Raw genomic sequence first — 72,089 nt, forward strand, 5'->3', positions numbered from 1 at the left:
GGATTTGTAAACCCGAGAAAGTGGAGTTGCACAGTGGTACCGTCATAAAGGGGGTGAGTTCAGATACTTAAAGGGATGAGCTGTTGTTGTGTTTTTCACTCATCAGTTGTGGGTAAAGTCATGGTTCCGTTTGACTTTAGCATGCTGTGCTGGTCACTTCCTGATTTTCTGCCCTCTTCGGTCCCTCCTCCTCCTCCTCCCTCTGTGCTGTTGCAGAGATGTGCATCACCGTTGTTGATGGTAACACTTTTCAAGTTTGCTCTGAGGATCTTCCACGAAATCCTCGAGTGCACACTTTGAATTTCCTGTTCCTCAGAAACCAGCAGAGCCAAACAAGCAGGCCAACGATCACAAATACAGCTGCTGTTATAAAGAATGTTCTCCACGACCAGTCAGAGCACTCTGATGGCTGCAGAGGACAAGAAGACAGCAGCAATATTAGTTAGCAGTTTTAACTGACTTTTAATGCTTTCAGTTAAAGTGAAAATCAAAGATTTTACACTGTAAAGCTCAACATAAAGATGAGATCTTTATATACAGTCTGTGTGGACAGACCACAACCCTCTCTTTGCACATCTGCTGAACCGCTGTGTCTGAATTCTGACTGTTCTTTGCTGGCAGGACCGGTTGCCTTTGGCCCCTCGTGCTTATCTTTATGGCCACGTTACTTAGAGTCTTTCAGTCAGTCTGCAGTGATTAAACTGTGGACGATTAAGGTTTACAGTGACGTGTGAAACTACTCAAATTCTTACCGTCGGTGTGGTTGCAGGCTGTGAGGTGCTGCCCGGTGGTGGTGGTGATGGTGTGGAGACGTGCAGGTGGACAGCAGAGCGGTGTCTCTCTGTCTTCTCCACATCACAGTAATACACTCCCTCGTCCGCGAGCTGAGCTCGCTTCACGGTGAGGGACAGGTCTCCTCGCTGGTACCAGTCTGATGGTATGGACACTCGGCTTTCATCATAGCCGTCTCCGTAGGTGATTTGCTTAGACGGAGGATTCAGCTCCAGCACCAGCTCTCCGTCTCTCCTCCAGCGCACCGATTTCACAGCCTGACCGACTGTAACGGAGCGACACGGCAGCGTGACATTATCACCCCGGGGTGCGACAACTTTATAGGGCAGAAAAACGTGCAACTCTTCCAGCTCCCCCCTCTGTTTGTAGTTGCAGGTAAACGCGTAATAGCCGTGATCGTTGAAATCTGCTCTCTTTAATATCAGAGAGTCGGAGCTGTTATCCACCCGGTTAATGTAACCCGGTCCCGGCTTCCAGACACCGTCAAAAGAGGCGACCAGCTGATCGGTGCCATCCATCAGCTGATGATGTAGTGAGACTTTTCCCGTCTTGCACTCCTCTGTCAGGGCAAACCTAACATCGTCTCCTGCAGCGGTCTGGATCAGTTTCCCAGACACCCGGCTGATAAAAAGAAGAAGTAAAAGAAGAATGTAAGTGAGGGGGACAGATGTAGGACTCATCCTGCGCGCGGAGTGAAAATGTGCACCGTGAACGCGCGAGCTGACTTTTTATAGTGGACGATTTGACATCCTCGTGTTTCCTTTTATGGTCGCGGTGGGTGGTGCCGTCCGAAAACCGGTTTGAGCCGCAGGAGAGCAGAACGATGCCCAATTGGCCAACTGACTGTCTGAAACACTGAAACAACACTGTTATTATTATTATTATTATTATTGTTGTTGTTGTTGTATCACAGATGGGTAAAGGCGCTGTTGCACATGACACAGCCGGCGTTGTTACCCTTTAACCTCAGTGTACTTCAGATACATGTATTTATGCTGTTTTTATGTAATAAACGGAATAAAACTCTAATCTTGGCACGTTGCCTCCAGCAGGAAGTGATCGATCTGCTGAGCAGGCGCACTGCTCTCCTTCGCTAGCAGGTTCATTTGACGGGGAAAGAAAAGTGAGCCAGAAACAGCAGAAAATGACAAACTGTCCCCACAGTCTGTGCTGTCAGGGAGATAACGACCATAGAGAGTTGATACCCAGGCTTATGTACACGCTGCAGTTTGGAAACAACATCTGGACCAGGGGCGATTTTAGCCCATTTTTGGGGGTGCTTCAGCACCCCCAAATTGAATCAAAGCACCCCCAAAGATTTCTTACTTGTTTTTGACAATATTTGCTGTTTGTGTGACACACTACTAAAAATATAAAAAGCATACAGTACTTGGTTGAGACGGAACATTTTAACAACAAAAGTATTGAAAACCCCTCCCCCCTCCCAAAATGGTTTGTTCCAGCTCGCCCCCACTCTGGCTCTAGGGTCGTTGCTGCCAGAGCGATGGTAGCTGAGACGCAGGGAGCGGAGGTGGAGTGCCTGGATTAAAACAGGACATATTAGCAGCATTTAACCTTCAGTTACTCTTTATGTAGTTAGATAGGAGTCATGTTTCTTTTTAGCTGAAAAACATTACACCAGGTAACCTGCAGTGTTGAAAATGTGTTTTCCAATGATGTTTGCTACCCTACAATCCGTCCTACTCTGTAGTAAATTCAGCGACATTTGACCGTCCTGTTGCTCCCACTGAAATGTATACAGACTATTTAAAATCTAAAACTTAAAATTGTCCGTAGCCTACTGTTGTTACCACTGTCCTGTTTGAAATGGATACTAACTAGCTAACTGACTGAATGCCCATTAACCTTATAACTCCTTGTGTGTGTGTGTGTGTGTGTGTGTGTGTGTGTGTGTGTGCAGAGAGACAGCCAGGTTCATAATGGATATAAGGAAGTTTTTTCAAAAACAGGAGCCACATTCAGGTAAAAGCGTAAGAACAAATGATCCATCAATAAAGAATAATGTTGGATCAGTGTTTCAATATTTATATCTTTTATTAGATGTTCATGTGGTTTGGTTATTTGCCTTTTGGTTGAAAGTACACTGAGAGAGGACTTTTCGTTAGTGATCTTAATAAAAAAAATTTTCATATTAATGTAATTTTTTCATCTAATTGAATACAATCTATTTGTGTATGATTGTCAGTCCAAAGAGGGAGAGAGGAAAGAGGGGAACGTGAGGAGAAAGTACAAGGTCAGGAAGAACCAGGTAAGAAAACAGACAGACATTTTTGACCCTTTTCAACAACATTCTAACATAACATTATCATTGATTGGGGAGATTAAAATTAATGATATATTTTTATGTGGTTCAGCCACAACTCTACTAAAACCTCAGCCAGTAATAGGTAGGCCAACTTTTGGACCGTCCAGTATGACTGCTGCATACAGACTTATGCGGCAGAGAAACACTTATCAGTGTTTCTCAAACTTTTTACAGTGTGTACCACCTGAGAAAAATGTCAAGCTCTCCCAAGTACCACTATGAAAGCATGAAACTCATAAATCTTACAACACAAAATTAGTATTATTAAATTAGTTAAATTAGTATCTGCAGTAAAGATTTTTTCATACATTGTATACATTCTACCACAGGCAAAGTTGCCTCCATTTTTATAGTTTTTTATTAATATTTTGTAATAATTTATTCTGTTTTGGGAGTGTTTTTTATGTATCTGTATTATATTATACATACACATTAAAAGTGAATCTCTGTCCAAAACATGCACTCAGTTTACTTCTTACTCACTATGAGCATCATTTAAATAACCTTTATCAGATTTGATGGTTTTGCTACAGACTTCTCAAAAAAGTGTTTTGCTTTTCTTTCACAAATGTGGGGATTCAATTGTGTTAAAATGTACAAAACGGTGATGTCATGTTTTGTGATGAGGACCCAGGCACAGAGAGACTTGATGAATTTAAGAATCTTATGATTTAATAAAGAAATTTGCAGACTTGCACAGAGAGGGTAAAATTATGATGACTGATAGCGGAGATGAAGACAACAGACGATGAGGACAGGGAGGAACAGGGGTTTAAATGCACCAAGGAGACAGTCAGAGAGAACTCGGGACAACTGGAGACATTTAAGGATGCATGGACTCACAGAGACAGGGAAGACGTCTCATCGTGACGTGTAAAGTTTATCTTGCCTGGCTGGGCAGCTCTCTGGGTGCTCAGCACCCCCAAAGCTCTGATCCTAGAATCGCCCCTGATCTGGACTTCAGGTAACATTTTACTAGCTGTACTTGAGCTAACTAGCTAAAACCTTTGGGAAATATCCAGAAAATGTGGAGGTGTTCAGGCGTCCCCATGATTATTGATGCCGCTCAAATACATCCCAGCTAATGAGACACTAGTTAACTGTTTCAACTGAACCAGAGGAAAGACTAGAACAATGCTTAGCTTAGCACGGCTAATAAGCTAACGAGCATAGCCTGCTCAGAGCACGATGACATCTACACTAAAAGTCTGTTTATTTTCCACTTTTAGGGTATCTTACAGTTTTATTGAAACTAGTCTTAATTTTTCTGACCCCAGAATAAGAAAGAAGTTAGTGCAACATAATTTTAAAGCATTTTTATTATTCAACTGCCTGCGCAAGCCGTCCACTTCAGTTCTCTCCAGTCGCCACCCTGGTCTCTGAAAACTACTGTTTTTAAAGACCAAAGAGACACGATTAACCAACTGGCCACAGCTGGGTTAACCAGTCTCTCCCCGTAGCACTGCCCCTTAACCCACTGGACCACCCCTCCCCTGCAGCTGAGCCACAAACCAAACCCTGCTGCCACTGTGACATTTCTTATGATTTACCCACCCAGGCCACTCCTGTTCTCTTGAATACCAGGGACCTAAAGGGGGGGAGGGGTGTCAGTAGGATGGGGCTTAAGTGTGGGTACCTGGGTCCTGCTGGAGGCCAAGGTCTATGGTGGGTAGGTGGTGGAATGTGGTTGTAAGATAGCAAGCTACCGGGGGACTTGACCAGGGTAGGGTGTTGGTCCCAGGGGCCTGCTGGAGGTCAAGATGGTGGAGGGCGAATGTGTGTGCCAGGGCAAGCTACTGAGGGAGTAGACCAGGTTACGATGCGAGTACCCTGGGCCCGCTGGAGGTCAGGGTCAGGCTTCTGCTACCTTTCTGTCTTCTCAACTGTCTCAGCTGGTTTGATTCCAACATCTGCTCCAGTCTGCATGCAAAATATCCTTGGGCAAGATACTAGATACAGGTTGCTTTTTGATGCATTTGCAAATGTTAGCTAGAAAGCAGTGCTCAGAGTAGAAGAACATGTCTATTTATTAATACTCAATAATTCCACAACCAGGTTAGCCTTTATTTTCCAGGTTATTTATTAATTTACTCTAATTATTTCTCATTATTAAAAATGCCAAACTAACTGCAACGCACATAACTGCTAAATATGATCAAAACAGACACAGAACATCCAATTTTATTCACCTTTTAATTTTATCTAACTAAAACTGGTTTAAATCCATTAGTGTGAATTTCAGTAACTTATAACAAAAAAAAAGTGACAATATGCAATTATCAAGAATTGCTGGAGGCTTTCTTTTTGTCGACATGACTCAACTATGTGGTGCAGCACATAGTTGAGTCATGTAGTTTTCTTTATTTGAATTTCAGCAATCTCTCTCCAGATATTTCACTGGTGATATATTGAAGTGGTGATTATTTTTAATTATAATGATGTGATCATTGTTATTTATTCACAAAAAGGTCAAAAGCTGTGGTGGAAAAAGTGGCCAGAAATGCACAGGAAGGATTGTCATTACTGAACAGAATTTTTAGCCGTCTTTTCCTGTGCTGAGTCACACATGCTGTCATGAACTGTGGATACTCTGATGTTTAATCTAAGTCTGATCAGTGGGTTAGTTTGATCAGATCTTTTCTTGCTTTTTCTTCTTTGTATACTTTGAACTAATGAAAAAATGAGTCTGGTGCTCACACTGTCTGTGCAGTCTGCCAGCAGCGTGTCAGTAAAGAGCAGTGTTCAGCCCATAAGATCAGTCTGTGTCGTTCTTATTGTTTTGGAGGTAGAACTCTGTCAGCATGTCAAGTTTCTTTATGACAAATGCAGAATCTTGCAGTAAAATCTGACACTGGATTAAAATAATGTTGTAAAACAGCCTGATTGCAAGTGACTTTGCACGTTAGCATACATTAATACATTAATCCTCAGTTTAATTTATGTTTTGATATCTGCTGTCATTTATTTTTCGGGCGTTTCCATTGTTTATATTGAAGAGAAACAATGATGGAGTGACTGAGCGCTCAAAGTGCCTGTTAGTGTTGGTGTATGAGGTGAAATAGTCCCACTAACTTTTAATTTCAGTTTTCTGTGAGTCACAGCTCAGCAGCATGAGGCGTTCATTTATAGCTTTTTTATAGAAGTAGATGTTTTCAGATTACATTTGTTTCCTCACTGATTTAGCAAGAGAGGGAGAGCTGGTGTTCTGACTCATGCTGTAGACGAGTGGCTCTACGAATCCACAGTGTTGGCTTCACTCAACTATGAAGGCAACACTGTGTAAATAGGTGCTGTCTGTTGTTCAGGGAGGTTTATAATAAAGTGTGGCTTGTGGTGGGTTGTGTTGTGGAAAGTAGTTCATGTTACATTTGCTGTGGATCAGGATGCAGCAGGTATCTTAACACTCATATCACAGCTGTGGGTCACATATGCAGTTTGTAGTTCTGTTCCTGGTGAACTCTGCTGTTGCTCCCTTCCCTATTCCCAACCAATCAGCATTCAACAGTCTTCTGTGTCCAGCAGTATGCAGTGGTGATTTTGCAGGACTGCACTGGAGCACATCTGCAGTGGGTGAACACCCCTCTCTGCATGAATTACTCTCAGCAGTCAGGCCCTCGTCCTCCTTCAGGAAGGCCAGGTTCATGTCTGCTCCTGCTGAGATCTTTGTGTGTGATGCTGACTCGTCTCCTTTGGGGCTTGAAGATTTTTCTCGAGGCTTCTGCAGCAGTAAATCTTTCTGCTCTGGTCTGTTAGCCTTATTCACTGTAATCATTTATAATGTTGTTATTAGGCGTGGGAAATTAGTTTAAAAACCCAAACATGATTTACACAGTTTCCCATTGACCTCAGCGCACCAAACAACAAGTTCTTATATTAAAAAATGGAGAAGAAGGATCGACAAATTCATGGCTTAAAAATATCACATCAGAACTTCTTCTTTTCTTTTGTTCTCCACTTTCTCCACTTTACTCAGTTTTTTTGAGGAAACACTGCACACCAGCTGAGATGTGTCATGTTTCATCTGAAGCTGAGCTCGGCTCTAAGATGGTTCACATGTCTGTGCATGAGTGTTACAGCACGAGCTGTGGATTTCTGCAGCTTCTTCAGAGTGATCGTGGTCCTCTTGGAAGCTTCTCTGACTAGTGCTCTGTTGCTCGGTCTGTCAGTTTAGGTGGACGGCCATGTCTTGGTGGGTTTGCAGTTGTCGCAACTTTTTCTATTTTTGGATGATGGAGTGCACAGTGCTCCTGGAGGCAGCAGCGCAGGATTTGGCGTTGTTGTTACAGTCATGCTACTTTGTCGCAAAGTAGCATGACTGTAACAACAACGGCAGCTCTTTGGGGAATTACCAAAGAGCTGAAGATTTTATGGTCTGTTCTCAAAAATGTAGCCTAAATGCACACCAACAAACAAACAAACTGTATTAAAACAGACATAAAAAACAGTTTTTTTTTCTCATATGATGATGACTCTGATGGATCAGTGTAGCCACTCCACAGACAAACACACACGCGAACTTCAAAGCTCACAGAAGTGGCACGCCCAGATAAGTCTTTGTTTGAAATTAGAGTTATTGCTGCTAATAGTTTTGGGGGAAATAAATTGATAGAGCAGAGTATCTTGATATTTTGATAATTGACTGTCTCATGACGACATTTATGTCAGGTTTTGTTGACAGTGTTGAAATGTTTGACACCGATATTCACAAAGTTTAACTTTGAGGACATCATTTGCAGTAAAAACATGATAAATCACTGTGTGTCTTATTGCAATACTCAGAATGTCGCAAAATGTTTATAAATCACAAAATTACACCATCATGAGTGAAATATTGTGATAAGAGCCTATTGTGGGCTGTCTGAGGATTCCCACCTCTAGTTGCCAACTGTTTTTATTCGCTGATCTGCAACATTAACATCCATCAACACAGGTATGACTGTGCAAGACACTGCACAGTCATAGCTAGAAACTACAGTGCCTACAACAGTACAATGAAATTGGAAACTGTCCCACATTGGTGCTACACACAACACAGTAACTTAAAGTTTAGGTGCAAGAAAAGTACGAGCAAAATAAAAGAAAAATGAATGACTTAATAAATAAATAAGAGTGAATGTTTATTGCACTTTGTTGTTGTTGTTATTATTATTATTATTGTTATTGTTAAAGTCCAGGGAGGTAGCCAATCAGGTCAGCTGTTAGCATTGATTAGGACTATTATAAAAGTTGTCCTTGAGTGTGTTTGTCTGTCACCTCAGCAGCCTGACTCTCCTGGCAGACAGCAGCAGCTTAAACACCCCGTGTCCTGGGTGTGTGCAATCCCATAGGATGCTGCGTGCCCTCATGAGACAGCGAATGCTGTACAGACCATTCAGGGAGTGAGGAGGATGTCCAACGATTTTTTGGGCCATATTAATGACCCTCTGAAGTGCTTTTTTGTGTGCTGTGGTGCAGTATGTCACCACACCTTCAATGGAGCAACCGTAGAAGGCGATCAGCAGCTGCTTCTTCAGGTCCATTTTTTCTGAGGATTCTCAGAAAATGGAGACGCACATCCTGTAGATAAGTAGCTCTAAGATTTACTGTCTCTGCTGCTCTGAACGAGTCCTCTGAGCTTCAGCCGCAGACACAAACTCACATTTATCCAGTCAGATTCATCTTCAGGACCTGAGGGAGCAAAGCAGACACAAACTGCAGAATATTTTATTTATTGGTCTGTCAGCACCTAATCAAGCCTCTCTGACCACATACTGTTGAATTGCTGTCTGATTGTGTGAGGCTGTAGCTCCATCTGTCTAATGTTGGTGTAGAGATCATCCTTTCATCAGCTGCTGGGACAAAACCTTAAAGCTCAGATAGAGATAACAGGTGTCACACAGTAACTGTGAGATGAGCTGTATCTGCTGATGGGAGGCTGAGGTGGAGGTGGCTGTGATAAAGGTGCTTAGATTTGCACTGGGAATGACAGCTGTCAGGTATAAGAGTAGTTATATCTGATGGACTGGTTAGTTTGGACTGTAGAGGATTACATTCATGTGATATTGAGCTGAAAGAGGAAGCTGATGGGAGTTGTGGGAGGATTGCTCTATTAGGAGCAGAAGTGAGTGATTGAAGGAGAATAATTAGCTGATTTTGTTGAAATAAAATGTCTTTAGATGTCTTTGAATTACTCAGCTTGGTGGCTGGCGTTGAAGTGCTTTCATAAGCTTTCCTGTTTTGACTTTGCATTCTCTCCCTGCGTCACTGTGGGTTTCCTCCCAAACACATTCATGATACATGACTTGGTGATCCTGAGCTGGCCGTGGACGTGGGGTTAAATGTGGCTCATCAGCTGCTTTGCACAGTGCAAACCCTTCATAACCCTTCATTTGTAATTCTGCTAAACTAAGCCACCATCTTTACTGCTGCTCTGATCAGTGCATCACGTCTCAGTTCCACATCAGTAATCCCAAAAGTTGATTCTGTTCATCTGCATGTAGCGTTTTCAGTGGCTGCAATCACAGCATTGTAAGATGGTGACAGATGTACCCTTAGGCCCCCTCCTGGATTCAGAGATGGTCTTTCCCTTTTCACGTAAATGGCCTCCTTGACTCCGCGCTCAAACCAGTGTTCCTCCCTGTCCAGGATGTGTACATCCTCATCACTGAAAGAGTGTCCACTGGCCTGTAGGTGTAAATAAACTGCAGAGTCCTGGTCTGATGAGGTTGCTCTTCTGTGTTGTGCCATCCGCTTCGCCAGAGGTTCTTTGGTTTCCCCAATGTATAAATCCTGGCAATCCTCCTGCACTTAACAGCGTACACTATGTTACTCTGATCCTTGGGGTGGACCAGTTTTTGGCGCAGCGTGTTTTGGGATTTAAAAGCCACAGAGACGCGGTGTTTAGAAAAAATGCGTCTCAACTGCTCCGATACTCCTGACACACATGGGATCACTACAGGTTTTTCCTTGGGCAGCGGTTGTCCTTTTCTCCCGGATCGGCTGGAGCTTTGTTTAGGTGCCTTTCCAGCTTTGACAGAAGTCCAGCTGGGATAACCACATTTACTCAGGGCCTTCTTGATGTGTTGTTCTTTCTCCTCCCTGGCCGCTGTGTCAGTGGGGATGGTGTTCGCTCTGTGTTGTAGCGTCCTGATGACACCGAGTTTGTGCTCCAGTACTAACTACGGTTGATCAGTGGGTTTTAGTCAGTGGTTGTTGATCAATGATTATGAGATTTTGCATACTAATGATGAAGGAACTGACCTCCCAGCCCATTGTTCCTTCAGTGGGCTGGTTTCAGTCATTATGCAAATGTACTGTTTATAAGTTTGGGGAAACCTGCAGTCAGCTGAGACTGAAGAAGTCACTTGGATGAGTGACGAAACGTTTCTCCCACAAAACGCTACGTCCAGATGAACAGAATCAACTTTTGGGGTTCTGTTTACGTTTTTTAGCCACTTGGCTATGATAGTAAGCAGTAGATTGATGATTGAGCATGCATCAAGACACATCAATAATGCTCAAACTATTTGTTGCCTTTCTGTGAATAAGTGAGTTGCAGTCACAGTCGTATGAAATAAAGCTTGGTCTCAATCCCAGTAATTACAGGACGGCTTTTTTATGGTCATTTTGACTTGTACTGCTCAAATGTTCACACCGTCATGTGAATGATGTCTGTGGTGGGTGTGGGTGTCAGGGTTCCTGGGTCGTTGACCCAGTGCTTTTAGTTTTGTTCATGTTCAGTTTATTTTGCCACTTCCATGTTCTCACTTCCTGCTTTTCCTGTGTCAGCTCGTCTCGTGTCATTAGCCAGATTATGTTCAGCTGTGTACTCACCGGTTTCTAATCACTCATCATTCAGCCTGTGTATTTATGTTCCTCAGTTCAACCAGTCCAGTGTCGTGTCATTGATGTTCCTGTGATGTTATGTTGTTGTTTACGCCTGCGTTCAGTCAGCCAGCCAGCCTTTCAGCCTTTCAGTCATTCAGTCATTCAGTCAGTCGTCCAGCCAGCCAGCCAGCCATTTCCTACCTCTGTTCTGTTTGTTCACTCCATCGGCAATAAATACCGACCTTCACCTACCTACCTGTGAGTCCAGCATTTGGGTCCTCCTTCCCTCATCCACAACACAGATCCTGACAGTGGGCTCAGAGAAGGTTTGCTTGGGGTTTTTGCTTATTTTCATATTATCAAAAAATGCCAACACTGTTAGGCTGAACGAGCGGACTCTATGGCAGAACACACAGAAACGCAGGGAATGCAGAAAGTGCTCTTTATTTACAATGTCTGGATTATTTACACAGGGTGAGAGATTGTGTACAGTGATAAATAAACTGAGGGAAACCAGAGAAGGGAGCTGACACGCACTCGGAGTGAACGGGGAAATCAGCGCACGCATGGTGGATCTACGAGAAAAAAGAAAACAAAGTTTTAGGGGAAGATACCAAACAATCGGTAAGAAGCGGTAATAAACATGAGGAGAGTTGGAGAGCTCTCTTGTCACACTGGCAGTACAGGCTCGGGCGAGAATCTCCGGGATGTGGAGGTAAAGATGAGATTGATCTCTGTAGTGATCCTGGAAATACGGCTTCACCAGCAGCTGACAGGCAGCCGGGTGATGGATCCGGCTAAGGATACAGGAAAACAAGTATCCAAAACATGGGTTGGCCGTAGTGCACACCACGGAGATTAACACACACGTTACCACTCAGGGAGGCGTCAGTATTCGGACACCAGACGTCTGTCACGCTGCTCCTAAATAACGCTCCATCAAAATGACGTCTGATGTACCGCTGGTGTGCCAGCATCCCATGACACACCGCCCCGCCTACCTGTGCTGCAAAAGGAAGCAAACCCATGACAGCACACCAGAGAAACCCCACCAACTCCTAATAAACATCTTCCAAATCTGTGACTTTCTCTGAGAAACACAGAGCTGCAGTCTGCTCTTCAGGTTTTCCTGTATGTGTGGATCTGAATATCAGGATGGAGCCTCATGAATGCCACAGAGTTTGCATGAATCACTGTGATATGATCAAAGCTAACAGATATTTTCTGTCCACTGTCTGATAACAAACACTGACCAGGATTAAAGGGGAACTTTGATGACATGTGAATGCAGCTGGTCAGGATAAATTAAAGGTGGTGAGTGTGTGTTACTTTATTTAACTGAAATCTGTGGATTGACCTTTTATTTCTGAGCATTTGTTCAATCAAAAAGCTTAAAATGCTCATGTAAATGAACCCAGAGTTAAAAAAAGAAAGAAAGAAAAAAGCAAAACCTCTTAGGAAGCAAAATGTCTCTGTTCAGGTGAAACTTCTGTCCCACTGTGACGTCTCTTAGAGAATAGACTGTATTGATCTCTCAGTGCATTATGTGCTGAGTCAGTTGAATCTGACAGTGTTTGCTGCCACACACTGCTCTAGTGTGTACACACACCTATCTAACAGATGCCCATATAAGGTAATGTTTACATCCAGGACATCAGTGTAACCAGCAAACAAAGAGAAATGAATCTGTGAGAGATTCTGTTCTTGAGTGTTTCATGCAGGCAGATCCTGATTCAGCACAGCTTATAGTTTCTTATTTCCTGATGTTCACAGAGTTTCTTCACATGTAGAGTTGGTTCCACTACCCTGAGGGCTGAACTACAAACCAAGTCCAGCATAGCTTAGCTTTCACTGATCATAAAAGCTCAGTCAGATATAACAGACATGCTTCAGTCTCTGTTTGCTCTCACACTGAAAGTGATTTCACGCCTCCTTTCACACCTACTTCAGTCCAAAACAATATTAGAGGAACTGTTGATAGAGATCAATAGAATATAACAAATATAGCAAACACACAGCACTGGTGCTGATAAGTGAGTAAGGAGAGTAAGCAGTGCTGCAGACGATCAGTGATGTTCAATAAGTAAGCACTGCGATAAAGGCAACAACAAAGTCATTGACTCATTGTTGTACTTTCATCTGATGCCTTGTGTGTGTGCACACCTTGTTTTGCATGGCAAACGCTGACAAATTGATGTGTAAAGACTGAGAACAGTTACTGACAGAGGCCACAAACCCATAAACAGAAAAGAAAACACTACCTCCCTGTACGTTTAAATAGTTAATGAAAATCTGAAGTCTACTTTTAGCTTTACATGCACAGATCAGCAACACTTCAGACCCTTGAGCAGTTTTCAGGAAGTTAGAACTGAACTCATCTCTATTGTTGTTTGTTTAATGATCTTATCAGGTTCATACCAAACAAATACGCTGTCAGTGTTTGAGCTCGGTGTACTGCTTCTCCCTGATGGTGCTGATTTTTCTTTTCAGCTTGTTTAACTGAGAACTTCAAGACTTAATGTTAATCCTCTTTAACAGTGTGTGTGTGTGTGTGTCTCAGTGCGATGCAGAGCTGCTCCTTACTGAACCCGACCCTGCAGAGCACTGAGGGCGTTCTGTCCAGCATCAGGACCACCTGGCAGGAGTTTGTGGAGGACCTGGACTTCTGGAGGGTCCTGCTGCTGCTGGTAATCTCCCTGGGCCTCGCCTACTACGTCAGCAGGGTCCTGCCTTTCTCAGGGTGGAGAGGAGGCAGGAAAATAAATGAAGATCTTTATGTAGAACAAAGACCCTGTTTGCTCTGTTACAAGCTGATATTGCTGATGTTTTGTATCTTTGATTTTCATTGTTTTTGCCTCACTTTTATTTACATCAGGGGAGGGTCACTTTGTTATCAACTCAACCTTATTGGCACTCAGCAGCTTCCCTGAGCTTTTTATAAAGAGCAAAGTAAAAAGAGTGAAGACTGTAAATCTGTACAAACAACAGGACATGGGCTCACTGTAAAAGAATAATTTTAATATAAAAAGAGTAAATAAGTAAGTCGAATGAGAATTACATGGGTATTTCCTTAACGTCTGTTCAGGCTCCAAATGTCTTATAACAGCGGTCCCCAACCTTTTTTGCGCCACGGACCGGTTTATGCCTGACAATATTTTCAAGGATCGGCCTTTAAGGTGTCGCGGATAAATACAACAAAATAAAACTAGTACCGGTACCGAAAAAAGAAGATTTATTCATAACACACGTGAAAAGATCCAGGAAAACCGAGTTAACGATAAAACGATAACAAAATGACGCTGAAAACCGATAAAAACCCTGAAAACCATACATTTCACACCTGAGCCTCAACTCTCACGGCCCGGTACCAGTCCGAGGCCCGGGGGTTGGGGACCACTGTCTTACAACATATTCAGCTGGATGGATGCCAAAAGTGTACCGGAAAGACAGGAATTTACAGCCACTTTTGGCATCCATCCAGCTGGTGCTTACCCTGCCCTTTACAACATATTCAGCTTTTCAGTGTCGTCACTCTCCACTTTTCCTTTTTTTTTTCTTTTCTTCTCTACATACAGCTTCAGCTGGAAATTAAAAAGTTAATAGAAAATTTGGTAAATAAAAAATAGAAACAAAATAAAGTTCATCTAAAGAAGGGTTACTGGAAGAAAAGGAATGTATGATTGAAAGAATCGTATATTTCTCCTCCAAACTGGAGCATCTGTTGTTTTGCTTATTTTCCTTACTTTCCAAATGACCCACTGGGCCACATTAAGGTCAAAGCAGTGCTGATCTGCTGTTCTCACTACTTGTTTTGTCTTTTGGTCCAAAGCTGAGCTCGGCTCTAAGCTGGTTTAAATATTTCCTTCTTGTAGTTTCACAGCATCAGGCCCTGATTGTTGTTCCTCAGTTGAGTTTTCACTCTGAAAACCATCAAACACTTTAGATTCACACGTGTTTGTTTGTTTGTTGCAGGAGCTGGTCTCCTTTTCCACTTTGCGGTCACTTGATGTTGAAGAGGTGAGTGTGTTAGAGGAAATGTTAATGTCAGCTATGCACTCAGAGGTCATTGTACCTGCTGCTGCTGCTGCTGCTGCTGTGGTTGTAATGATGTAAACCCTGATTGGTTGGATAGTTTGAGTGACAGCATTTACTGAGGCAAAACAGAACAGCTGCTGATCCTGAGCTACTCTTACAAATGAAAGATCAGTGAAGATCATATCCTCTATTGGACCTGACTGAACAGCCAGAGCCTGATGTTCTCTACAGTCATGGCCAGAAGAAGCTCCAGTGTCAAAAATGAATCACAAAGCTCAAGTTTATCTATATTTACATTGTAATAAAAAGTCTGTAAAGTGGTGATCTGTGTTGGGGTCCTTAATGCTGACTGAAAATAGTTTGTGACTTCTTAATGAAAAGTGCCTTAAAAACTCTTTATTTAAATAAATAGAAAATATGCTTTTAAAAATATGACAGGAAGGGTTTTATGGAAATAAAGTAGGTGTATTGTATTCAGGAAATGAGGATTAAAACGAGCGTGTCTGTTCATTTCCTTTTGATTCATGAACAGCCTGGATCAGGTCCAGACACTTTCTCCCAGTGTGTAACAGCCTCAGTGTTTCCTGAACTGTTTGCCTCCAATAACCTTTGTCTCTGCTGGGCTACACTGGGAAACTCTCCACACTGACATTCAAAGGGAAAAAGAATCATTCTTGTGTGTGTGGCCTAATTTGTCAGCAAATAAAACCTCTTACATCCATCAGAGATGCTGGCTGTAACCTCATGTTTAAGAACCATTTCTCCTCTTGATTTACAGCTGTTAAATTACTGTTTGTATCTTGAGTGAGGACCTCTCCCTGACTAACATCACCACATCGCTGGCCAACGAGGCTCAAACTCGCCTCTACTTCCTCTGGAAATTAAGACAACTATGAGTCCCACCTGCCGTCATGCGTTCCTTCTACTGCACATTTTTGTTTATATATGAATGAGATTTACAGCTTTAGCAAGGACAAGCTTACCAAGAAAACATACTGAAAATGGCAAACTTTACATGTGCCTGTCCATATTTGATTCTTTAAAATGTTTTCTCATTAAGTCTAAATGTTTCAGAACAGATTCCACATGTGCAGAGGCTCGTGGAAGACGATCTGAGGGACTTCCTCTTTCATTAAGTTGAGCACAGCCACAGATCCGCTGGCTTTTTCTTTTCTGCGAGCTCTGTTTTTATGCCCTCTGTACATGTAAGGACAATCTCTATTAGCATACTGAGGGACTTCTTCCTTCATCCAAGTCTAACCACAGAGCCGCTGCTACCTCTCACTATGACTGAGCTGTGGCTTTTCCATTCCTGTGTCTAATGGTTTTTATTTAACTCTGTCAGTCCATCACCACCTCATCCTACAACCTATAATGTGAAATTAAAGCTAATAAGACGTTTATAAATTGGTTATTTCCTCTTGGCTTAACCAGGCTTCAAACTTTACCACTACCAACTGGACAGCTGTCAATAAATCAATAAAATACAAAAGTTTTTTTTTTTCTTCTTTACAGTTTAAGTTACTGGTGTGCAGATACTGTGTAACTCGCTACATGTAAGCACAGATGGTGAAGTTAGACACGATAGGAAGACATGGAGACACTGATGAGCGTCTCCAAGTAAAACAACCAGTTTCTTTATTTAAAAAAATTATGTTTATTTCATTCGTTATTCTTTATTATTATTATTAATGGGCAGTAGGGTAATTTTCTCTGGAGCATCAGGTGGCCTTTTAAAGCCATTTGTAGAGACGTGCTGATCTCCTGATGACTGATCATTATTGGTGGTGTGGCACCCGTTTAGTTGGGCTCCGGTCTCTTCATCTCTTGTTTCTCTCCTCTGTTTCCTGCCCAAAAGGAAAGTCAGAGGAACAACGATACCAGATGTTACAGCTGCTGTTACAAGGACTGTGATCACTGTGATCCATGTCCTATCAGAGGACTCTGATGGCTGTGAGGACAAGAAGACAGGAACCAGGCATGTTAGTGAGTGTGGTTTGTGCGAAGGTTTCAGCCAGTGTAAATTTAAACAGAAAACCAAAAACAAATGTTTCTGTGCAGTTATGTTATCTAATATCAGTCTGTGCTTCCAGGGAAACGTGTCATAAAAATGCACACAAACACAAACAGACAATGAGCTCCACCCGTGAAGTGAACTGACTGTGCAAGGCGTCAAATCCAGGTGTTGGTGGAAAGCCTGCGTGCTGTGACATCACCTCACTGTCCTCCACTCAAACACTGACCCACTGCTCCGAAACACTGACTGCAAATCTGGCAGATTGGCGCCAGATTCAGATGCGCCAAACGCCCCAATAACGAGCCATCAAAGTTTGCTGTTCAGTGTGTAGCTATTTAAATGTGGTCGGTGTACTCACCGTCGGTGTGGTTGTAGGCAGAGGTGTGCTACCGGCTGCTGTGGGGACTTGAGGGTGGACTCGCAGGCGGACAGCAGAGCGGTGTCTCTCTGCCTTGTCTATGTCACAGTAATAAACTCCTTCATCTTGTTGCTGGACTCTCTTTATGGTGAGGGACAGGTCTGCTTGTCGGTCCCACTCTGATGGTATCGACACCCGGCTTGTGTCAACGTCTTCCCCGTATGTGATTCCTCCTGTTCCATCCAGCTGAAGCACCGCGTTTCCATTTCTCCTCCAGCGCGCAGATTTCACCGACTGGCCCGCGGTGACAGAGCGGCACGGGAGTGTGGCATCCTCGCCCTCGGTTACAGCAACTTCAGAGGGGACAAATACTTCCAGCTTGATCGCTTCCAAGTCTTTGCCGTTGCACGTAAACTCGTACAGCCCTTCGTCGTTCAGATCTGCGTTTTCCAGGATGAGAGAGAGCCCTCTTTGATTCACGCGGTGTGGATGTTGTGGTCCGGGTTTCCAGACGTTTTCCAGGGAGGCGATCAGCTCCGTGCTGGCATCATTCCTACGCAGATTTAGTCTCCCCCGTCCCTTCAGGCACTCCTCTGACAGCAGAAACTCAACTCCATCTCCTAAAGGAGCTTGGATCAACTTTCCGAAAACCTCTCTGCATAAAAATAGAAGAATGCACAAAAAGCCCAGAGTCTTCATCCTGTGAATGAGGCGGTAAAGTGTCTGTCCTCCACAGCAGCGCTAAATAAGGAGAACGTTACGTAGGCAGAGTAGCGTTTACTCCCTCGAGGGCAGCACCGCCCACCGAAGAACGGCAGCTTTAGTGCCTCGCCCAGGTACCTTGGATTCCTGAATTCCTGATTCCTGAATCACAAAGCTGTTTATTTTGTTGTTGTTGTTGGATACACTGTAATAAAAAGTCTGTAAAGTGGTGATCTGTGTTGGGGTCCTTAATGCTGACTGAAAATAGTTTCTGACTTCTTAATGAAAAGTGCCTTTAAAACTCTTTATTTAAATAAACAGAAAATATGCTTTTAAAAATATGACAGGGAGGGTTTTATGGAAATAAAGTAGGTGTATTATTTAGCAGTATCTGAAAATCCTTATCAGGTGATTAATTGAATTCACCCTGTTTTGTGAACGTGTAGATTTTCACCCTTTTTTTTTTTTTTTTTTAAAGCCAATAAATGTCTCGCCTTTTAATTTGACTTTGTCTCTGTGTCCTGCATTTGGTTGCGCTGTCAAGAAAGTGTTGGTCATTTTACAACATGAGCATTATTTTGTCTTTCCTGAAGGAATATTCAGGAAATGAGGATTAAAACGAGCGTGTCTGTTCACTTCCTTTTGATTCATGAACAGCCTGGATCAGGTCCAGTGTGTAACAGCCTCAGTGTTTCCTGAACTGTTTGCCTCCAATAACCTTTGTCTTTGCTGGGCTACACTGGGAAACTCTCCACCCTGACATTCAAAGGGAAAAAGAATCTTTCTTGTGTGTGTGGCCTAATTTGTCAGCAAATAAAACCTCTTACATCCATCAGAGATGCTGGCTGTAACCTCATGTTTGAGATCGTTTCTCCTTCTGATTAATAGCTGTTAAATTACTGTCTGTTTGTATCTTGAGTGAGGACCTCTCCTTGTCTAACATCACCACATCGCTGGCCAACGAGGCTCAAACTCACCTCTACTTCCTCTGGAAATTGAGGAGAGCACGAGTCCCACCTGCCGTCATGCGTTCCTTCTACTGCACATTTTTGTTTATATATGAATGAGATTTACAGCTTTAGCAAGGACAAGCTTACCAAGAAAACATACTGAAAATGGCAAACTTTACATGTGCCTGTCCATATTTGATTCTTTAAAATGTTTTCTCATTAAGTCTAAATGTTTCAGAACAGATTCCACATGTGCAGAGGCTCGTGGAAGACGATCTGAGGGACTTCCTCTTTCGTTAAGTTGAGCACAGCCACAGATCCGCTGGCTTTTTCTTTTCTGCGAGCTCTGTTTTTATGCCCTCTGTACATGTAAGGACAATCTCTATTAGCATACTGAGGGACTTCCTCCTTCATCCAAGTCTAACCACAGAGCCGCTGCTACCTCTCACTATGACTGAGCTGTGGCTTTTCCATTCCTGTGTCTAATGGTTTTAAAAACTCTTGTCAGTCCATCACCACCTCATCCTACAACCTATAATGTGAAATTAAAGCTAATAAGACGTTTATAAATTGGTTATTTCCTCTTGGCTTAACCAGGCTTCAAACTTTACCACTACCAACTGGACAGCTGTCAATAAATCAATAAAATACAAAAGGTTTTTTTTTTCTTCTTTACAGTTTAAGTTACTGGTGTGCAGATACTGTGTAACTCGCTACATGTAAGCACAGATGGTGAAGTTAGACACGATAGGAAGACATGGAGACACTGATGAGCGTCTCCAAGTAAAACAACCAGTTTCTTTATTTAAAAAAATTATGTTTATTTCATTCGTTATTCTTTATTATTATTATTTTTTTATTAGTAGTAGTAGTAGTAGTATTAATGGGCAGTAGGGTAATTTCCTCTGGAGCACCAGGTGGCCTTTTAAAGCCATTTGTAGAGACGTGCTGATCTCCTGATGACTGATCATTATTGGTGGTGTGGCACTCGTTTAGTTGGGCTCCGGTCTCTTCATCTCTTGTTTCTCTCCTCTGTTTCCGGCCCAAGAGGAAAGTCAGAGGACCAACGATCCCAGATGTTACAGCTGCTGTTACAAGGACTGTGATCACTGTGATCCATGTCCTGTCAGAGGACTCTGATGGCTGTCAGGACAAGAAGACAGGAACCAGGCATGTTAGTGAGTGTGGTTTGTGCGAAGGTTTCAGCCAGCGTTAATTTAAACAGAAAACCAAAAACACAATAAATGTTTCTGTGCAGTTATGTTATCTAATATCAGTCTCTGCTTCCAGGGAAACGTGTCAAAATTAAAAATGTCCCCTTACACACAAACACAAACAGACAATGTGCTCCACCCGTGAAGTGAACTGACTGTGCAAGGCGTCAAATCCAGGTGTTGGTGGAAAGCCTGCGTGCTGTGACATCACCTCACTGTCCTCCACTCAAACACCGACCCACTGCTCCGAAACACTGACTGCAAATCTGGCAGATTGGCGCCAGATTCAGATGCGCCAAACGCCCCAATAACGAGCCATCAAAGTTTGCTCTTCAGTGTGTAGCTATTTAAATGTGGTCGGTGTACTCACCGTCGGTGTGGTTGTAGGCAGAGGTGTGCTACCGGCTGCTGTGGGGACTTGAGGGTGGACTCGCAGGCGGACAGCAGAGCGGTGTTTCTCTGCCTTGTCTATGTCACAGTAATAAACTCCTTCATCTTGTTGCTGGACTCTCTTTATGGTGAGGGACAGGTCTGCTTGTCGGTCCCACTCTGATGGTATCGACACCCGGCTTGTGTCAACGTCTTCCCCGTATGTGATTCCTCCTGTTTTAGCATCCAGCTGAAGCACCACCTTTCCGTTTCTCCTCCAGCGCGCAGATTTCACCGACTGGCCCGCGGTGACGGAGCGGCACGGGAGTGTGGCATCCTCGCCCTCGGATACAGCAACTTCAGAGGGGACAAATACTTCCAGCTTGATCGCTTCCAAGTCTTTGCCGTTGCACGTAAACTCGTACAGCCCTTCGTCGTTCAGATCTGCGTTTTCCAGGATGAGAGAGAGCCCACTTTGATTCACGCGGTGTGGATGTTGTGGTCCGGGTTTCCAGACGTTTTCCAGGGAGGCGATCAGTTGCGTGCTGGCATCATTCCTACGCAGATTTAGTCTTCCCCGTCCCTTCAGGCACTCCTCTGACAGCAGAAACTCAACTCCATCTCCTAAAGGAGCTTGGATCAACTTTCCGAAAACCTCTCTGCATAAAAATAGAAGAATGCACAAAAAGCCCAGAGTCTTCATCCTGTGAATGAGGCGGTAGAGTGTTTAGCCCGTGCGCCACGGGCTTTAAAGAAGGAGAACGTTACGTAGGCAGAGGCAGTAACGCTAACGGTGGCAGCACCGCCCACCGAAGGGCGGCAGCTTTAGAGCAGCGAGCAGGTTTTGAAACGGATTAAAACGTCTGTGTGACTTTTATCATGAATAATATAGAGACTTTCTCTCTGTTGTGTTATTCTTTTAGTTGTAGACTACAGCTCTTTTGTCAATACTTGCTGTTTTTAAATGTGCTAATAAATGTTTTGACTTAACTGTGACAATCAGCTGCGTTTTACTTTAAATGCATGCAGTTTATTGTGTTTATTCACTGTAATAAAGATTATTAGTAGAAACGGGTCAAAAAAGGCAAACGGAAGGAAAAAAAAGGAAAGTGACGTGCTTTGCTAGTTTTTATGTTGGACGGTGAAAGGAGGGGAGCCGCAAAGAGCGGAAAATGTTAAAATATCCGCACAGCGTGTGCGTTAAACCGGCTACAGACATGAGGAAGTTACTCAGTAGTCTTTTATTCATCCCGGATACTCCTGCATAACTTCAGGTAAACTGTTTTGTTGTTTTTATTATTACTCAGAGAGTGTGGCAGCCACACTCTCTGAGCCACACCTCTTTAACTCTCTGTGGCTCAGAGAGTTAAAGAGACTTAAAGGTGTGGCTCATGCTCTGTCCACACTCTCTCTATGTGGCTGAGAGGCTGCATGAAATCCTAGCAGGGTCATTAGTGATAACGAGGAGGCTGGCTGTGTGCCCGGTCACCAGTTGCAAAGCACCCCTGACAATTGTGCTTTGGTATTCCTGACAGGCTGTTTAACAAGCTGTCATTAATAGCACAGATGTGGAGCCGTAGCACAGTGCTGCTAATGTTTAGGGTCCATTGAAACTCTGACATTTATTTGGACAGAAGTAAGATCAGCTCAGATTTGTCCTGTATCCTTCCTTCACACCAACTGGTCACCAGCAGCCAGCTGAGGAAACAAAAGGCACACTTGCAGTCTAAGCTTTGGTTTCCCACTAATGTTAGAGTTAGCCTCACTGCTACAGTGTCATGTTGCTGTCACAAGGAAGCCACAGGGATCCTGCACTCACTCTCCATAGAAAGTGAGTGTGGTAAATTAGTGGTTCCAGTTTTCATAATAAGCTCCTTGAAAGTTGTCAGTCTGTTTCACTGTGGTGAGACTTACCATAGTCCTACTCATACCCAAGCACCCTGCTTTAAATGTGGTTGTCTGTGCTGGTCGGCCTGCATGTTTCTCTGTGTTTGACAAAGTGGTTTCTGTTTGTTCTCTGTTACAGCAGCCATGATGGATGCTCTGATGCTGGTGGAGAGACGTGATGTCAGCCAGGATTCACCTTCAGGGAGGGCAGGAGGGGCTGGATAGTGGGAGGTGAGCAGAGCTGGAAGGATGATGGATGATGGACTGTGTGGTTGGGTGGAGGATACAGACGATACAGTCAGATTCATAATAAAGCAGGTGGAGCTTTGACAGCAACCACACAGACCCAGGGAAATAATCTCTGGATGATTTAAATGAGACTTTAACTTGTTTTAGTCACATTTGTGATCACTGTGTGGTTTCTGTCTTATTGTTGAACAAGGCTCTTTTCTTCATTGTGTGTACAGGAATGTGTTCAGTTGTCAGACGGTTGTGCACAGGCTCCTTGGACTTGTGATATTTCTTTGAACTGTATACTGTCTGTGTGGGAGAATACCTGAGTGAAAGTTGAAGGTTTATGGTGAAGAGAAGAGTGAATCTGTTTAAATGCAGCTGGTGTACTTACCCTTGCTGTGGTCGTAGGCTGAAGTGAGCTGCCTGGTGGTGGTTGTGGTGTGAGGGCATGCACAGGGCTTCCTGTGGGAGGGGAAATGTTACATCATCACCTACAGTTGGATGAATTCTGGCTGATTAAAAACCAGAAAATGTATAAAGCTGAGTGCAACACTGCTGGCTGTCTCATTGTTAGACCCAGGGATATAATCTCTGGATGATCTAATTTAGACTTTAACTTGTTTTAATCACATTTGTGATCACTGTGTGGTTTCTGTCTTATTGTTGAACAGGTCTGTAATAATGATGTTAGATCAGCCTTCCCCCAATGACTATAAAGACTTTATGTCCTCAATATGTGCTCATAAAAACCCCCACTGTGAAAAAATGTAGTCGACATCCAGCGATGATGAGCTGTGGACGATGTTTCTAATCAAGAAAAGGAGGAAACGGAGATTCTGGGTTCATCTGATTTTCACGAGCAGGCAGCAGCAGAGAGAATTTCATGGTTTGATCCAGGAGTTGAAGCTTTCATACATGTTTCAGGATGTCAGTGGAGCCGGTGGAGCTTTTGTTACCAGAGTTGACGACGTAGGATCTTTAAATTGATATCATAAGTCTAGTTCAGAGGTCTCTAAAAAAAGCTTGTGAACTCAAGTTAATATGTGTTTCATTAGACCTTCCACAAATAACAGGCGATGATGTAAAGTCACTGTGTGGTGTAGAGGCCAAACTAACCAGTCCATCAGATTAATTACTGCTATTCCTGATAGCTGTCAAGTATAAGAGTAATTAATCTGACAGACTGATTAGTTTGAATATAGAAGATTACATTCATTTAATGTTGAGCTTTCCTGTTTTGACTCTGTACTTTTCTCCCTGCATCAAACACATTCATGATGCATTAACTGGTGATTCTGAGCTGGCCGTGGACGTGGGGTTAAATGTGGTTCATCAGCTGCTTTGCAATTTGTAGTTCTGCTAAATTAAACCACCGTCTTGACTGCTGCTGTGGTCAGTGCATCACGTCTCAGTTCCACATCAATAATGCTCAAATGTTCACACCATCATGTGAATGTCTGTGGCGTGTGTGGGATCAGAGAAGATTTACTTGGGGTTTTTGCTTATTAATAATTGATCAAAAAATGCCAACACCTTTCAAATCTGTGACTTTCTCTGAGAAACAGAGCTGCAGTCTGCTCTTCAGGTTTTCCTGTATGTGTGCATCTGAATATCAGGATGAAGCTCCATGAATGCCACAGAGTTTGCATGAATCACTGTGATGTGATCAAAGCTAACAGACATTTTCTGTCCACTGTCTGATAACAAACACTGAGCAGGATTAAAATGGAACTTTGATGACATGTGAATGCAGCTGGTAAAGGCAGTGATTGTGTGTTACTTTATTTAACTGAAATCTGTGGATTTACTTTTTGTTTCTTGGCATTTGTTCAACTAAAAAGCTTAAAGGTCTCATGTAAATGAACCCAAAAAAAAAGAAAAGAAAGAAAAAACACGAAAACTCTTTGGAAGCAAAATGTCTCTGTTCAGGTTCAAACTTCTGTCCCACTGTGACGTCTCTTAGAGAATAGACTGTATTAATCTGTCAGTGCATTATGTGCTGAGTCAGTTGAATCTGACAGTGTTTGCTGCCACACACTGCTCTAGTGTGTACACACACCTATCTAACAGATGCCCATATAAGGTAATGTTTACATCCAGGACATCAGTGTAACCAGCAAACAAAGACAAATGAATCTGTGAGAGATTCTGTTCTTGAGTGTTTCATGCAGGCAGATCCTGATTATATCAGTACAGGTTGTGATTTCTTATTTCCTGATGTTCACAGAGTTTCTTCACTTCACATGTAGAGTTGGCTCCACTACCCTGAAGGCTGAACTACAAACCAAGTCCAGCATAGCTTAGCTTTATAGCTGGCTCATAAAACCTCAGTCAGATATAAACTTCACAAACACCTGGCAGGAGTTTGTGGAGGACCTGGGCTTCTGCTGGTCACCACCCTCCTCTCCCTGGGCATCGCCTACTACGTCAGTGAGGTCCTGCCTTTCTAAGGGTGGAGGCAGTAAAATAAATGAAGATTCTTGTGAAGAACAAAAACCCTGTTTGCTCTGTTACAAGCTGTATATTGCTGATGTTTTGTATCTTTGATTTTCATTGTTTTCTCCCCACTTGTTATTTATTCAAATGTTTTTGGTATGAACTTTTTCCTTGTTGTCTTTATTTTACACAAATACCTGCAGCTGTTGTTTAAAGTCTCATTATGTGCAATAAATGAATCAAATCTCTGAATGACTGTAATCTTCATCAGGTTAGAGTGTCAGTTTGTTTTTATCTCAACTTTATTGGCACACAGCAGCTAACCTGAGTTTTTTATAAAGAGCAAAGTAAACAGAGTGAAGACTGTAAATCTCTATAAACAAACAAACAGGACAAGTTCTCGCTGTAAATGAATAATTTTAATATAAAAGGCGAGTAAATAAAGAAGTAGAATAAACAAAACTGCAATAAAACGGTTCTGAAGAAGTAAGAATTTTGTAAAGTGGTCTGAGGAGCTTCGAAAAAAAGCGACTGGACGTTCATCTCTTCTTCTACACTTTAAGGGTTGAGTTTTTTTTCTTTTTCGGCTCATCGTTTATAAAGTCAGGGTTCCTGTTTGACTTTAGCATGTGTTGTTGGTCACAGTCTGATTCTCTGCCCTCTTCAGACCCTCCTCCTCCTCCTCTGTGCCGTTGCAGAGATGTCCATCACCGTTGCTGATGGTAACATTTTTCAAGTTTTCTTCTTCTTCCTGCTCTGAGGATCCTCCACCAAAACCTGGAGTGCACACTTTGAATTTCCTGTTCCTCAGAAACCAGCAGAGCCAAACAAGCAGGTCAACGATCACAAATACAGCTGCTGTTATAAAGAATATTCTCCACGACCAGTCAGAGCACTCTGATGGCTGCGGAGGACAAGAAGACAGAGCAGAAATGTTAGTTAGCAGTTTTAACTGACTTTTAATGCTTTCAGTTAAAGTGAAAATAAAACATTTTACACCGTAAAGCTCAACATAAAGATGAGATATTTATATGCATCGGTTAAGTGATGAGTCTGAAACTTGGACAGCAGATATGGTGACATTAAATTTGCAGAAAATTGTAAAATGTCGGCCGAACAGGAAAAACGTGGGCTTCTGGATTTTATTACGACACCGACTGTGTTATCAGAGCCCATGACTGCCCTAAACGCCTAATCCCCCCCAACCCCCGCCCCCTTCCCCATATACAACATATCTTGTTGATCTGTTATCTGCACTGTGTGTAGCTGAATGTGTGGTTGGAAGAATACCTTAGTGAACCTTTAATGTTCACAGTGAAGTCTGAAACTATGTAATGCAGTCTGTGTTCTTACCCTCTCTGTGGTTGTAGGCTGTGATGTGGTGCTCGGTGGTGTTGGTGGTGTTGGTGGTGTGGAGACGTGCAGGCGGACAGCGGAGCGGTGTTTCTCCACTTTGTCGATGTCACAGTAATAAACTCCTCCGTCTCTCGCCTCGGCTCGTTTTATGATGAGGGACAGGTTTGCTCGTTGGTGCCAGTCTGATGGTATTGAGACCCGGCTTTCCCCAAAGCCGTTCCCGTATGTTGTTTCCCCCGACCGGACATCCAGCACCACCTCTCCATCTCTCCTCCAGCGCACAGACTTCACCCACTGACCTGCTGTGATGGAGCGGCACGGGAGGATGGCATCCTCGCCCTCGTGTACAAAAACATCAGAAGGTATGAACACCTGCAGCTGTGCACTCTCTTCTTTCTTGTTGTTGCAGTCAAACTCGTAATAGCCTTCATCACTGATGTCTGCACTTGTCAGCATCACAGAGTCGCTGCTTTGGGAAAACCTGTTAATATAACCTGGAGCCGGCTTCCAGCTGCCGTCGAGATCCCCGACTGAATGGAGGCTGTCGTCCTGCAGGCGACGTTTCAGCGTGCCTCTTCCTTTCATGCACTCCTCTATGAGGGGAAACTTTACATCGTCTCCTGCAGCGGCTTGAATCAGTTTCCCAGAAACGCCGCTGATAAAAAGAGGAATGAACGCAAAGAACGCAGAAAGTTTCATCTTGTCAGTGCGGGAGCAAAGTGAACCACCAGGAGCTCACTCGCCTTTATATGCAGATGCCTCTGGTTGCGTGAACTGCGAGCCTCCGTGCATCGCGGGTGAATTCCGCCCACGGAGCTTCAAGGATGCCTTCTTGTGAGTCATTCATGCTACTGCCTGTCTGTCTGTGTGTGTGTGTGTGTGTATGTCTGTGTGCAGCACCCTTTATTTTTAGGCTGTGGCTTTAGTGGAGTGTGGTGAACAAATGTCATTTTAGTTGTATCTCACAAGTTCCTCGGGCTTGTTGGCTTTGTTTGTGAGACCTGCTAAGTTGCATGACTCATATTGAAGATCAAGCTGCTGACTGCAGTGTTAAATCTGAAGTTATACAGCGGAGGGAAAGTCAGTCATTTAGATCTCCAGCAATCCAATGTTTTATGCTTATCTGGGGCTTAACTCTTCACTTATCCTGGATTAGCCCAGGACATGAAAAAAAGTGATGATGGCTTTGGGATCACAAGGCTGATATATCAGGACTGATGGTGCTCACTTAGGTTGTTCACACACACAAGTGTGTAGCTAAAGTGCCCAGAGGCTGTTTCAAGTCATTCTGCAGAAGACTTAATTTGATTTGTAGTAACTGATCCACTTAATGAGTCTCCTGAGCTTCAGCTGGCTGACCACAGGCCAGCTTGACACTGACCCTGTCAGATCATCTGCAACATTGCATTGAACCTTTGTCTCATGCATCCTGTTTTGTTTTGATGGTCTCTCGTCGGTGCATGAAATGTTCTGCTTTGCTCTCCCCTGTCTTGTCTGTGTTCGTGTCAGCCATGCCTCCCAGGCGTTTGCTGTTTGCCCTGTTCCCTTTGGTATTTAGTGTCTGCTTCTGCTCCTGCTCGTCGTTGCGTCATACCCTCTCTCATGCTACACTGTGTGTTCTGTCTGCCAGCCTGCATGCTTAGTTGTTTGTATTCTCAGTTTAGTTCAATCTGTGTACAGCAATAACGCTGGTTATGAGTTCACTGTTTGCATTCGAGAGTATGCACTTGGGTCTTCCATTTCTGCCTGTTGCACACAGATCTTGACAAACAGTTGAGAGAGGTTAGTAATATCTGGAGGACTCAGACTGATCAGAACTCTAATCGTTTCGGTTCTTCTGGTTACTGAAGGTGCTCCTTTGTCAGTATTACTGTACAGTGATGTAAAAAAGTGTTCACCCTCTTTGTGATTTGTTTTTCATGTTCATCATCACCAAATTTAAATATTAGACAAAGATAACATGAGTAGTTTATTATTACGGGAAAGAAATCCAAATCTAAAAATGTGATGTGTGTGTAACAATAACTGTGTGTTTGTAGTCATACTGCAAACTTCCCCATCTCATTGTGCCATCCTCCCATTTACTTACTTCCTGCTACTAACACTAATACTGCTAGATCCTTCAGATGACCTTTAGTATTTATGAATCAGCACAATCTCAGTGAAAAGGAACTTTGTTTGATGAAGTGAAATTCCTGCTTTTCTGACACACTGAGTAAGAACAAGCTTGCGTGTGCCAACAAGTGTTACCCACATTTTCACTGTGTTTGCCCACAATAAACAGGGAAATGAGAGTAACACATTTATGGGCAAACGTTTGCCAGTGCTTTTTGGCCAACATCCTGAGACTGAAGATTTTGTAGTAAAATATAAAGAAGTGTTTCAGCTCCTTTTTTGGAAGGTAAATGATGTGTAAGTTGGATCTGTTGGCTTCCTGTTAGATTATCAGGAAAGTCTGGACATTTGCTGATTGCACTGTTGTTTTTTTAACGAATCCTTTATGTATCCTAGTAAAAATCTCATTGAGATTCAAATTTCATATTCAACATAGACCTGTCCTATTATGGGTTTCAGTTTATGTTAAAGGTTCATCTTTCCAAACAAAAGCTTTTAAAAAACAAAGACTTTTCGAAAACATCAAATGTCCTCACTCAGACAGGAACTGGACAGTTCATTGAGAAAATATATATAAAAATACAGGCATAGATCTTAAAAATAAAACAGATCAAATGGAAGTTTTAATATAAAATCACCTGTGAATGGTCATTGTTATCATTTGTTACTATAAAAACGTCGACATTATTAAAGTGCACACTAAACACTAAAGCGCGTTCATAAAAGCTGGCATTGTGCAGGAGACGCAGCTGCTGGCAGATGTGCTGAAGAGGAGGAGGAGGGAGTACTTTAAGATTACCGGAAGTAGACGCCGATGCGTGTTGGCTGGTGTCGGGCAGCGGGAGAAGCTGAATAACACTCAATTAGACGGACTATAATCTCACAGTCTTTGCGGGAAACTAGTTAAAGACATGGAACAGTTACTGTGCCGTTTCCCCCCACCGTTTGGGACTTGAGAGGACCTCTGACTCTAGGTGAGTTTTCTAACATATCAGCTATTGGTTTTCTTTGGTCATTAGCTTTGGTCGCACTGACTAAAACCTTCAGGGTTTGTGAGGCATAGCCAAGAAATGTAGAGTTTTTGACTCCACGTGATAACCACATGGTTATTAGAAGTTTTGATCGTTTTCAGCTACAAAGACACAGGCTAACTGTGTTAACTTTAGCTTTATTAGCAGGGCTAACAAAGCAGGCTAACGAGCCTAGCATACACGGGCCTGGTCGAGATTTCTAAACACAGCCTGCTGGGGTTTTTCTGTCACACCCTTTCTGAGAGTGGAAATGTGTTTCACTTACATCCAGTTACATCTTTTTGTCTGACCCCGACATCACAAAAAGTCCGTCTAACCTTTTTTCGAGTTTTAGAGATACAAAACAGGAAACTAAACGCCACCTTCCCCGTGTCTTTTTCCTTCAGGGTGTGGCGTGTTTATAAAGAGCTTTATAAAGTAGACAGCGGGATTGAGCCTTTGTTTGTTGTTCCTGAACTAACCAATTTCATCTCATCTGAGGTGACAGGTTGGGTCTATTTCCAGAACTTGGCAAAGTGGTGACACATGAGAATATCTTGTACTTGTGTACAGTTGTTTGAACTGATGATCTTTGGATCTGCACTTGTTTAGGAATGACTCCAAGAAACATTCCCAACTTGTGTACATCTGCAATACGCACAGTTTATCCCAGTGTATGAATTTATTTGGATTTATACTGGATAAGGCTGATACTGTGTGACATTTAAGGACTGTCAGTGTTCACAGAGGGAATAATTCACACAGAGGTGTGTAACTAAAGTCAATCCTGTCATCCTGTTTCAGATCTACTTTGATTTAGTGTCACTGCTCCACTGAATGAGTCGCTGAGCTTCAGCTGACATTTAACCTGTGAGACTGACTGATAGACGTGGTACTGGACAATCCTTGTACTGGATTGTTAGCATTAGGGTTGAGGTTTATGCACATTCCTGCAAGTCTGTATTTATATAACAGGTAGTGAGATCCTAACGCAGGACTGTGTGTGCTGTAGTTTAGCTTTGGTTTTCCTCTTTACTGCCTTTCAAATTCATTCCTGAACAATATTTCTTACAACTGGCTACGTTTAACCTTCATACAGTGACCAGTCATGGGAAAACCTTAACAGTGTGGGAGCTCAGATTACGTCTGCCGTGTTTCATGAGGCACAGCTGGTTATCTGCAGATCACAAGGTGTTTGGCTTTCTTAATTCAGTGTAATTGATTAGCAAAGAATACCACATTGATTCAGTCACTCAGCCTGCCTGTGTCTGACACAGGAGTAATAGCCACTCAACATTTTCATCTGACAAAATAATGGCTTTTTTTTTTTTTCAGAGTCGAGTTGTACCCTCTATCATATTGAAGAAGGTGGAGAGGAGGCACGGGAACAGCTAATGAGGTCAAAGAGTTCAAATGCTGGGTCACGCAAACACTGTTGAGCAGGTTAAAGGAGCTGTCCACAGAAGTGTGTGGCACCTTTTTCTTCTGTCATGTGACATCCTCACACAGAGAGTGGAGCAGGCTAAACGGCAGCAGTGTGGCAAACGGGGGTGATTCATACGAGCAGATGAACATGGACAAATCCCATGTTTGCTGGGTAGGTTTGACCAGCCAGCTGCCTGCATGATGATGTGAGCCTTTAATGTTCATCCAAACTTGTTTTTTTTTTTAATCAACTTTGAAAGTTTTTTGTAGTGAATATCTATCTATTAGCTATTATTATCTAATAATATAATATTATTTAGTAATATTGAAACTATGATACATCCTGTGAAAAAAGATGCTGCAGTTATTTTAAAAAATGCTTTACTTAGTTTCAAATGAGATTTTTGTGTTGATCTCTCCCACACTCATGAAGTTATGAGGCCTCAGAAATACTAAAATCATAAATCAAACTTTAAGTCTGCCTTTTTATTTACAGCAAGGTTTATGGTAAGAATGTAAAAATGTGCTTGGCTGCATTATATGGATCATAATGTATGTAAATTTAGTGAAGTCTATCAAATATGAGAGCAGCTAGTTCAAGTTCAGCCCTGAATAATATTTCGTGAACTTGTGGCAACATTTAGTATAAGTCAACAGAACCGGCTCTGAGCTGCTTATATTTAATTTTAATTTCAAATCAAAGCCACATAAAACATTTTAGACACTTGAGATTAAAAGTGTTTGTCACGCCCTGCTCTGACTGAGCTCTTTGTAGAGGTTAGGTCACAAGTTGGCCTAATTTTGGTACATTATAACAGTGCGTGCAAAATGGCATACCGCAAGGTCCTTTCTATAGTACAGGAAATCTGTGGTCTACCAGTTCTAAAGCGAGGTTGAAAACTGCTCATGGTAATCACACTGTGCTTGAGCCGTGTGCAAATTCCCTGCTGACTTGGCCTCAGGATGTCTAGAGGCAAGAATCAAGCGCACCCAAATGAGCGCATCAGTGGTCATGTGCACATCACGCAGAGGGAGAGTGAGAGAGGAAAGGCGCAGCAGCAGAGCATGGCAGTTGTAACGCAGTTTGTGTGATTCCGTGTGCGTTAATGAAACTGTAAGTGTTGTTACCTTTGACAGGTTAACTGGTATGATAATAGTTACAGTTGTCTGTGCATGTTAAAGCTAAAGTTATGCCTCGGTACTAGAGCAGGGCGATATGACCAAAAATATTTATCATGATATACATTTGAAAATTTGCGATAACGATATAACTGACGATATAATTGACACTAGACAAAATACTTTACAACTCCACAACTTTATTAGTGCAAAAAACCCCATCAATGTATTTTCACTTAAACAAGCAGCTGTTTTTTATGTGCATTAAAGTTATATAAAAATGTAACAGTGTAAATGCAAATTCCTTGCTGACAGTTTAACCAAAAGGCATTTCCAGTGGAAATTGGCTGACATATCCTCAGCATAACCATGTATAATATCCACAAAACTTAAAAAGAGGTTATACACACACAATACCGTAATATTATGTTGAAGCACAGTACGTATCACTCCGCGAGGCGCCTGCCTACGATAGCCGTAATGCTCCGACAATCCATCAAGCGGTGCGGCTTCGTAGCTTAGCAAAGTCTTACTGAAACATTTGACAGATTTTCGAGCGTCGTGTACCACATAAAACCGTTTCGAGGTCAGTAAACACAACCAGAATTCATACATAAGGCACACGGGATTATAAGGGGCACTGACGATTTTCAGAAAAATCAAAGGATTGATTTTAAGTGCGCCGTATTTTCCAAACAACACGGTAATAACGACGGCCCGCTAGCATGCGCTACCAAAAATAGTGCTTTGTTGTGTATCTGACGGACGAAAGCTAAACCAGTTCCACACCACTGAAGTTGCAGCATTTTTACAAACACATTCTGGTTCATCCGTTTCATTCAACGATCCACTTTCGCTCTTCTCATTCTGCGTCGCCGCCATGTGCATATGTAAACATAGGCACTGCGCATGCGCGTTTTACCCATATTCTATCGCGATATTTCATTTTCCTATCGTTGCCCAAAATTACACCGGTATTACCGTGAACGGTATGATATAGCCCAGTCCTACTCGGTACAATGATGTCATGTGAGTAGGTTTATTTAATTTATTTGCGGAATCTCCTCCAATAATTACATCCCGCGGTTAAAGGATTTTTCTGTTGTTTATTGTTTAGTTTAACTGTTGTTAGCTTGCCACATTCTTGCTTTAGTACTGGCAACTGGGAAGATATGTGCTATTTAGCCAACTTCTGGTCTTGGTCCCTTGTGGACATTGTAAAATATTTCTGTGTCTGAGTAGATGATGTGTTCTGATTGTTGCTTAGTTATCTTTGACCCTGCTAATTATAGTATTATCTGTTTCAGTAATTAAAGACAGTGAACTAAACTCCTGGACTGCTGCAGTCTTTCTGACCGAAGACTTAGGCCAGACTTGTATACCCAGCACTTCCTAAAAAAAAAACCCACCCATCTCGCCCCTGCGGGCGGTTTTATCCTTCAAGCTCGGGTCCTCTACCAGAGGCCTGGGAGCTTGAGGGTCCTGCGCAGTATCTTAGCTGTTCCCAGGACTGCGCTCTTCTGGACAAAGCTGGACTGAAAGACAGCACAGAGGCACTAATCATGGCAGCACAAGAACAAGCTCTGAGTACAAGATCCATAGAGGCTGGGGTCTATCACACCAGGCAAGACCCCAGGTTCAGGCTGTGTAAAGATGCCCCAGAGACAATCCAGCACATAACAGCAGGGTGCAAGATGCTAGCAGGCAAGGCATACATGGAACGCCACAACCAAGTGGCCGGCATAGTGTACAGGAACATCTGTGCTGAGTATAACCTGGAAGTCCCGAGGTCAAAATGGGAGATGCCCCCAAGGGTGATGGAGAATGACCGAGCTAAGATCCTGTGGGACTTCCAGATGCAGACGGACAAAATGGTGGTGGCTAACCAACCGGACATAGTGGTGGTAGACAAACAGAAGAAGACGGCTGTAGTGATCGATGTAGCGGTTCCGAATGACAGCAATATCAGGAAGAAGGAACACGAGAAGCTGGAGAAATACCAAGGGCTCAGAGAAGAGCTCGAGAGGATGTGGAGGGTGAAGGTAACGGTGGTCCCCGTGGTAATCGGAGCACTAGGTGCGGTGACTCCCAAGCTAGGCGAGTGGCTCCAGCAGATCCCGGGAACAACATCGGAGATCTCTGTCCAGAAGAGCGCAGTCCTGGGAACAGCTAAGATACTGTGCAGGACCCTCAAGCTCCCAGGCCTCTGGTATATATATTTCTACAAGCCGATTATTTCCTCAACATTAAGCGTTACATTTCTAATCCATATCTGTATGCCAGATTGAAGGTGTGTTTCAGCCTGTTAAGTTGTTATCAGGCTGAAATTGTTTGTATCGTTATCATTTTCAGCCCAGTTGATCTTAAACCTTCCAGACAGTCCCTGGAACGTCCTGCATGTGTGGAGCTCTCAACCCCCTCCACCAATGTTTAACTTACAGAGCATCTGATAGGATTTAATATTTATTCAAAGCTCCATTATTAGTTAAAATAAACTTGTATAGCAGGTTGTTTAAAGAAGGATAATCAGAACCAAGATGGTGAAACTTGGAGAAGGTGTTTTGAGCACAGTTTACATGTGTTTCTTATGAGATGTCCATGTAAATCTCCCCCACATTTGTGAAGATACAAGAGGTGAGAATCACCGGACACCCCACCATATGATATTATTATGATTTTTTTTTTTTTTTTTTTATGTTTTGTGATACAGAACATTGTGATTTATCACCTTTTTTCAACTGCAAAGTGTTTTAATAATAATCCGACAAAGTCCTCAGTCTTTCTGTCACTTCAGTCATTTTTGTTGCTGACAGGCTGAACTGTTATTACATTTGAGTTTCACTTCCCTTGTTAAAAAATCCTAAATATGTTCAGACATTTGCCTTAAACACAGATGGTGTTTTCCTGATTTCTTTCTCTGCCTCCATCCTTGTTTTCCCAACATTATCCCACATGCTGGCCATCACCCCTGCTGACCTCACTAAAGAAAAAAACTCAACAGCAAAAGCAATTGATGTTGTTATTCTTATACAAAAAAAAATTATGACATGTACATGTATGTATATGTACAGTAATGTGTTGAGGAGGGTGAGAGTGACTTTGTTTTATCCAGTACAGGTTATTCATTGCAGAGTGACTCCTTCTTATGACAGTCTTCAGTGACAATAACACAAGTGAAAAACAACAGAGCCGTCTGTTATCAGTCTGCAATTGAACTGTGATAAATGATTGAAAATCACATTTCTGTTGTTGTCTATGTTGGGTCTAAACTCAGACCCCACTGTATCCAGGACTTATTCCCATGAAAGAAAAACAAGGCAACAGCGTTCGATCGATTACTTGCGCAAGGGAGGCCTCGTTGGTATCTGAGCTCATCACGAATGACCCCAACGATGGCCTCCTCTCGCTGCCTTTTATTGAGAGACAGTTCACACAAAACACAGCAAGCAACGCCCACATAGTTCTAAGGCATTGTATGTATATGTGTGAACTTTTATATGTAAGTGTGTGTGTGTGTGTGTGTGTGTGTGTGTGACCTCCTGCTGACCAAAGGGTCGTAAACGCAGGAAGCTTACATCAAAAGAAGCAGATCTTCCAGATAGGATGTATCTGCAATAAGACATTACAGCGCCCCCCCCCCCCCAACCAGAACCTCGAGAATCTGGGGGAAGGACAGTGGAATCCCTTTCATCAGAGTTGGCAAGCATAGAAATGACAAACATTAACAATTCACTCTAACAGTCGACATAGACAGATATTCACATTTTTGCTCAGCAAACTTCCTGTTTTAGAGGAATATAACCAAAGTACAACCAGCTGGTAGCCCGTTGAGTCGAGTCCCCTGGAGCTGTGCTCACTGACAAAGACACTTTCAGACTGATGGCAACATGTTGGTGCATTTGTAAATGAGACACAATCTGTGACCAAAAGTGGTCGTGGAAGTATGTGAAGAAGATTCAGTGCCATCACCAGACAGCCACAGATTTTCTTTTTCTTTTGAAAACGAACATTTCGTGTGTGTGTGTATCAGGTGTCCCTGTATCGATGAAACATCACTGCACCATCTGTGTTGTGATACTGTGCTGTATTGATTTTTTTCCCCCTTCAGGCAGAGGAAAGAAAGCATGCTAACACTGATATCTTTAGTTTGTATGCACTTACACTTCAATCATTATGCAGTTAAAGCTAATCTGCTGTCCTCGCTGCTCGTTTTCTGTGTTTGTTTTGTTTTAAGCTGAGGTCTGCTCGGCTCTAAGCTGGTTCACATGTCTGTCCTCCCTCTCTCCCTTTCTGCAGGTGACGTGATGATGCTGCTCATCTTCATCTCCAACTGTGTGGGTGATGGAGGCTGAGGATTGTGTGGATGATCAGGTTTGTTTGGCTGCTGACGTGCGTTTCATTGGTGTAGTTTCCACAGCATCAGGTTCTGTTTATGTTTCACTCTGAAAACCATCAAACACTTCACATTCACATGTGTTTTTGCTGCAGGAGCTTCACTCTGAATCCTGACCTCCTCCTTGTGCTTCAGTGATTTCTGGCTTCATAACTTGGTCACCATGGCAACCATCTGGATGACTGAGGTCCCTGATTTAACTTTCTGAGGTCAGTCGTCACTGTTAATGTTTTTATTTTGTTGGGATTGTTAAAAGTTAGCAGGCTGTTACATCTGGTATCATGTATTGGTGTTGGTCTCATCCACCTGATATATTAGAGGACAAACTGAAGAACTTTCCCCTCTTTAATAGAAAATGGTAAATGGCCTGTATTTATATAGCGCCTTTCTAGTCCCTAAGGACCCCAAAGCGCTTTATATATCCAGTCATTCACCCTGTAGGAGCCATATGAGTTGCTCTTTTTCTGTCTAAGTGGGTTGATTTAAATGGACTCACTGTATTGGTGCACGGGTGTGGGGCGTGTCTCATGGGTGTGGCAGAGGATAAATGTGGTTGCACTCACCTGTTCACAGCACCTGCTGTTGATGAGCAGAAAGGTAGGGTGAGCATGGGGCAAAACTTTCTGTTGACCGCAGCTTGAGCGCAGCTTGAGCGATTTTGAAATAGTTTGACTGTTACTTGATGGTTTTGTGTATATTCATGAACTAATTGATGCCATAGAAAAGTTGTAGTTTGGCATAGTAGTTAGCTAGAGCCATTTTAGTTAGTGCAGTCATTTGTTTGTGCAGTCTGTGCGCTTGCATTGGTGTAATTGTTAATCCCATGTGCTGATTTGTATATTAGACGGTGCATGTGGAATAAAGGAGCAAATGTTACAGAAGTGTATTTTATGCGTTTATTGTTGCGCGTCATCTGTGTCCTCATGTTTAGCCTGCCGCGGCCGTAGGTTGGAGGAGCCGCAATACACCCATTCACACACATATTCACACAAGTTGGTCCAGCCCAAACAGCTCTTAAATCACAGTAACATTGATCAGTATTTAGAGACAGATGAGTTATTTTTGCAGCACTTTTGCTGTAGATGAACTCAGTTTGCTGTGTATTCATCCTGTCCCAATTACATTTTGATTAATAAATGTTGAGTAAATGCAGGAAAAAATACAATATGAATCTTAATCTTCACTGTTGTGCATAAATCAGTCAGATCCATATTAGTACTGAAGTGTGGAATGAAATAGGCTGGTTACGTTAAATCATCCCAGGATGTGGGTTAAACGTCTCTCCTCATGGAGTCTCAGACTGAAGTCGATGAAGCAGAGATCAGGACCCTCATAATCTTTGAATGCACTTCCACAGGTGTATAAAATCAGGCATCCAGTCATGCAGTTACAAACCTTTGTGAAAAATGAGTCAGCTCACTGAATTAAAGTGTTGTTATAATAGGATGCCACCACTGGAATAAGTTCAGAGAGCACAGGGGAAGAAGCTGTTTGTGAATGAAACCCCTCAGATGAAGCTGCCAATGTTACAACAATAGTAGCCAATGATGGATATTTCAAGAAGCTCTATTGAGCCCATTGGAGGAGGCATCCTAATCAAAATGTTCACATCCTCCTTTCCTTTGCTACACTTGTAAAACAAACACTGCATACAGACTGATAATACACCCGGCTTATCTACGCTGTGGTACTTCCCATTATGAATAAACTGTGTGTAAAAGAATATAACTTAATGAAGCGGGAAGATAAACATCAGTGCTGCATTTATGCCGCCTCTCACACAGTGTATCAGTGCATCATGACGCCCACAGTGTCCTGCAAGAGCTTCCTGCTGTTGCAGGACACTGTGGGTGTCATGATGTAGCTGCTTTATCATCAGCTACAAGTATTTCACGGGCATCAGAAAGTGGAGCATCAAAGGTGGCAAACTGCCTGTTAAATTCCTCTACGCTTCATTGTTCCTGGCAGTCTGTATACAGGGGGGTAGAAAAGCCATCCAGGGCTTGCAAAAAATTTTCTAATCGGGCTACCAAAACTCATCTCAGCCCTGCCCGTCAGGCTATCATAGGAAGGAAAAATATATGATAACGCATTTTCCTACTGAATTTTATTTAAGTTTTCAGACTCTGTTTTTTCTTATTGTGTTAATAGAATTTCAACGGAGGCCACATCAAATGTTAAAGCCTACAAACATAGCATACAAGTGATCATTTGTGACTGTTGCATGCTTGTGTGCAGTGCTAGGTGTAGCAAATCATTGATAAAGATATCTGATTTGATTCAGGTGTGTTGACCCAGGATGAGATCTAAAACCTGCAGGACACCGGCCCTCGAGGCCTGGAGTTCGAGACCCCTGGCCTAGATCTTAGTTTTACTTACCTCTTACCTGTGACTTCAGTGGAAATGTCAGATTCAGGATCTGACTAGGGCTGCACGATTTTGCATAAAATGAGAATCACGATTTTTTTGCTTAGAATTGAGATCACGATTCTCTCACGATTTTCTTTTCCAGTATAAATATTTATTGCACTTATTAACTGCACATCAACTTCATAACAGTTGAAACTGAATATAAAAACAATAAATAAACATAAAAACAATAAATGTCTCACATTTTGTTGTTGCCGCAAAATGTTGTACTGCTTGTAATTCCGTCTCCACCGTTGCTCGACACTGCGTGTATAGAGCAGGTAGTGCAACAATAGAAAAATAGTTGCGGGACGGCACTGTGTAGCATTTGTCTAGGGTGTTGATCATTTTCCTAAATCCCTCGTTTTGTGGGTGTTGATGGGAGCCATATCTTTGGTCAGGTGATAAGTAATAGCCTCCGTAATTTCTTTGTGCCTGCGGGAGTTCGACGTGTATAGGGAAGCGCTGTATAAGGTTCCCGTTATTGATGTTTGGGTGGTTGACCGGGACGAATTTTCTCCTGTCACTTTCTCGTCATCCCTGACGTGTTCTCCGTTGTTTTTTCCCTGCCAATTTGAGCGTCACGGCACAATATCTGTATCACGTGGTATAAGGCTCCGCCCTTGTCATTTGTTGAGCAGGAAGAGTGAGCGCTTGTTTTCATGCAGATTACGTCCCAGATCAAAATGCGGTACAATCGTCGTCGTCTTTTTTTTTTTTTTTTTTTTTAATCGTTGTCATTTGGAAATGAGATTGCACATAAGTATGAATCGAGATCGCGATTTTCTAACGATTAATCGTGCAGCCCTAGATCTGACACAGACTGATTCATGTTCTACTCAGTTCTTACTATTTCATACAAATTTCTGTTCAGTTAGAACCAAATATTTGAGTTGATGATTGTAATTTTTATAAAGATGATGTAATTTGTGTTTTAACTATTTTTTGATTGGAGTTTTGTTTCCTTTACAATATTATACTTTAATGTATAATATTGTAAAGGAAACAAAACATCAATCAAAAGATTGTCCCCTTTTGTTTTCCTTTTTTTTCCGGCTACTTAAATTTATTTTGGGCTGCCAAAAACTGAAGAGTGCCTGCCCGAAGGGCTACCAGGGATTTTGAAATTTTGCGAGCCCTGCCATCCATGTATAGAAAGACAGGGATTGTGAAAGAAACAAAAAGAGGACTGAGTGTTGTTCTTGTTCCTGAAGGTGGTTCTTTGTGTCTCTGATGGTGTGTTTGTGGTCTCGCTGCAGAATCAGGCTGGTGCTGAACATCAGGCTGTTAACTGCAGAGCATCAGACCTTATCTGTGGATCCTCCCGACGGTTTCTCTCCTAACTCCTGGTTGGAGTTCATGGAGGACTTCAGCTTCTTGCAGCTGCTCCTGCTGATAGATGTCATTGCTGTCTTCTCCCTCTGCACTGGCTGCTACGTCTTCTTTGTTTCTGCTTTTCTCTTTGTCATGACTGTGAATCAGGCAGCTGTGCTGAAAATATGATTGTTCTCCTTATAATAAAAGCTGGAAGCTGAAAATCCTGCCTGTGCTGAGACATTTTTCATGCATGATCTTCACAGCAAAAACAAACACAGGACAAAGGAAACTGTGGGTGACGTCATCTTTAGTTCATAGAAAAATATATAAAAATATTAAAGACACCACATTCATTTTAAGAGCCAAAATGAGTGTAGATCATTGAACCAAACAGCCCAGAATGTGTTATTATTATTAGTATTGTTAATATTACTTATCAGTAATATGGACAGTTGAATGTTTTGGCACCTGCATTATTCTCATTTTCATTATCAGTTCTGTTCATGGCTGATTGTTGTAAACTTGTTATAACAGAGGGGAGATCATTCTGGGCAGCAGAAATGAGGAAACGTGAAAAGTTTGAAGAAGCTGTTGGCAGTATTTTATTAAAATATCAGATTCATTCATTGAAGTCTGTTCTGGGTTGTTGGGGACAGGAGGCCGAGCTTTCTCCCGTGGGCCACACGCAGGCCTCAAACAAGAAGCTGCAGTGATTCTGCACCGTGGAAAATGTTTAAGTCTGAAATTAATTTTATATTCATCTTCTAATGTAACCTAAAATCATCCGCAACACAAACATAACAACTTGTACCTAAAAGATTTATTCAGTGACATTGAGGACCTGTGGACATCACATTTTGGGTTGTCTAGACCAGAATTCTACATTTTGCTCTACAAGGGCCTGATATCCACTTACGAGGACATTCTACTGCCACTGTTCTATTGAAATTTAAAACAAATGTCCTCTTATGTGGATCTCATTTTCTCAGAAACAAAAATTAGGTTACAAAAAATAAATCTGGTAATTCTTTGTTTTTACATTCATGAGGTGCTGATCAGCCCAAATATCAAAGAGAAATTAAAAATGCATGCCGTGGAAGAGTTCAGGTCTTAGGAGTTTAATGCTCACTATGATCTTTGAAACTTGAGAATAATATTAACACAAAGTGTCCCAGAAAAAAAATAATTCAAATTATTTTTGTGATTTAAAAACGTTTAAATGTTGATGTGATTTTGTTTTTCGTGTTTAATTATTTGGAAGGAGGCTCCATGATGGAGCACTGTGGGACTGAATATTGGTGTTAACAGAAGGACTGCATGTACACTGAAGAATATTTATTATGAATGATTATAGTAATAATTCATTACTCAGACATTTATTGAATAGTTTATTTAATGTAGTATAGTCTGTATAAATACGCATGCAGTTGAATAAAATGTATAATAAACAAAAGGATTATTAATGGAATGTTTCAGAAATGCAAACTTGAAGTCTGAAGGTTCTGAGTCATCCAGGTCATCGCAGTCTAAGGAGCTTGGAAAGAAAAGCATCTGGACTTCTTTAAGTTGCTTGAAGACGTTTCACCTCTAATCCGAGAAGCTTCTGCAGTTCTAAGGTCAAATGGTGGAGAGTCCCAGATTTAAACCCAGTGGGAGTGTCCCCCCAGACGCTTTTCTTTCCAAGCTCCTTAGACTGCAAACTTGAAGATTAAATGAACAGAATAAAATACATATTAATATCAATTCCCTTTCCTGCATCCTCAAACACATTCAGAGATATGTTTTTAGACGCTGAAAATATGCAGCTACCAGAAATATATTTAACTGATGAGCGGAGGAGCAGGAAGGTCCACGCATCTGCGGTGGGTGCTTCCACCAGCATCCAGCCCACAAGGCCGAGAATCCAAATGTCCTCCACAGGACTGACTGGAAAGTGAACTTGTCCAGGCTGGCCGACCAAAGTTCCTCCTCTGCTGACAGCTACTCAGGGTCCTCGTCGATTGTCCCGTTTTCTTTGTCGGCTGCAGAGAAAGGGGAATGGTAAATGATAAATTGCCTGCATTTGTATAGTGCTTTACTTGAGGACCCCAAAGCGCTTTACACTACATCCAGTCATCCACCCATTCACACACTGGTGATGGCAGCTACATTGTAGCCACAGCCGCCCAGGGGCGCACTGACAGAGGCGAGGCTGCCGGACACTGGCGCCACCGGGCCCTCTGACCACCACCAACATAAATGGAGATAATTATCTGAATTCCATGAGCGGGTCCACGTCTTTATACGCGCTCCTTTCGGTGCTCTGTCCGTATATGACACCCAAGCACACCCGGAATTTCACGCTGCTCTTCTCGTTTTCGTGCGACACCTATGAAGTCATGAGGCCTCGGTCAAAGTCACACTGCCCTCTCATCCAAAATATACTGATGTTGTTATAGCGGACGCTCTGGACCACTATCTCTGAAACGTGATCCTGTACTGTTCCCTGGTAATAACGTCCGGTCAGAGACGGGAATGATGTCAGAGTGGAAGAACTTTATTTACGAGCCCACATCGAACACACACTCTCGCTGGCGAGTAAGGATGTGGTTCTGTAATTAATCCAAATAAGAAATAACATAAACATCTCTCTTGCTTGTCTAGCATTTCTCATACTTGAGTATTACAGAGAACACCATACCAGATTACAAAGGGACAGTTCCAGATACCAGAAGCAGAGCTTAGAGTAAAATAACATAACAGGATGGCATAAACACAGAATCATAATCAATTTAGGCCAATTCTTTCATTTGTGAGTCAACACCATCCTCTAGTGGACACAATTACACAGTCAAAGGCCGCCATGTGTATGCAGGCTTTATAAACAAGAACGGGTTCGTATGCTAGCACAGTAACTCCATCAGGGAAACTGTGTGAACATTAACTCTCCACAACAACTGAAACAACTTAGAAATGCGGACTATCCTGCGGAGCCAGGCTACTACTTACTCTAGTCCTATAGCATAGCTGCCAACACACAAGTTAATAGTAACAGGTGTCTACATTTGTACATTAACAGCAACAAAAATAAAACACGTTCCCAACATGACTTACTGGTTCTATGAACGCCAATTGCCCTCCTTAGTCCGATTCAACTCAAGTCCATAATTTTCCTGCAGCAGTGTTACTTTCTGACTACACTTTTAATTGCCACAGCAAGGAGAGGACGGATGAGCACTCTGATTGGCTGTTGGCCCCTGGGGGAATCATGCTCCTCCCATGCCATGCCCTGGCCGGGCCCGGAGGACTTTTTAACAGATATACTTCATCTATAAGTTACACTAGTCGATAAATAATCACACTGAGGAAAAGTTACTGTAGTGCGAGCTCAGTGTAAGTCACAGTTTAGCAGCGATCATGATTATGACGATAACCAGTCGTGGCACATGAAATGGAGACGTATCTAGGGTATTGTGGGCTCACAGTTAATTGGCCTCCTGTTCGTCTTTTCCTTTGCCTCTGCAGTCTAAAGGCCTTTACACCAAGCGCGTAGATTTGGTTTTGGCGTTGGTGGGGACGGATGATTCAACCACCAAACCCTGCCCTGTTTCTTTTTTTTTTTTTTTTTTTCCTTTTTGTCTTTGCAATGTGGAGCTGCTTCAGTGTTTCTGTCTATTTGTGCAGATCTTGACTCATCAGTAATGTTTGTAGGGTGAGTGCATTTTTAAAACAATTTGTGCAAACTGCACTACAGGTGGAATATTTGCAAAATCATGACTACCTCATGATATATTGTCTCACAAATGAACCCTATGAATATGTCAGTGCCATTAGGATGAAATTATTGTGTCACCAACATTTTAACGTTAGACATAATTTTAACAGCCTCTGTAAACTAATATCCTGGCTTGCTCGAGGCTGCCGTTTTCTCTGACACTTTCAATCAAAATTAGAAATGCTACTCTGAGTCTGAGAAAACTAATAGTGCTGCCTGTTATGCAGTTAGTTTCCAAAACACGTTATTCATGGTTACATACAATTTTAGACTGATGTGGGCCAAAGCCTAGCATAGCCTGTCACCGGTGACGTTTAGCATTTTTAGCAAGGAATAGGCCCTTGGGTACTCGAGGGTAGGTAGGCCTCGAGTTGCCTGGAGTTTTTTGATGTGGCCCTAATACTCCGTCATACTGATCTAATGTCGAACCCGGCTATGAAAAAACAAAAAAAACAGGATAGGCTACTTACCGCTTCTGGGTGTTATCAGGGCCTCTCTTCTTGACTTTCAGCCTCACGACAGATGGATACCCCCTCTCTTTCTCTCCGTCTTCATTTTGTTTATAACAGAAATAATCTCCCTGATCTTTCTTCCTCGCCTGTGGCAGATTTAAGGAAAAGTCTCCAGAGAGTCTTCCATCAGCAGTCCCGTTACCTTTGTCTGTGCAGGAATTCCACTCAAACACAACTTGCTGATTCATCTCCCATCGTGCAGAGAAACACTTGTTGCCGGTTGGAAAGTAACACGGCAGCGATGCTTGTTCTCCCTTTTTCACGGTGACACTGAAAGGAACCAGAACTGTAACCTGGATGCGGATTTCATTACTGCCGCATCTTAATACAAAAATGCCACTGTCATTGTAAAATATGCGCATGAACAAAATGGAAGAGTTTTGAAGGACTCGGTGTTGGTAGTCCAGGCCAGGTGTCCACACACCGCGCTTGTGAACAGCCACCTCCACCTCCCCCTGGGGCTCAGCCCGGAGCAATTTTCCTTCTTCATCGTTCTTGCAGTTTTGTGGAAACGTGAAGGAGTTTCCTAACACAGGCTGGACATCTGCAGACAAACGGGTAAAAACAGCGACGACGACGAGCAGCGAGCCTAACATATCTGCGTCACTGAACACCGGTCTTCTTCTTTTACGTATTATTGGCGGTTGGCAAACAACTGCTGAACACTGGTCAGAAATTTAAGTCCTTCAAGTCCCCCCACCGGCACCACCCCTCAAAAGGGTGAGAGCTGAGTGGGTTTGCCCCACCCAAGGGCAGGCGTGGAGAGGAGAGGGCGGTGTAGCAGGCAAGTGCCGTTTATTGAAGTTTTTTCCCTCTTTTTTTATGTGTGTGCGTGTGGCGTCCCGCCTGTGCCAACAATAACATTTCAGTAGCTATTAATCACAATTTTGCTAAATAAAAGGATCTGGCTTGCATAAGTCACATGACTACCAAGCGACTGATGCGGGAGTGAGCGATCGGTGTTGTGCCAAAAACTGATTTCTGGTATTTGCCGAATTATATCACGTCATCTTGAGCAACAAACAACATTCCTGTAACAAGGCAGAAGCCGCAATCAGTTTTTGACAGTGACTTTTATGTAGTTAAAAAAAAAATCTTGTTTACTTTACTCTTAAAAGAGACATTTTTAATCTGGCCGAGAGGACAGCTGAAATTGCAACAAATGCAAAAATAGTTCTGTAAACATATTTTAAGTGGACAAAGCGAAGCTGATTGATTATAATGTAAGTACAATAACAAAGATTCGTGAGAAACAGGTAATTTTTTAATTTTATATATAACCCCTTTGTAATACCTGTTCACCGAAGTCTATTTAGCAACATACGTAACGATATTACACATTTAAAAAAAAAAAAAAAAACCCACGGAAACATTGGAAATCACTTTTTGGCACAACATCTGGTCCTTTTGTAAGAGCACGCGCGTGTTTTGCGGGGAAGGATTCTGGATCAGCACCATGATGCAAACTCGTAGCCACTGTGTATACAGTATTCTGGAAAAGGTATAAAATGTCACTGTATGTATTTGTTGTTGTTTTATGTGTATAGATTTTTTTTTTTAAATTATCACTCATGATATAACATTGTGCCCTGTGAGGATAGGACGAGGAAACAGTGGATAAAGGATATGTGCGAGGCTGCTAAAGGCAGTGGATCCCTCACCAGCTGGATTACAAAGAGCACAGTAACAATAACACATGTACCAGTTGTTGCATTGCAGAGATATTCAAGTATAAAAACAATAATAAACACAACTGCAATGTTTTGGTTCTATAACATGTTTCTATCATTACTTTAGGGTGTCTGAGAGCAGGAACTAACCGGGCAGCGGTCACTGGCTGGCCGGCACTCCTAAATTATAGCATAGCATAATTTTCTGATATTGTCTGTTAGTGCACCAGCGTGTCTGCTTGAGACAGGAGAGAACGAAAACTTCCTTTATGTAGTATTTATTGTTGAAAATACACACTACACTTGTAAGAGTCACCGTTTCTAAGACAAAACACCAAAGAGAGAGGGAGAGGGTGTACTACTCCCCCCTCCCCCGCTCTGCTTCACTCCTATTGGTGGATTTGTTGCATGTGAAATCTGAAAGCAGCTTATGATTGGCTACATTTTCTAGAGGAATTACTGGCGACCTCCCAGGGGAGAAAGGGGGGGAAATATTCAGCGTGTTTGAGAGCCGGAAAACCAGGCTAACCGGGTAGGGCAGGTCGCCAGTTCTACAGTGGGTGTGAGAGAGAGAAAGGGGGTGGGGCCATTGAGTAAAGCGTTTTTCTTTCTCTAAGTAGTCTAATTCATGGTTAAGTACCACGTTAACCACACAGTCATTTATTGGTCTGTTAAAGCCTGCTGAGGGGAAGCTTTAGAGCAGAGAGAGCCACATACAACCCACTTTGGTTTTAAGTGGGTTAATCACTGCAACTCTCCTCTCTGTCAGTGTGAAATGTTTAAGTACAGCACCTCCTATCATTACTGTGGTGTTTTTTCATCAGCGCACATACAGTAACAGGATAAAATGACTGCCTGCCAAAGTGTGACCTTGTTTTCCCCCTTTCACAGGCAGCAGCAGGATCAGGCGATGTACTTTCAGTCATGCTATTGTTACCTTATGGCAGCGCTGATGACTAAGGGATTTACCAAAGACTATATTATGGTTGCACTTCTCTCTCTGTAACAGCACAGTTCAGCACAAATGAACACCAACAAACAAACAAAACTTAATAAAACACATAAAAATCAATCACAGTATGTAATCTGACAGTCAGAAATATATATGCTCCTCCTGTTTTCTCTCGTATGATGATGATTCTGGTGGATCCGTGTAGCCCAGTATATCTGTGTATAGAAGATACTTTATACAATCACTGGTGTAGCCACTCCACACACACAAAAATTAAGTTCAAAGCTCACAGAAGTGGCACACTATTAGAGTTATTGCCAATAGGTTGGGGGGAAAATAAATTGATAGTATCAATATTTTGCATGATGATATGAAAATATCAATATTTTATTTTACGGCCCGTCTCATGCACCACCATCATGAGGCACGTTAGCCGAGTAAACTCACATTAAATCATCTCAGCACAAATACTGTTGAGCACTGGACACATTCAGTTTGATAAACCTTCCTCCTAATTCATAACAAATCACAACAACAGCTGCTTCAAAGCACTTTATATTGCAAGATAAAGACCTACAACAACTTTAAGGTAAGCTAATGGCTCAGTCTCACTGGCTTTGACAGTTTATCAGCATTCATTGCTGTATCATCAGAAATAGATTGCAAACTGATCCCAGTCAATCACAGACTGATATCATATTGACTGTCTCGTGGCAACAATTATGTCAGGATTTGGTGACAGTGTTGGTGTGTTTGATCGTCTCATTTTGGTGCAAAGAAATAGCTGATCTGACTGGATGAAACTGATGTTGACAAAGTTTAACTTTGTTTCTGCAAATTATGTCCTCAAAGTGATGAATCACAGTGTGTTTTATTGCAAAAGTCAGAATGTCACAAAATGTTTCAACAATGCAATAATATACTATCATGAGTGAAGTATGGTGATAGGATCCTATCGTGTGCTGAACACTTGGCAGTGAGAGAAAGTCCACAACAAAGTCATTAAATCATTGTTGACTCATCTGAAACTCTGAACACATGACCCACTCAGATTATCTGTTTCCATATGTTACCATATCACAGAGACGCCTTCCTGATAATGAAACTTGATTTTAGGCTCCATGTACCTCTCAGCCTGTTAAGTCTCTCTGGGGTGCTCTTCATGTCAGCTGTGGTATTTGCTGTGTGTTTAAACTTGTTTTGCATGATAAATACTAACAAACTGATGTGTAAACACTGAGAACAGTGACTAACACACAAACCCATAAACAGGAACGTCCCACCGTCACCTCTTAAATGGTTAATGAGAAAAGGTCAGTTTTTTTATTTACATGCACAAACCAGCAACACTTTACTGCAAAACAACTTCAGACCCTTGAGCAGTTTTCAGGAAGTTAGGACTGAAATAATCTCTGTTGTTGTTTGTTTAATGATCTTAGTGCTGATTTGATCTCTTCAGCTTGTTTAACTGAGTCTTAATGTTAATCCTCTGCAACAGTCTCTGTGTCTCAGTGCGATGGAGAGCTGCTCCTTACTGAACCCGACCCTGCAGGGCACTGAGGGCGTCCTGTCCAGCATCAGGCAGGAGTTTGTGGAGGACGATGGCTTTTGGAGGGTCCTGCTGTTGCTTCTGCTGGTCATCGCCCTCCTCTCCCTGGGCATCGCCTACCACGTCAGCAGGGTCCTGCCTTTCTCAGGGTGGAGAGGAGGCAGGAAAATAAATGAAGATCTTTATGTAGAACAAAAACTCTGGTATTTATTTCTTATTTCTTATTCTTATTTCTTTTTTTTTCTTTTTTTTGTCTGTCCCATTTGGTTCTTTAGCCGTCAGAATTGTTGTCTGAAGACCAACAAGGATACCAAATGGATTTATTTTGCCAAATGGATCATCATGGCATTGCCGTATTGGTCCATTTGATCAAACTTTGTTGTTATTATTTATTTTATTTTCAGTTGTTACAGATGGGACAGACATGACTGGGGGATAGGAAAGGGAGAAAGAAAGAGAGGACGGAAAAGAAAAACAGAAGGGAAAAGGGACAGTGAGAAAGGGCACTTACAAAGACAAAGAGAAAAAAAAATCTCCTGGATGACCTGTTGAGAGAAAAAGAAGAGAAGACAAGCAAAAAACAAAACAAAACAAAAAAAAAACAAAGCAACATACTAAACACAACACCATCACGTTAAGCTAGCTAAGTGTGAACAGCAGTAAATACTAAATATTGAAAGTTGTTGTGCAGCACGCAGGACAGACAGCGCACAATGTGCTTTGAAGTAGCAGCTAAGAAAGGTGTAGTTTATGTCTACGAACAGTGAACACCCGTGTGCACACCTGTGTGGATCAACGCGCTTGTATACAAAAGGTTTCCCCATGTAACGGTCTGCTAGAGGGTGTGGAGGCCCATAGCCCCGTCCCCCAGGGCATGAAGCAGGCATGGAGGAGATCCAGGCTCCAGACATCCAGAGGTTTTATGTAGAACAAAAACTCTGGTATTTATTTCTTATTTCTACGAATAAACGCCTCGATCCCTCAACTGAACTCGCTTTATGGTGAGGGACAGATCTGCCCGTTGGTACCAGTCTGATGGTATTGATACCCGGCTTTCAAAGCCATTCCCATAAGTAACTTGTGGAGGATTTAGCCCCAGCACCATCTCTCGCCTCCACTGCGCAGACTTCACCCTCTGACCTGCTGTGATGGAGCGGCACGGCAGTGTGGCATCCTCACCCTCATCTACGACAACTTCAGAGGGCAGGAATACTTGCAGATCAGTGAGCTCTACCTTCCCTTTTTTCTTGCATGTAAAGTCATACATGCCTTGGTCATTGAAATCTACACTTGTCAGTATTAAAGAATCGCTGCTTACAGTCACCCGGTCAGTGTAAGCTCGCCCCGGCTCCCAGTCACCATGAAGAGACGCCACCACCTGAATGCTGCCGTCCTTCAGGTGTAGATTCAGTGCTCCGTGTCCCTCTGTCAGGAATAGAAATATTGTCCTGCTATTAGTTGCTGCTATTTTTAGAATCATCATTAACATTTCAGTATTAATAGTGAGGTTGCATTTAGATGCATTCAGATGTTCAAATATATGGTTATAGCCTTTATTACAGGTCCAAAGAAGAACCATTTTAAATGGTTCTGTTGAATCTATAATTTAAATGTTATTAATGCTTTTATGATCTCTGTGTAGAGGGCAGAGACAGGAAAATACTCTCTGTGCTAAAATGAGACAGGAAACGAAACGCGTCTGCAGAGCATGTTTTGCAGAAGCGAAACCGAAAGCAGAAAGAGCCAAAGAGTTAGTATGCATTTATCTTTGATTTAAGCTTTTAGTAGAGGCTTTTGATCAAAACATTAATTCAGTAGAGTACACTTATAGGGATCACTGATAGGGGAAAGTTCAAGTTGCTTAAGTTAAGGTCAACTAAGGTTCAGAAAAGCAGATGCAGTACAGACAGACAAATAGTGAGAGGTCATGACACGTACGCAGTACATAGCATGCACGCGCCCTCGCACGTGGACGCACAGACACACATACACACACACACTGTTAGGGTGTAGGTGAAAGTTGACTGATGAAGCAGTAGATGCACGATGCGAGAGCTGAGCTGGCTTACGGGAAACCACCGGGGAGAAGATGGAAGCCAATGTACTTTTAATTGTGCCTTAAGTTGTCAAATAGAACATTTGTGGTTTTGAAGCTGATGTATGTGATGACGCAATGAGGGGGCGTCACTAAATATACTCTGATGCATATAAAACTGTATTTTGATGTTAGGAGGATGAGATTGTGGGGCTGTCTGCTTACAGAGTCCGCTCATTCTCCCACGCGTGTCATTTCATTAAAATCATCGTCTTTACCCTTTGGACCAGTGTGGTTACTTGCATTCCTCCTGTGTGTCCTTCCCTATATTTTTGAACCTTAACACCTCCATGCACTCCTCTGAGAGGGGAAGCTTAACATCATCCCCTACACTCGCCTGGATCAAGTCTCCAAAGACCTGGCTGATAAAAACTAGAAGAACAGCTGCAGAAAACGGTAACCGCATCATGCTGTCAGTGTGGCAGTGAAGGCACTTGAATCGAGCTCAACGAGCCCAGGCGAGTCGATGCGGGTAGATATAAAGGGTCCGATCGGAAGAGAAAACCCCTTCTAAAAGGGGGCGAGCAGTTGGAAGCCAAGTTAGTAGAAAATAAAACTTTATGAAGTTAATTATAGTTTATTTGCCATAAAAACAAAGAGTAAAGCAGCCCTGGCCAGGAGCAAAAATTAAATTGGAAAAGAAAAGAAAAATCCAGCGGCGGGCAAATAAAAATATTAAAACCCCTGAAAGTCCCTTAAAATAATAGGACAAGCAGCGTCTTCACTCCCTCGCCTCGTTGCCGAAGTAATGGAAAGGGGAACCGCGGCTGTCACTTTTAAGTCTCAGAACTCAGCTGACACCAGCGTGGAGGGTGGTGCTGGTGCATGTTTGTATACAAATATACGTCATTCAAACTCCTCCAGTCCTCCTAAGGAGGAGGGTGTTACATATTTATTACACATTTACATTTACTGATGGTCCGTATTAGTGTACCACAAACATTCGTAACGCATTTTAGAAATTCAATGTCATGAAAACATCATCGATATTAGAGGGGAAGTTTACACACAAATTTTAGTGAGGAGGACCAGTCATTCATTTGCCGTAAAGGAAAGGCAATAGACGGCTGTCTGACACCCGTCTATTTCCTGCTTTTCTTTTCTTTCTCGTCGTAGTGAGTTGATAACGGGGTAAGGGAGGAAGCTGAATAAAAGATAAATACAAATAAAAAACGAATAATATAATCGGTCTGTAAAGTAAGCTAGTTAAAGACATGGGAAAGTTAGTAAGGAGCCTTTTTTTTCACTCGGGGTTTAAGAGGACTCCAGCCGTACTTCAGGTAACCGTTTTAACTCAGCTAGGTGCTCGTTAGCCTCGCTGAGCTACAATGTTCACGGTTTTTCATGAACATCCAGCAAGTGTGAAATTGTTGATACGTCTCCCGGGTTATTGTAACTGCTCAGATGAGGTTCAGCTAATGGAAAACGGGACAACTGTATTAACTTGAGCAAAGGAAGGACTCGGCTTAGCATGTTGGCCCTGCTAGCATGGTAAGTTGGTATAGCCTGCGCAGAGTACGAGTACAAATATATACGTTTTTCTTTGCAGTTTTCTCTCCTATGTGCGACCAGAATTCAAGTTACTTATATTTTGACCAGGAAAATCACAAATAGTGTTTGTGCAACATTGTAGTAATGAGTTATAAAGACCCAAAACACGCAACCGAAACAAAGTAGGGTGTGGCTGCAAAAGTATTCGCTTGTCTGCCTTCAGACGTGTGAACTTGAGTGACATCCCATCGCATCGAGTTTTTTTTTTTTCTCCTAATGAAGATGTTATCTCACTGATCCACTTAGTGAATACACTGAGCTTCAGCAGACAGTCTGCTCTCCCTGAGCTGCTACCGCATAAGCTATCAGTCAGCAGCTGCCTTAGTTCATGGCCTGGATATAATACCTTGCTCTAGGAAACCCCCTTTATCTGTGCAGAGTAGCATTAATACTCTTAAGGAATGTGCAGTTAAAGATGTCTTACAGTATACGGCGGTCTAATGGTCCTGCAGATCTAGTAATACTTATAAATGCTCCTATTTTTCTTTTGTTGTTATTAAGCGTTATTTTTCATAAATAAAGTCCTGAATTGGCAGCAGCAGATGAGACTTTATCTGCTGAATACAAGTAAAATGGAAATAATTTTACATTGAACTTGTTCTTTTATGCAATTAAAATGAAATGTTATTCAGAAGTAATATTTAAGGTTGATTCCTCCATGTGTGAGTGAATTCAAGTGTTACATCAAAAGCTGTCACATTGTGTCACATTAAAAGTTTTTCTTTTGCTATTTCTGGCTTCCTTTGGTAAACCTTCTGACTGCAAAACCTGAAGTTCAGGACACATCTATGGTTCGCACTGTTGTCTGTTGACTTGTGAAACTCAATGTGAAACAAACATTTTATTACTACTCAGAGATAACATCACATTAATTCTTGCCCCAGCATAGAAGTCTCGAGTGACTGTTTGAGGCTTCACGGGTCCGTTCACTGAAGTAGCTTTGAGTGGTTAAAGTCATTCAATAGTAGATTAGCGTTGGTTTAGTGTCATTAAGCCACTGAATGAGTCCATTGAGCTTCAGCTGGCAGACGGCCTGACATTTATTCTGTCTGATGTACTGATCAGTTGTCTGACAGTTTTGTTGTGAATGCAGTGGAAATGAGTGTAGAGAGTGGCAGAGACCAGTTTCAGTTACATTCAAGCACTCATATTATCACTGAATGAACCAGTAACCCTTACCAGCAAAGTCCCAGGTTCAGAGACCTAACTGGGGTGATCCTGACTGTAAAGCTGCAGTAATGCCAGCAGTCATTCACAGATCTAATGATTTCTGCTCTTTCTTGTTACAGAGTGCACTAAACATTTTACAGTAGTTTCTAATTCATTGAACCTTATCCCACACAACTATATTGTAATCCTCTGGGATTAGTCACTGAATAAACATGCTGTGGTAGCACACACACGGCCACTAGAGGGGGTATCTCAGCTATAACAGAGAAGCTGGTGGCTTTTCAGGATTACTTGTGTGCAGCTTCCAGTTATTTCACAGATCACAGATTAATGTGCAGTCAATTGACTTTATTGTCCTCAGGATTAGAAATGAGCATATCAGAGGAACAGCTCAGATCGGGCAGTAACCCAGAGACTGAGGTGGTGAGTGATGCAAGGCATTGCAATAGGACTGCACTGACAAGAGTGAAAGGATCATCTGCTAATGTGACGGCAAAACTGTCAGCCAAAAAAAATAATTGCCCATTACTGACTGAAAGATTAAATGTTTCAATTCTAAACTCAGAGAAAATCAGATTATGTAAGAGGGAAGTTCTGTGTATCACATCTTCCCACTTGCAGATCATGCAAACACTTAAGTTGCTCAGCACTCTTCACAGTTACGACCAGCACTGAGATTACTCAGCAGTTTCTGTTTTTAGACAGATGACTTTAGTTGGAGTATTTAGGAAAGCTTTTCACGTTTGACCTCTTTGTTCATTAATGCAGGTACGCTGGATTCTTCTGATGGTGTCCAGCAGGCTGAAGATCGACATCTGGTAAGAAATCTTGTGCTTTCTGTCTTTTGATGAACTTCCCTTTTCTTCCTGTCAGTGAAATTTGTAATACAAAATCCAACATTGATCATAAAGGGTGTCAAGGCAGTGAAAACAAGTCTGTTGTCTCCACAGTACTTTGCAAAATACCTAAATATACAAAGTATTGTTTTGTTAGAGGTCTGACCTCGTGTCACCAAAGGAATACTGTAGGTATAGTGGCATAGTGTCACATTAATCATTTATGATGAATGAAATAAGTTTTTCTCAGTTTAAACATTTAATATGTTTTTGTGTTTTCAAATCTTGATTTATTACATTAGCAAAGTTACATCTGAACAAACCACAAGACTTGTGCAAAATGTCTGTTGGACAGGTGTGGAGATGTATGGTCGTGATGCAGGGGACCATTTGGGAAAATCCAAACACTATATCAGCACAAACACCTACTAAGTACGAAACTTCTTGCAGTCATTGACTGATTCATGAACTGCTCTGTATTGCAAACTATTGGAGAGTCAAATGTGAGGTCATCTGTCTGACAGTTAAAGCTTGACTCAAACTGGCTGCTGCAGAAGTTACTTTGTTTTGTGAAGCTCAGCGACTTGTTAAATATAGTGTCTGTGTTTTCTTCTTTTATCAGTGTTGATGGTGTTTACACAGAGAGTCATTCACACACTAGTTTGTGTAACTGAAGTAGCTTTGAGTGTTTGAAGTCATTCAACAGTAGATTAACTTTGGTTTAGTGTCATTGAGCCACTGAATGAGTCCACTGAGCTTCAGCTGGCAGACGGCCTGATATTTATCTTGTCTGATGCATTGATCAGATCTGATCAGATATTCAGGCCCATAAAGCACACTCAAATCATGACTCATGTCTGTAAAATGAGGCTGTTGGTTAGTGGTTTCTGTGAGCAGTCACTGCATGTAGAAAAAGTAAGCTTACTCTGTCAGACTATTTTGTAATTTGCTTTTTGTGATATTCACAAAGAAACCTCTGACACTTTGAGTCAACAGTGTCAGCGGTTTTCCCCTGTAGTTTATGTGCTGCCTCAAAATAAATACTTCATTCTTGTCCAGTTGTCATACAGATTTGTTGTGTAGTGTAAGTGAGGGTAGCAGGTGGGAGAGAAGCAATTGGATGTAAACAGCTAGCAGAGAGACGGCAAAGGTTAACTTCAGTAAAGGACAGAATCTCACACACAGCCTGCTGGGTAATAAGTCGGCTTTAGCCTCTTTAATTTAAACCAGTTCCATTGTCCCTCATATCATCTGAAATGTTCTCGGCTTTCATTAGAAATCTCTTCTATCATTGCTGCATGTCGGCACTCACAGTATAATTTCTTGGCAGTGTCCCATGGATGCCGAAGAAGTGTGTTTGTCATGTGGGGCTGACAGATCACACGGTCCTTGTTTTCCACCCGTCATCTTCTGTTTCTTGTTTGTTGGTCCTTCTCATGTCACCTTTGATTCCACACTTTTATTACTTGAGCCACAGTGAGTGTGTCGGGGCAATGATACTCAGCACTCCTCTTATTTCAGCCTCAGAGTTCTCCTTTATTTACAGTCATTTTTATTTGACTGATCAGTTCTGAGTCTGTCATTATTTACCACAGATGATTGTGGTTCATGCTCTCACTGTTGACGACATCTTATCAGTGTTATCTTAAATATATTCAGTAGTGCCGTGTCTTTATTACCAAGTGGAACACAAAGCTCTGAAGTAGCTGCAACAGTGAGCTTAGATTGAGCCCCACTCAGCCCCATAATTTTCAAATGTAGGACTAGCAGTGAGTCAGACTTTGTCACCAGGCCCCACTGATGTTGTTGTGACAGTCAGAACAAAAAGCCTTTGAACTGAACTCAAATGTTGTACTCAGACAATTAATGCCCTCAGTTTTTTCCACTTTCAGTCACATTCAAACAGCCAAATTATCTCTTTATGAACTGAGCATTTCAAATTTGTTGGCAGGTTACAGTTATGTCTGTGTGAGGGACTGAAGCCTGCCTGGTTACACAGAAACTTACTTTGATGGTTCTTATTATACACAAGCAAGTACACAGTTTACTCCACTGTAGGTCCCATTGGTCTGTTTTTACACACTGAATGTTGAGTTTAGTGTCTCTGCTGAAACTGTGGAAAATAAAAATGCTTCCTGCTCTTCATGGTGCCACTCTAAGTCCTTTGGTGCAGTTTCTGTATAAGCTAATAAAGCATAAACATCTTCCTACTTCTGCAAATCCTCGAATAATGAAATGTGAAGTGTGCTAAACAGGTTATCAGTAATACTGAGGTTGCTCAGCAGTTTCTGTTTTTAGACAAATGGATTGACTTCAGTAAAGCTTTTCACTTTTTACCTCTTTGTCCGTTAACACAGGTACGCTGGATTCCTCTGATACCCACTCAAATGTGTCTCTGGTGTCCAGCAGGCTGAAGATCGACATCTGGTAAGAAACCCCTGCTTTCTCTCTGTGATGAACCGCCTCAGTCATGTTTGCCCTTTTCTTTATGTCTGTGAAATTTGCAATACAAAATCCAACATTGATCATGAAGTGTGTCTTGCAGGTTAGCTGTTTTCACTATTGATTGATTGCTTAGTGATTAAAATTAGGGGAGGCTGTTATAGCCTTCAAGGTTTGTCAGGATATTTGAATAAAAAGCGTCTTTTTTACAGCAGTATAGGAAATAACATTGAATAACGTGTCAAACAAATGAATGAAACACTTCCTCATTTGAAATGTGAAACTGAATTTGTTGACACTTGGTTCACATTCACTGCCTGCTTATTTCTCTTTACTCGCGTGTCGTCACAGTCTGGCTGTTTTCAGTGGTGTGTGTTTGCCTCAGGCAGTGAAAACAAGTCTGTTGGATCCAAAGTACTTTGCAAAATACTCAGATGTGTAAAGTATTGTGTTTTTGTTGGCGGTCTGACCTCTTGTCACCAAACCACTGTCATACTATTGTAGCAGCATCTTCTTAGCTACAAAATCAACACGCTGCTCTCGTCCCAAGTCGTGTCTGTACTTGTGTGTTGTTGTGCATGATAAGGAATATGTGGCACAGTGTCACTATATCATTATTATTGTGATGTGACACTTTTTTATCACATAAAGTTTATATTGGGTGGTATAAAATGGCACAGCCTTAATCAAACTATAAAGTCCAGCACTAAAGTGAGAGAGTCACTGTGAATTTCTTCTGACTTCCTTTGAAAGATAACACGTGTAGTCAAAGGACGCTCGCTTGGGGTTTATGCTTAGTAATAATTGGTAAAAAAAATAAATAAATAACTGCAGTCTGCTCTTCAGGTTCTCCTGAATGTGTTGTTCTGCATATCTAGATGGAGCTTCATGTTAATCAACTGTCAAGTGCCAGAGAATTTACATAAATCAGTGTGATAGGATTATGTAAATATGCTGGGGTAGTTTACAGTAAAGGCAGTGAGTAAAGCTCTGTCTATAACAATAGATCAAGCCCACTTTGATCTCTCAGTGTGTTAAATCTGACTCATCTGAATCTGACGGTGTCTGCAGACCACTAAATTGTCAATTCCACTTAGAAACAAAATTTTAATTCTAAAAATAAATCTTAGTTCTTTTTACAAAAGAACAGACAAAATTGACTAACTTTTGTCAATATCAAATAAACTGAGAACTAAAAGGAAATTCTCAATCTCTCCTTAGCTTTTCAAACAGTTTTAACAGTTACTTTAGTCTGACAAAAGCCGAATGACGAATTAGCGCTTTCAGTCAGAGATTGAGCATGCACCGCTTTATTGTATTTCCAGACTTGCTTTCGGCACAATTTACAGTGCGCGCTTCTCTGTTTTTTGTCAGCCTCGAAATAGCCGAAATACCTTCACACTACGGAACTTCTGTGGCCCTTCCGTTCGATTGGAACCATCATCGGTTTTTTCTTCGGTAACCTTCGCTCACGCTCTCGGTTGATTTTTCTCTAGTCGGCAAACTCATTTCCTTCATTACCCGGGCAGCCCGGCTGCAAAAACACATACACATGTGTGCCTTGGCACTTGTGCTGTACGTAACAAGTCACGTGACGTGACGCTGCGGCTGTGATTGGTTTGGCTCTGCGCTACTTAATTTGGATTGGCTGTTCTTTTTTTTTTCTTTTTTTTTAATAGTTCATAGTTCATATGCTTTGTTTCACGCTCACCATTTCTGTAGTAAATGTAGTAAATCTTCTTTCTACCTGCACTGTGACACTCTGCAGTGTTGTCATGGGCCATACTTAATGTTACTGTTTGCAGGTAGAGAAGTTAAGATGGAGAAATGGGAAAGTCTGTTTGTTTATGTTGTTTGTGTGAAGAAGAAAAATCAGCATTTGCAATAAAACGCTGTTGATATAAGTACAGGTTGTTGTTAGTCTTTGGCTGAGTGCAGTGTTTTCTACTTTGCTTTGCTTTTTCACCCAAGCAGAAATAACAAGAATGAACTATGTTATTATAAATGTATAAACTGAATATTGTTAATAGAGTTTTGATTATTATATGCACTAGTTTTGGTCACAAGTGTGGGTAAAAGAACTTTAAAAAGCTGAACTTTGGGTTTTAAAGTGAGAGCAGTTTCTGAGTGTGTGGCTGTGATCTACCAGATACACTTGTAGTTTAACAGCATCTGGTCCTGCTTGTTGTTCCTCAGTTGAGTTTTCACTCTGAAAACCATCAAACACTTTAAATTCACACGTGTTTGTTTGTGTGTTGCAGGAGTTTCGCTCTGAATCCTGACCTCCTCCTTGTGCTTTTGTGGCTTCTGAGGCAAAGCAGAACAGCTGCTGATCCTGAGCTACTCTTACAAATGGAAGTTCAGTGAAGAGCTTCTCTCACACAACATATCCTCTATTGGACCTGACTGAAGAGCCAGAGCCTGATGTTCTCTACAGTCATGGCCAGAAGAAGCTCCAGTGCCAGAAATGAATCACAAAGCTGAATTCTATGTATATTTACATGGTAATAAAAAGTCTGTAAAGTGGTGATCTGTGTTGGGGTCCTTAATGCTGACTGAAAATAGTTTGTGACTTCTTAATGAAAAGTGCCTTTAAAACTCTTTATTTAAATAAACAGAAAATATGCTTTTAAAAATATGACAGGAAGGGTTTTATGGAAATAAAGTAGGTGTATTATTTAGCAGTATCTGAAAATCCTTATCAGGTGATTAATTGAATTCACCCTGTTTTGGTGAACTTTGTGTAGATTCACACTTTTATTTAAAGCCAATAAATGTCTCGCCTTTTAATTTGACTTTGTCTCTGTGTCCTGCATTTGGTTGTGCTGTCAAGAAAGTGTTGGTCATTTTACAACATGAGCATTATTTTGTCTTTCCCTGAAGGAATATTCAGGAAATGAGGATTAAAACGAGCGTGTCTGTTCATTTCCTTTTGATTCATGAACAGCCTGGATCAGGTCCAGTGTGTAACAGCCTCAGTGTTTCCTGAACTGTTTGCCTCCAATAACCTTTGTCTCTGCTGGGCTACACTGGGAAACTCTCCACACTGACATTCAAAGGGAAAAAGAATCATTCTTGTGTGTGTTGCTTAATTTCTACAGTTTAGACAATTTAATCAGTTTGTCAGCAAATAAAACCTCTTACATCCATCAGAGATGCTGGCTGTAACCTCGTGTTGTAGTGGATTTTTGTATGACATGTATACCTATAAATCTAACATGATGGATTTTTGTACTTATATATCGATCTGAATAACTTTCATGTGGAGTTTTAGGCATGCAGTGGTTCACACACACACACACACAAACACACACACACACCCACAAGTCATGCAGCACACTCATGAGGCATATCTTCACTGTCCTGTACACACACACACACACACACTATAAACCTACACTGGAGTGTTTTATTTTTATGTTATGCATTTAACTCATATATTTGAAGTAGTTAGGCCAAGTATTATTCACATTAATATCATAATTATCTTTTAAAAACTATGCTATTTGCTGTACTAATGTGTGACCTTTGACCATGTTGTGACCTATTGTCAGAGGGTAAAGCAAAGGGTTAACCTAGGGGTGTCACTTTGGACCGGGCGTTCAGCCAGCGCCAGGTGTGAACTCTGGCCGGCATTTGACCCTGCACCTGCTCCTGGGTGCGTGGGAAAGTTACTCAGCAGCAGGAGGTGGGACTACTGGTACCTTTAAAAGGGGGCCGGGGACAGCCCTCTGGGCTTTTTCCTGCTGTCTGTCCGTGGGGTCGGTCCCTACCTGCATGCGCTTACTGCGAACACCCTAGGGGAGCTTTGCTTTTCCTTCTGTTTTGCTGAGCTACACTGTTCAATAAAACAGCTGGCATAGAACTTTGTTCCTCTCCTGTAATTTTTGTGTTTTTGACTTTAATTGGAATTGGGAAGCTGAGATCTACCTATTGCTAATCTGAAGAATTACTCTCCATTGTGACAACTACAGTGTTTGAGATCGTTTCTCCTCCTGATTAATAGCTGTTAAATTACTGCCTGTTTGTATCTTGAGTGAGGACCTCTCCCTGTCTAACAGCACCACATCACTGGCCAAGGAGGCTCAAACTCGCCTCTACTTCCTCGGAAATTGAGGAGAGTACGAGTCCCACGTGTTCCTTCTACTGGGCATTTTTATATATATATATGAATGAGATTCACAGCTTTAGCAAGGATAAGCTTACCAAAAAAATAAAAAAAATACTACAGAAAGAAAATAGCAAACTTTACATGTTTCTGTCCATATTTGATTCTTTAAAATGTTTTCCCATTAAGTCTAAATGTTTCAGAACAGATTCCACATGTGCAGAGGCTCGTGGAAGACAATCTGAGGGACTTCCTCTTTCGTCAAGTTGAGCACAGCCACAGATCCGCTGGCTAACTCTTTCTTTTCTGTGAGCTGTTTTGTTTGGTTTTTTTGCCCTCTGTACATGTAAAGAAGGACAGTCTTACATGTCTGTTTTGGCATTCTGAGGGACTTCCTCCTTCATCGAAGTCTAACCACAAATGCAGTGTTACTGTCACTTCTCACTACACTGCATGAGCTGCATGAGCTGTGGTTTTTCCATTCTTGTTGTGACTAATGTTTTTTCACAAATCTGTCAGTCCAACACCACCTCATCCTACAACCTATAATCTAAAATTAAAGCTTATAAGAGGTTTATAAACTTATTTTTTCCTCTTGGCATAACCAGGCTTCAAACTTTACCAGCACCAACTGGACTGAGCTGTTAACAAGAAAACACCAATAAATCAATATAATACAAAATTGTGTGTGTTTGTATTTTTTTCCCTCCATGGTGTAAGTTACTGGTGTGCAGATATTGTGTAACTCGCTACATGTAAGAACGGATGGTGAAGTTAGACACAATAGGAAGACATGGAGACACTGATGAGCATCTCCAAGTAAAAGAACCAGTGTCTTTATTTTAAAAAAGAAAATTCATTTTTTTTTATTCATTAGCATTATTATTATTGTTATCATTAGGCAGTAGGTTAGTTTCCTCTGGAGTATCAGGTGACCTTGCAGAGCCATTTGTAGAGACGTGCTGATCTCCTGATGACTGATCATTATTGGTGGTGTGGCACCCGTTTAGTTGGTCTCCGGTCTCCTCATCTCTTGTTTCTCTCCTCTGTTTCCGGCCCAAGAGGAAAGCCAGAGGACCAACGATCCCAGATGTTACAGCTGCTGTTACAAGGACTGTGATCACTGTGATCCATGTCCTATCAGAGGACTCTGATGGCTGTCAGGACAAGAAGACAGGAACCAGGCATGTTAGTGAGTGTGGTTTCAGCCAGCGTTAATTTAAACGGATGTTTCACGTGTCATCATTAAAAATGTCCCCTTACACACAAACACTAACAGACAATGAGCTCCACCCGTGAAGTGAACTGACTGTGCAAGGCATCAAATCCAGGTGTTGGTGGAAAGCCTGCGTGCTGTGACATCACCTCACTGTCCTCCACTCAAACACTGACTCACTGCTCTGAAACACTGACTGCGGAGTTTGGCGCCAAACGCGCCAATAACGAGGCATCAGAGTTTGCTCTTCAGTGTGTAGCTATTTAAATGTGGTCGGTGTACTCACCGTCGGTGTGGTTGTAGGCAGAGGTGTGCTACCGGCTGCTGTGGGGACTTCGGGACGGACTCGCAGGCGGACAGCAGAGCGGTGTCTCTCCCACTTGTCTATGTCACAGTAATAAACTCCTTCATCTTGTTGCTGGACTCCCTTTATGGTGAGGGACAGGTCTGCTTGTCGGTCCCACTCTGATGGTATCGACACCCGGCTTGTGTCAATGTCTTCCCCGTATGTGATTCCCCCTGTTTTAGCATCCAGCTGAAGCACCGCGTTTCCATTTCTCCTCCAGCGCGCAGATTTCACCGACTGACCCGCGGTGACGGAGCGGCACGGGAGTGTGGCATCCTCGCCTTCGGATACGTCAACTTCAGAGGGCACAAATACTTCCAGCTTGATCGCTTCCAAGTCTTTGCCGTTGCATGTAAACTCGTACAGCCCTTCGTCGTTCAGATCTGCGTTTTCCAGGATGAGAGAGAGCCCTCTTTGATTCACGCGGTCTGGATGTTGTGGTCCGGGTTTCCAGACGTTTTCCAGGGAGGCGATCAGCTGCGTACTGGCATCATTCCTTCGCAGATTCAGTCTTCCCCGTCCCTTCAGGCACTCCTCTGACAGCAGAAACTGAACGTCATCTCCTAAAGGAGCTTGGATCAACTTTCCGAAAACCTCTCTGCATAAAAATAGAAGAATGCACAAAAAGCTCAGAGTCTTCATCCTGTGAATGAGGAGATAGAGTGTCTAGCCCGTGCTCTACGGGCTTTAAATAAGGAGAACGTAGGCAGAGGCAGTAACGCTAACGGTGGGCCCCGCCCACCGAAGGGCAGCACCTCCTCTACTACACTGATTAGAGGAAGGGAGAGGAGAGGGAAATAATGATATTTCTTTGCAACTAGAAGCCTCATCATAACATTACAACACACGCAGAAGCAATGACAATAATAATAATGACTGTATTACGGTCTATATTACTATATTATAGCATGTCTTATTATTAAAACGTCTGTGTGACTTTAATCATGAATAATATAGCTGATGATAAGCTCGCACACAAGAATTTCACTCACATGTACTGTACCAGTGTACCTGCACATGTGACGTGACAATAAAAGTGATTTGATTTGATTTGATATAGAGACTTTCTCTATTGTACTGTTATGTTATTCTTTTAGTTGTAGACTACAGCTCTTTGGTCAACATTTGCTGTTTTTAAATGTGTTAATAAATGTTTTGACTTAACTGTGACAATCAGCTGCGTTTTACTTTAAATGCATGCAGTTTATTGTTTATTCACTGTAATAAAGATTATTAGTAGAAACGGGTAAAAAAAAAAAGGCAAAAGGAAGGGAAAAAATGAAAGTGACGTGCTGCGCTCCGGTTAGCTAGTTTTTATGTTGGACGGTGAAAGGAAGGGAGCCGCAGAGAGCGGAAAATGGTAAAATATCCGCACAGCGTGTGCGTTAAACCGGCTACAGACATGAGGACGTTACTCAGTAGTCTTTTATTCATCCCGGATACTCCTGCATAACTTCAGGTAAACTGTTTTGTTGTTTTTATTATTATTATTATTATTTTAGCTCCTCGTTAGCTTTGGTAACATGCTAACAAACCTAGCCGTTTTGGAGCTCGTCGACATTTACAAATCGGCTGTTTTGCGTGGGGTTGTAAACGTTTGTAGTGGTAGTTTTGTGGTTTTGGGGAAGTATTTATTTGTCTGACAGAAAGAAGTTGGTGTAGGTAGGTAGGTGAGTGAGCTGTAGCGAGAAAACACGGTATTGAAAGAGAAGGGCAGGGTGTGTCACCTTCACCAAATCCATCTACACTCTCGATATGCTGTCAATAATCAATAATCCCACAAACCAAGAGGTTAATTTTCGTGTGTATGGTTACACATTCATCAGCTGAGGGTGGGGGAGGCATTGTGCATGAAGAGCCAGGCCTCATCTCCACCTTTCTGCATGAAGGCCCACCTCTGCAGGCTTTACGCCCTCAGTGTTAACGCCATCTGTACGAGCCTGAGCCTGTGACCGTGGCTGAAGCTGATCCTGGTGTTGAACAAAGATGTTTCTTTATGTGTTTTTTTAATGTGATGTGACACTCGATGCATCACTCATTGACAGCAGAAGAAATTATCATTGCAGTGCTACAACCTTGTGTGCATGAATAAATGTATCTACTGCAATGTTTGTGGTGCTTCTATGACAGATGTGTTAGCAATAACTGCAGGGGCTTAACACAATGCTCATCAAGCACATTTTACACACAGATTTTAAAGTAATAGGGTGAAGCAAAATTCTGAAGAATCAAACCACACGTACAGTTAGAGCCATAATCACAGCTACAGTCACTCTAGTGACACAGCCAAAGGACCCATAATCTTATCCCTTTCATAAGACTGTTTCTCAGGATTTATATTCATATCTGGGGTTTTACAGACAATAATCTGTGAACTGTGATGAACAATGAGTCTGATGAGCTGCTGTGTCATTCATCTTTCTGGTGTTGTAGTCTGTTATATACAGTGATGGGAATAACGGCGTTACAAGTAACGGCGTTACTAACGGCGTTACTTTTTTCAGTAACGAGTAATCTAACTAATTCCTATCGTTACAACGCCGTTACAGTTACTAACAAGGAAATGCGGTCCGTTACTATTTTTCAACAAACAGACGGTTGAAACTGTGTTCAGCTTACCGCATCTTATATCAGCTGCACGGAAGTAGCTGTAAGTAATCTGGACGCTACAGCTTTAAGCAGCTGCGCGCTCCCGCAGACGATAATCACGATCACTGTCTAGCACAACACCTGGAGCTCAGGGGGCAAAACAATTGCATGAGTGCTGCTGTTTGACTGAGGAAGAATAAAGTAGTCGTGGTAAGTCAATCACATGACCACTTAAAGACAAAGCAACAAGGTGATATATACCAGTTTATAAAATGTGTTGATAGGCCACGTAAAACCAGAGTCGTGATAAACAAGATATACGCGGCGTTTTTTCCTCAATAGTTTCGCCACGTTAGCGCTAGCAAGCACTCTCTGCTTATGAGCAAAAAAACAAAACAAAACAGGGGAAGTTTTAGGTGTGACGGCGAGAGAGAGAGAGAGCAGAAAAAGAGAGAGAGCGAGTTTTGAGATGTGAGATTTGTGACGTTTAGCGTGTTTGGAGTGTGTAGTTAATGTGTTGTCTTGTGTAGTTAGTGTGTAGTGTTGTGGATAGTTTTGTGTTGTGTGTCAGAACAATGAGGCGACTGCTGTCTCCAGGTAGAAACAGAGGTGATACACCTGCTGCTGTCAGACCTGCAGGTATCAGGCTGTGATGTTCTCCTTTATAGTGGACAGAAATGATTTTTTTGGAGTGGCACAAATAATTTGTGTGCCATCTTATTGAAGAACAGCTGATTGTTCTGTAAATAGTTTGAAATGGTTATTTAAAAAATCAAGGTAAATGGATGGAAATAAATTTGTTGTTTGCAAAACTTGTGCATAGGATTTTAAAATTGACAATTAATATTTGCATTTGAAGTTATGAAATATGATTCATTAAACATGTTTGTGGTTGTTACAGTAAAAATATAACTTTTTCTACTCTGATTTTATGGTTTTTGTCTGATTTTAGATCAATTCTGGTTATACAGTATGACAAAATGAGAACATAACTGTAAATTCAGGCACGCGAGGTTGTGCTGAAAAGAATGATACCAAACAAGGCAAAGCAAATAGTTTCTAAAGGTGAAATGTGGAGAGAAAATCAAGAGTAGTAAAAAAAATGGCCAATTATACCCTGGACGCCAGAAAAAACGCCAAAAAAAACGCCAAAAAAAACAAAGAACGTTTAAACGTTCTTTGTTTTTTTTAAAGTAACGCAATAGTTACTTTTCCAAGTAATTAATTACTTTTAGAATATTGTAACTAGGGATGCACCGATACCGATACTGGTATCGGGTATCGGGGCCGATACTGTAAAATGTGTGCGTACTCGTACTCGTAAAAGTTAACCGATACCATGAACCGATACTAATGTAGCCCGAATTTGGGAGTAGATACTCATAATTCCCATGGACTTGAACGCCACGGTAACATAAGGTGTTCACAGTTATGTGATGTAACTGTACCCTGAATTTAATTTGCCCTGTAATATGTCACAAGGTAAATACAGGTAATTAGAGCAATCAAACTGTTATGTTAATCATAAAGTATTATTTTATGGTATGTAACTCTGAAGGGAGTTAAAATATTCTGTTCTAATTTTCTGGAGGCCCGTGAAGGTAGCATAAAACGGGACCTGTGTATCTGTTGCAATGGAGGAGGAGAAGAGAACGGCATGGAGAGATGCACGAGGTTAGCTGAACCAAAGTGAGAGACTCGGCTAGTTTTACTGAGGTTAACTTGCACAAAAGAGTGTGTAACTAGAAAGCTAACCGTGTGGGAGCTTCGCAACAGAGTGTGGGTGAAGTGACTTTTTGTTTCAACGGTCGCACCACCGTGGAAAACTGTGTTTCCAGCTACGATCGCCGAGGCTAAAGGCTAGCCCGGACTGCTTGGCTGCACCACGGAGGCAGCCGCTATGGACTGTCGGAGAGCTGGACAGTGACGGGCTAACGTGCTGTAGCAGAGACAGTATCGGGTCCGCAGGGAGTGGATTTAGTGTGGGACTGGTGAACGGCGACCTACCGAGCAACGGAACTGTAAGTCAGACTTTTGTGCTCTTACTGGGGAGAAGAGGATTTTTCTCCATCGTCCAGCGTGAGCAGCAAACAGGCCTGCAACAAGTGTGAATGTGAGTGTGTGTGGGGCCCATGTGTGAATATTGTATGTTTAGTGGATTTATATAACGTGTTTTGGAGTGTATATTAGTGAGTCACTTACCAAAAGGTGATAACATAAGTTGGGTTGTTTAATATAATTTGAAAGGGAATTATGTCATTTATACAGTGTATTTCATTTGGTTAAGGAATTGGAATATCATTTGAGTTTAAAAAAGGGATGTGTTGTACAGTATTTGTCTCTGCCCTTACGTTCAGTAAACGTTTCGTTTGTGTTAAAGAGTTGTCTGGGGTCGTTTCTTTACTACTGGTTAAGTTTAACTTGTGTGTGGTAGAAGTATCGGTTTTTGTACTCGGTATCGGCAAGTACTCAGATCCAAGTATCGGTATCGGATCGGTTTGAAAAAATTGGTATCGTTGCATCCCTAATTGTAACTCAGTTACTAACAGTTACTTTTTTGAAGAAGTAACTAGTAACTATAATTGAATTACTTTTTCAAAGTAACTTGCCCAACACTGGTTATATAGACTGAGATAGTAATATAGACTGACCCCTTAGTTGAGGGCAGTGCAGACACTTGTTCTCTGTGTTTATGTCGAATGACAGTTACCCACATTACAGATGTTTTTGTATCGTGTTATATGGATCTTTTCTATTTTATTATCATCTATGTGAAAACATGGATAGACAGTAGGGCTGGGCTATATCATATCATCCACGGTAATACCGGTGTAATGTTGGGCAACGATAAGAAAATGAAATATCGCGATAAAATATGGGTAAAACGCGCATGCGCAGTGCCTTTGTTTACATACGCACATGGCGGCGACGCAGAATGAGAAGAGCGAAAGCGGATCGTTGAATGAAACTGATGAACCAGAATTGGTTTGTAAAAATGCTGCAACTTCAGTGGTGTGGAACTGTTTTAGCTTTCGTCCGTCAGATACACAACAAAGCACTATTTTTGGTAGCGCATGCTAGCGGGCCGTCGTTATTACCGTGTTGTTTGGAAAATACGGCACACTTAAAATCAATCCTTTGATTTTTCTGAAAATCGACAGTGCCCCTTATAATCCCGTGTGCCTTATGTATGAATTCTGGTTGTGTTTACTGACCTCGAAACGATTTTATGTGGTACACGGCGCTCGAAACTCTGTCAAATGTTTCAGTACGACTTTGCTAAGCTACGAAGCTGCACCGCTTGATGGATTGTCGGAGCATTACGGCTATCGTAGGCAGGAGCCTCGCGGAGTGATACGTACTGTTGTGTGTGTATAAGCTCTTTTTAAGTTTTGTGGATATTATACATGGTTATGCTCAGGATATGTCGGCCAATTTCCACAGGAAATGCCTTTTGGTTAAACTGTCAGCAAGGATTTGCATTTGCACTGTTAATTTTTTATATAACTTTAATGCAGATAAAAAACAGCTGCTTGTTTAAGTGAAAATACATTGATGAGGTTTTTTTTGCACTAATAAAGCTGAGGAGTTGTAAAGTATTTTGTCTAGTGTCAATTATATCGTCAGTTATATCGTTATCGCAAATTTTCAAATGTATATCGTGATAAATATTTTTGGTCATATCGCCCTGCTCTAATAGACAGCATGAGAGAGATTTAGTTTTGCTTTTTGTTGTTCTCCGAGAGAACACATCCTTCGTTTCCCTCCATTCTGCTGAACTTCAAAAGCATTCACGGTGAAAAAGCAGATGTTCATGACCTTAATGCTAACTGCTCAGATAAGTCGGAATTACTGTTAGAAGGTTCCATGCTTCCTTAATTTTAGCTCCTGGATTTTTGGACACTTTAAAGGAGTGTGTACCTGCTAAAAATCATTAAAACAGACCCAGAAGAAAGTCTCACTCTGTCAGTTACGTGTGACAATATACAGATGTGGACAAATATCTTGGTACCCTTGAGTCAATGAACAAAAAACTCACAATGGTCACAAAAATAACTTTAATCTGACAAAAGTAATAATAAATAAAAATTCCATGATTGTTAACCAATGAAAGTCACACATTGCTTTTTAACCATGCTTCAACAGAATTATTAAAAACAAAATAAATGCATGGAACAGGCCTGGACAAAAATGACGGTACGCACAACTGAATATTTGTTGTACAACCTTTTGAGGCAATCACTGCAATCAAACGAATCCTGTAACTGTCAATGAGACTTCTGCAGTTCACAGTTGGGACAGTGTTCTTTTCTTGATATGCTTCATTTTTCTGTCTGTGAACATCGAGCTGATGTACCTAGGCAAAAATTTCAATTCTTGTCTCATCTGTCCACAGGACATTCTCCCAGAAGCTTTGTGACATGTCAACATGTAGTTTGTCATATTCCAGTCTGGCTTTTTTATGATTCGTTTTCAACAATGGTGTCCTCCTTTGTCGTCTCCCATGTAATCCACTTTGGCTCAAACAACGACGGATGGTGTGACCTGACACTGATGTTTCTTGAGTATGAAGTTCAGCTTGGATCTCTTTAGAAGCTTTTCTTGGCTCTTTTGTTACCATTCGGATTATCCGTCTCTTTAATGTGTCATCAATTTTCCTCCTGCAGCCATGTCCAGGGAGGTTTGCTACGGTACCATGGATCTTAAATTTCTTAATAATATGTGCAACTGTAGTCACAGGAACATCTAGCTGCTTGGAGATGGTCTTATAGAATTTACTTTTAACATGCTTGTCTATAATTTTCCTTCTTATCTCCTGAGACAACTCTCTCCATCTCTTCCTCTGGTCCATGTTGAGTGTGGTACACACCTTGTCACCAAACAACACAGTGACTACCTGGAGTCCTTTATATAGGCCCACTGACTGATTACAAGATTGTAGACACCTGTGATGCTGATTAGTGGACACACCTTGAATTAACATGTCCCTTTGGTCACATTATTTTCAGTCTTTTCTAGAGGTACCGTCATTTTTGTCCAGGCCTGTTTCATGCATTTACTTTTTTTTAAATAATTCTGTTGAAGCATGGTTGAAAAGCAATGTCTGACTTTCATTGGTTAACATTCATAGAATTTTTATTTATTATTCATTTTGTCAGATTAAAGTTATTTCTGTGACCAGTTTTTCTTTCTTTGACCGAAGGGTACCAACAATTTTGTCCACGTCTGTATGTGTGTGTGCTAGGGCTGTTCGATATAATGATATATATCGGATGACGATATAAAAACGTCTATCGTTTCATTTTACGCTATCGTTTGTTTCGTGGTGTCGCAAAATAAACTGTTTACGGCAAAAAAAATTCACAGTTTTGATGGTCACTGTAGTGGCTATATTAATTTTTTAAAGTTCTCTCTTTCTCTTATATTTAATATAACCACACTACAGACGGACAAGCGCCTGTTTTTATGCGTTGTCGTTAGCAACAACGACGGTAACACCATCGCGTGTCCGCTTGTTTATGTACCACATTATACCTTTCACAATAAAGCTCAAGATCCTGTTGAGACTTTTCAAAATAAACTGAATCACGTGAAAGATGCAGAGTGTTTACGGATGAGAAGCAAAAAAGAGCCGTCAGGTGCTAAAAAATAAACCTTAGACTCAAACGTTAGAACAGGCTTTTCCCCGCAGCACGCTGTGTAATAAATACTCACAAAGAAAACGGCGGCCGTTACAACCTATGTCTAAAAATGTATCGATAGATGTCTTATATCGGGATATGAGATTTTGGTCATATCGCACAGCCCTAGTGTGTGCTAAAATGTTTGTTGTATGTTTTTCTCCTCAGATACTTCAGAGAGTTTAGAGCTCGCCATTAATGAATGTCTACGTTTCAGCTGTCAGCTCACATGGCTCAGCTATTTGTATAGAAGTTTAGATTTAAATGTCTCACGCATGCTGTGTAATACTTCAGTACCATCAGTGTTTATACAGGCAGTTATTCACACACAAAGGGGAATGTTTAAAGTCATTAGCTGCAGATTTATTGCCATCTAGTGACTGTTTACTGAATGAGTAAACTGAGCTTCCACCCTGATATTGATCAGCTTGTACGTCTCAGGCTCAGATGGATCAGAACAGCCTCAGTCAGGATTCTTCATCTGTGTGATTAATGTGAGGTTTCATCTTGTTTTCATCCCAAAGACTGGTGGTGGTGAAATCCTCAGTTCTGTTAGAAAGTAAGCAGTTCCTCCACTCTATGTATACATTTACCCTTATTTTTTACTGTATTAAAAATCAGTGCTGTGTTTATGGCCTGGGTTAAATAAAAACAAAACAAAACAAGATGTAATGAATGCAACACGCTCTCATCTCAATACCTGATAGGGTTAGTTTGGCCTTCACAGAGGCCTCCACCTCCAATCTTACTAAATGTTGCACAGCACTTGATTAAAGCCTAAAATGCATGTAGTCGAGTAACTGCTGTGCCGGCTTTAAACACAGAGAGAGTGTGGCTCTCAGCCACACAGAGGGCCTCTGGCTCTCAGCCACACAGAGGGCCTCTGGCTCTCAGCCAGAGGCTGCAGGAAATCCTAGCAGGTCATTAGTCATAACAAGGAGGCTGGCTGTGTGCCTGGTCACCAGTTGCAAAGCACCCCTGACAATTGAGTGCTCTGGTATTCCTGACAGGCTGTTTAACAAGCTGCCATTAATAGCGCAGATGTGGAGACGAGCACAGTGCTGCTAATGTTTAGGGTCCATTGAAACTCTGTGGACAGAAGTAAGATCAGCTCAGATTTGTCCTGTATCCTTCCTTCACACCAACTGGTCACCAGCAGCCAGCTGAGGAAGCAAAAGGCACACTTACAGTCTAAGCTTTGGTTTCCCACTAATGTTAAAATTAGCCTCACTGCTATGATGTCATGTTGCTGTCACAAGGAAGCCACAGGGATCCTGCACTCACTCTTCATAGAAAGTGACTGTGGTAAATTAGTGGTTCCAGTTTTCATAATAAGCTCCTTGAAAGT

General features: G+C 41.9%; 3 protein-coding genes across 3 annotated transcripts in view; all 3 read right to left on the reverse strand.

Moving 5' to 3' along the window:
• Positions 1 to 250: 250 nt before the first annotated feature.
• Positions 251 to 18,944, reverse strand: LOC106097048 (uncharacterized). The gene is made up of 6 exons (XM_025904883.1): positions 17,335 to 18,944; positions 16,756 to 16,910; positions 13,508 to 13,654; positions 11,539 to 11,721; positions 753 to 1,413; positions 251 to 409 (listed from the first exon to the last, which is right to left on the reverse strand). The coding sequence occupies exons 1-6, from the start codon at positions 18,031 to 18,033 to the stop codon at positions 251 to 253; spliced, it is 2,004 nt and encodes a 667-aa protein (XP_025760668.1). The 5' UTR covers positions 18,034 to 18,944.
• Positions 18,945 to 19,220: 276 nt separating this feature from the next.
• Positions 19,221 to 21,296, reverse strand: LOC112845464 (uncharacterized). Its single transcript, XM_025904887.1, has 3 exons — positions 20,571 to 21,296; positions 19,876 to 20,129; positions 19,221 to 19,347 (listed from the first exon to the last, which is right to left on the reverse strand). The coding sequence occupies exons 1-3, from the start codon at positions 21,270 to 21,272 to the stop codon at positions 19,221 to 19,223; spliced, it is 1,083 nt and encodes a 360-aa protein (XP_025760672.1). The 5' UTR covers positions 21,273 to 21,296.
• A 39,812-nt stretch (positions 21,297 to 61,108) lies between these two features.
• The window catches only part of LOC112845465 (uncharacterized), a 17,635-nt gene continuing 6,654 nt past the window's right edge, over positions 61,109 to 72,089 (reverse strand). Inside the window, exons 3-5 of the mRNA XM_025904891.1 lie at positions 62,412 to 63,069; positions 61,813 to 62,066; positions 61,109 to 61,247 (exon numbers count right to left, since the gene is read on the reverse strand). Coding sequence (XP_025760676.1) covers positions 61,109 to 61,247; positions 61,813 to 62,066; positions 62,412 to 63,069 — 1,051 coding nt within the window. The remainder of the gene's footprint in view (positions 61,248 to 61,812; positions 62,067 to 62,411; positions 63,070 to 72,089) is intronic.

The sequence above is a fragment of the Oreochromis niloticus genome, linkage group LG3 (genome assembly GCF_001858045.2).
Source record: "Oreochromis niloticus isolate F11D_XX linkage group LG3, O_niloticus_UMD_NMBU, whole genome shotgun sequence".
Lineage (NCBI taxonomy): Eukaryota > Metazoa > Chordata > Actinopteri > Cichliformes > Cichlidae > Oreochromis > Oreochromis niloticus.

Bases quoted from the DNA above. Each gene is read 5' to 3' on its own strand.
- LOC106097048 (XM_025904883.1), bottom strand. From the start codon at position 18,033: ATGAAGACTCTGGGCTTTTTGTGCATTCTTCTATTTTTATGCAGAGAG. The intron at 16,911-17,334 runs GTGAGTACACCG...TTGTCCTCACAG, and splicing joins TGCCTACAACCACACCGACG to CCATCAGAGTCCTCTGATAG. The intron at 13,655-16,755 runs GTGCCACACCAC...ACCCTGAGAAAG, and splicing joins ACCGGAGCCCAACTAAACGG to GCAGGACCCTGCTGACGTAG.
- LOC112845464 (XM_025904887.1), bottom strand. From the start codon at position 21,272: ATGAAGACTCTGGGCTTTTTGTGCATTCTTCTATTTTTATGCAGAGAG. The intron at 20,130-20,570 runs GTGAGTACACCG...TTGTCCTGACAG, and splicing joins TGCCTACAACCACACCGACG to CCATCAGAGTCCTCTGACAG. The intron at 19,348-19,875 runs GCCCATTAATAC...TTACATGTACAG, and splicing joins CCAGAGGAAATTACCCTACT to AGGGCATAAAAACAGAGCTC.